Below are 72,089 nucleotides of genomic sequence, written 5' to 3'. Positions count from 1 at the left end.
TGGGTCGTGGAGGAAATGAAGTCTTGGGTGCCTAGCTTTGTCGGGGTATCGGAAACTCAGAGCTCAGGTAATTCGGCGGGGGATGAGTCTAACACGAACAATATGGAGGTGGAGACTGAAGAGGGGGAATTTGTGCCGCTTTCGCCGGTTGGCGTCGACGGTGGTGAGATGCAAGAGATAGATCTTGTAGACGAGGTTCCTGCGGGAGATGACAGGTCAAAGGTTAGGTCGGCGGGCGTGCATGAGGTGCAGCCTTTAGTGTGCATGGGGAATATGGGTGCAATAAATGTGGAGGCTCAAAATGATTTTTTATCGGATGATGTCGGTCCAAAGGAGACTTGTGGTCTTTTTGGATTTGGGCAGGAATTAGGAGCTGGGCCTACCCCTACTTCTAGGGAAAGAGCTAGAAGATGTAGAAGCCCATCAGTTGAAAGCCCAACAGATGTGCAATCAGGAGAGGACGGGGGTGTTTCTGTTTTACCATTCCCAAACCTGGATTACGTACTTGATGAGATGGAGGTTGGTGATACATCGATGAACGGGTGGTTCAAGGCGTGATGGATTCAGGGTGCTGTCGTCTCCGGTCGTCGATCGTATAAACGGGGGTGAAGCTGTCACCAGTGTAGACCCAACTGATGCCCTAGATGTGGAAGTGTTTGCCACAGTTCGAACCTGGGCGAAAATTGGGGCGGGCTTGGAAGAGTTTGGTGATCTCGTTAGAACGGTTATCATTGGTGAGGGCGGTTTTTCTGTTTCCTCATGAATTTTTTATCCGTTAATATTAGAGGGGTGGGCGAAGTCGGAAAAGCTGACTGGATTCGTGGTTTAAAAACGTGCCACGGCGTTCATTTTGTAGCCATTCAGGAAACAAAGAGGAGTTGTATATCGTCTTTCTTGGTTAATAGGTTTTGGGGGAGATCAGTTTTTGAGTTTGACTCGGTGGATGCGATTGGTAGGTCGGGTGGGGTGCTTAGCATTTGGGATCCATCTTTTTTTTGCAGAACAGGATTATGGTGACGAGCGGGCTGATTCGGCCGTTGGGTTGTCTTATTAATATTTTTAATGTCTACGCGCCAAACGACTCGGGAGAGAGGAGGAGGCTTTGGCAAGATATGTTGATGGTGAGGGGGTCGGTTACCGGTTTGTGCGTCTTTCTTGGGGACTTTAATGAAGTGCGCTACCCCGAAGATAGGCTGAACTCTGAGTTTGTTGCTTCGAACGCGGCCGCGTTTAATGAGTTTATTGAAAACGCGGGCTTGGAAGAATATCTAATGGGAGGTGGTGTGTTCACGTACATATCCGACAAAGGTGATAAGTTTAGTAAACTTGACCGGACGTTGGTATGCAAGGATTTTATGAGTGTCTGGCCTCTCGCCTCGTTGACCCTTTTGTCCAAAGAGTATTCGGATCACAGGCCATTGCTTCTGTCTTCCATCGGTTCTAATTTTGGGCATATCCCTTTTCGTTTTTTCAACTCGTGGCTAGATTTGTCGGGATTCGAGGAGTTCGTGAATTTTCAGTTCTGTCAGTTCAAGATTTCTGGCGCGGCAGACCTAGCAGTAATGACAAAGTTAAGGTGGTTGAAGTCTAGAATCAAACTTTGGTTAGCAGCAGAGCGAAAACGAAAAGAAGGGGTTTATTTGGAGAAAAAGAAGGCGATTAAAGAAATCGAATCGGTCGGGGAGGGCAGACTTTTAACCGAGCAAGAGTTGATCCGTAGGTCAGAGTGTATGACCTTTGTGAAGGATTTCGATCTTTTAAAATATCAAAATCTAAAACATAAGTCACGGGTTCGGTGGGCGTTAGAAGGGGACGAAAACTCTAACTACTTCCATGGCGTTATTAACGCTAATCTGAAGAGTAATCGCTTACATGGGTTGTTGGTTGATGGGGAGTGGATTTCGAATCCAATCAGTTTGAAAGATATAATCTTTGATTTTTTCGCTCAAAAATTCCAGGAGTCGGTCTCGGTTAGACCATCTCTGGTCTTATTTAACCTGAATAGATTAGATTTTTGTGAGGCAAATTCGTTAGTGCAACCGTTTTCGCTTTTGGAAATCAAGGAAGCCGTGTGGGACTGTCATAGTGATCGTGCTCTGGGTCCGGATGGGTATAATTTTAATTTCTTAAAAAGGTTTTGGAACGGTTTGCAGGGGGATTTCGTTAAAGTGTTTAATGAATTTTTTGACACGCAGTCTTTTAGTTCTGGTTGTTTAGCGTCTTTCATTGCATTAATTCCCAAAGTAAAGAACCCGGTTTCGTTGGGTGAGTTTCGTCCAATAAGTCTGGTGGGATGTTTAAATAAAGTGATCTCTAAAGTGCTTGTTGGTCGATTAAAGAAGGTTATTGGGAGACTTATTTCAGAGGAGCAATTTGCCTTCCTCGCTAACCTTAGCATTTTGGATGGTCCGTTAATCCTTAATGAGCTTTTGGCTTGGTTGTATCGATCAAAGAAGAGGGGATTGATCTTCAAGGTGGATATAGAGAAGGCTTATGACTCATTGAATTGGAATTTCTTAGATTCTGTTTTATATCAAATGGGGTTTCCATCTAGGTGGCAAAAGTGGGTATCAGCTATCTTGTCGGCGAGTCGGGCTTCGGTCTTGGTTAACGGGTCTCCGACTCGGGAATTTCAATGTTTCCGGGGCCTCAGACAAGGAGATCCGTTGTCCCCGTTCTTTTTTGTTATCGCTATGGAGGCGCTTACGGGGATGATGAAACGAGCGGAAGAGAGGGGTCTTTATTATGGGCTGAAGTGCGGCCCGTCGGGACCGGTTCTTTCCCACTTTCTATACGCCGACGACGTGGTGTTTCTTGGAAAGTGGGACAACGAGAACGCATTAAACCTGAGTCGAATTTTAAGGTGTTTTTACTTGGTCTCCGGGTTACGGGTGAACTTAAATAAGTGTCATGTGTTTGGTACTTGTGTGGATGATACTGAAATGGAACAAATGGCGGGTGTTCTCCGGTGTAGGATTGGTGTTATTCCATTTGTTCATCTTGGCCTTCAAGTTGGGCGGAACATTAACGCGATCAGTGCGTGGGACGCTGTTGTGGAGTTATTTAAGAAAAGGTTGTCGAGATGGAAAGCCAAATCTCTCTCAGTTGGAGGTCGCATTACGCTGATAAAATCGGTTCTCAATTCATTACCCACTTATTACTTCTCGTTGTTTAAAGCTCCGGAAGGTGTGTTAGAAAAACTTGAGCGGTTAAGGAGGATTTTCTGTTGGTGCATGATGTCAGTAGTTCAGTGTCTAGTGTCTGTAATCGAGTTTGTAATGTTTTGTATTTGATGTAAGCGAAGTTAGCTAACAAGTTCGCTTATATAGGCGAACTTGTTAGACAAGCGAAGTTAGGGACAACTTCGCCTAAACATGCTAGGCGAAGTTGTCGTGTTATATATTGATTAGGTTACGGCTTAATCAAACAACAAACATTAAGAAGTTTTATTATTCGAGTTTACGAGTTAGAGAGTCCTGTAATTAGTGATTGATATCACGTGTTTAAGGTTGCAATATAACGAGTATTTGTTTATTGTAACGTGTGTTCGATTGTGTTAACTCGTATCGTCTTCTACGCTCGTAATGTCTTACGTAGGGATTCCGCACCTACGTAGAACGAGATATCTCGTGTAGAACCGGCTGGGAACCTACAATTGGTATCAGAGCCTTAGGCTCTTATGCTATGGTTCGAGATCTACGTTTTGGTGTTTCTGGAACGTTTCTGATGCGTTTTTGGCCGAACAGCCGCCGCAGGCGAAGTTATGGGGTTCAGGCGAAGTTGTCGCTTAAATTTTAGGGTTTAGGCGAAGTTATCAGTCAGGCGAAGTGTTGGTGCATAATGTCAGTAGTTCATAGTCTAGTGTCTGTAATCGAGTCTGTAATGTTTAATTATGTTTTGTATGTTTAAGCGAAGTTACTGACAAGTTCGCTTAACAGGCGAACTTGTTAGTCAAGCGAAGTTATGGACAACTTCGCCTGAACATGCCAGGCGAAGTTGTCGTGTATTTATATACCTAGGTTACGGCTTGGTTTGGTGTTAAGTTACAATCAGTTAAGTTCGTGTTAGTTTGTTCGAGTTGTTACGAGAGCTGTAACGTGTGTCTGTAATAGTGATATCGTATCACGTGTTTGAGTTATTATATAACGTGTGTTCGTTTCGTGTGTTCGTGTGATTCGTGTTCTATACTCGTAACGATCTACGCAGGGATTCCGCACCTGAGTAGATCGAGATATCTCGTGCGATCCATCCAAGGAACCTACAATTGGTATCAGAGCTTTTGCTCGATTGTGTGGTTCGGGATATTCACGCGGGTGTAGAAATCGTCCCGTTTCGACTATTCGCGGGACGTGTTTTCTGTGTTTTTGAGTCAATCTTACCTCCTACCATCGTATTCAAGCCTTTGCACCGTCAAAAACCTCGTAAAATCCAGATTTCAGATCTGCAAAAACGTCCGTGTTCATCAGGCGAAGTTGCCGTCAGGATACGTAGGGTTTCGGCGAAGATATAAGGTTAAGCGAAGTTATCCACAACTTCGCCTACCTTCTCAAGTTCGCCTAACTTAGCGAAGTTCTCTACAACTCCGCCTACCTCCTAAGTTCGCTTACCTTAAGCGAAGTTAATCATCTGCGAAGTTCTTCAGCGAAGTTAATCTGCGGCGAAGTTAAGGCTTAAGCGAAGTTATCCGTAACTTCGCCTACAGTACTTTTCAGAAAATTTTTTGATTTTTTTTCCGGGTTTCTTACTTTTCAGGAAAGATGTCGTCGATTAACATCTCTGAGTTAGTGAAGATGGAAGTTGAAGCAGGGTCAGCTACTAAGGCCCCAAGATTGATGAAGGGAACCGATTTCGTTGCATGGAAGGATCGGTTCATACAATACGTCAAATACCAGGATGCGAAGATGTGGGTATGCATCCAGGATGGTTATATTCCACCAGTTATGGAGTATGAAGGTCGTGATCAAATCAAAAAGTATAGCAAAATGGAAGAAGAAGAGAAAAAGATGTATGAGGCCGAGAGCAAGGCTCATGCTGCTATTACTATGGCTCTTCCACAAGAGATCCTTCATACGTTTAGAAAGTACACGTCAGCAAGAGAGCTTTGGGAAGCTCTTGAGAACAGATTTGAAGGGAATGTAGGAATCCGTGCTTCAAAGATAAAATTGCTCAAAACCCAGTTCTCAGTCTTCAAGTATTTGAAGAATGAATCTTTAGATGATATTATCACTCGATATTACCATCTGATGACTGAATTGAGCAACTATTCAATTTCCTACCGAGAAGAAGAAATAGTTGAGAAGCTTCTAGATGCTCTCCCACCAAAATGGGAGATGTACACTGTGCTGATGAGGGAAGACAAAGACTTTCCCACATATGATCTAGAAACGGCAGTTAACAAGCTTCGAACCTTTGAGCTTAATATGGTCAGAAAGGAGACACCTATGGATCAGGTTCAAGATCCAGGTATGTATGGAGCTAAAGTCAACACTAGCTCAGGATCGAAGACTGAATCTGCTGCCTACTACTCGAAGGGAGAGTCGGGGGCAAACTCATCACATGAGGGTCATGTGTCAGTCAACACAAATGGTGATGTTTGCTATGTAGCAGGTGGATCGAGTGGTTCTCAACCCCAGGTAAGCAAGAGTAGTTGCTCTCCAAGTATTCCCAGCAACAACTACTCCAAGATGCCTATGAGTGCCAAGTCTGCTGAAGAGCAGTTTGGTCTCTATGCTTCTTTTATTGCTTCCTATGAGAACTACATTCAAGGGAAGATTGTTGATCCAGCTGTGTTGGATGAAGACTATGACCAGATTGATGCTGATGATCTGGAGGAAATGGATTTGCAATGGCAGATGGCTATGATCGTAAGAAGAGTGAAGCGGTTTATGAGAAAGACCAGAAGAAAGTTTGTCGGTGGAAAGCCAGGGTTTGACAAGACAAAGGTAAGATGCTACAATTGTCAGAAAAACGGTCACTTTGCAAAGGAATGCAGGAATGAGCATGTGGAACGAAGTCAGGGCAGGTCTACACAGCAAAGTGGGGGTTCTAAAGATTATAGTGCAATGATTTCTAGAGGAGATGGTGAATACAACTGGAACTTGCATTCTGAAGAAACTTTCGAACGGGCCAATTTGGCGAAGGTTGAAAATGAAGGAAATGAGAAGGTTACCGGAGAAGAAAAAGCTTTCATGGCAGATGTTAAAGACCAGCTCTCCGAGGTATGTTCTAAACCTACATGTTCTAAATGTGAAAACTTGTCTGAGCAATTAGCAACTATAACCGATCAGTATGTTAGGTTGGATGCTGAATTTAAAACCCTAAAAGAAGATCATCATTTTACAAAAGCAAGAGAAAATAGCTATAAAGTCAAAATAAAAGCCTGTGAAAAAGATGTTAAAAGTCTGAAAACAAAACTTGCTGAAAAAATTGAAGTGATTGATTTAAGCTATGAAGTTTTGGAAGAAAAAACCAAACTAATTGCTGATAGAGAAAAACAGATTGCTGATCACCAGGTAAAAGTGGTGGAACTGAATAGAAAACTAGAGCAGTTCAGAAATTCCTCTGCTATTCTTGACACCTTGTTAGTGATCAAGGTTCCTCTGCTAAGAGAGGAGGAATCGGTTATCATGAGGTTCCACCACCTTATAATCACAATTACACTTTTAACCCTAGTGTTCAGAAATCTGTTGACTTTGAGGTTGCTCAGACAGTACCAGTTAAAGTAACTTGTAAAGAACCAAATGTTAGTGGAGGCGAAACAAGTTCGCCTGTTTCAAGTGTTAAAATTTCTGATCCAAGTCCAGTCTCATCGGATTCGGATAAGTCATCCGAGTCTGGTAAGGCAAAAGAGGAGGTGGTATTACCCAATGGTGGAGAGAAAGATAAGACGAATAAAAAGAGTACTCCACTAAACCCGTACGTCCCACCATATGTGAGACGAACGGGCGGTAATAAAGCCTCGACATCTAAAACACCGGTTGATAAAAAAGTTGAGCATAGGTGTTGTTTTAGGTGTAATCAATTAGGACATCTTGTTGCAGATTGCCCTCTGAAGCAGCGATTCAGAGGTGTGAGGCCTACTAAAACTGAGAATAAGCCTAATAGGAATTATCATACTGCTAAAAATGAAAACCATTCAAAATTCAAAAATGGGACTAATTCAGGTTTTCATAGAAACAAATCTTAGTTTTACACTGCTAATAACCAAACCACAAGCTATAATTCTTTCAATTCACAAAGGTTTGGAAGGCCTCACAATCAATCTACAAGGAGGTATCCTAATAGGAATTACAGGAATTATCCAGATACTAACTTTGGAAAGCCAAAGTTTGGGATGTATAGATCCAAGACCAATTGGTCTTGGGTCCCTAAATTCTAATCTTTTGCTTTATTGTGCAGGAACAGTTGAACAGGGCTGCCGACAATCTTTGGGTTGTGGATAGCGGCTGTTCCCGGCACATGACGGGTAACAAATACTTGTTACACGATTTGAAACCTGTTCAAGGAGGGAGAGTGAGCTTTGCCGGTGAAAGTGGAGGCAAGATTACAGGAATGGGAACGGTGTCGAACGGGAAGATGACATTAGAAAAAGTAAACTTTGTCGAAGAATTGAAGCACAATCTGCTGAGTGCTTGGATATTGCTGAAGAAGAAGAGAGAGTTGCTACGAAGATGATCCTTGATGAGGAAGAAAATCTATTGCAAAGACAGCTGATCGATAAATATCAACCTTCCTCATCAAATGCTATCGATACCCCTGCTGCCTCGACTGAAGAAGAATTTTTCAATCCATTTCACTCTCAGCATGAAACAACCATTGACGAGCTCTCTTCTAACTTGGAAGACAATTTGCATGTCGGTTCTGTTCCGACCACGAGAATTCATAAAGATCACCCTTTGAAGAATGTGATTGGTGATGTGTCCTCCGGTGTACAAACAAGACGTAGCTTGAATGAGCACACCTGTGTTTACACAAGCATCAAGGAGACAGGCATAATCAATGAATGCTTGTACACCTGCTTTATCAGCCAGATTGAACCAAAGAATTATCAAATGGCTCTCAAGGACAGCTCGTGGGTCGAAGCCATGCAAGAAGAGTTGGCTCAGTTCAAGAAAATGGAAGTTTGGACTTTGGTTGAAAAACCAAAGAATGTGCATGCGATAGGCACAAAATGGGTGTTTAAGTGCAAGAGAGATGAGAAAGGGATTGTTATAAGGAACAAGGCGAGGTTAGTCGTTAAAGGTTTTAATCAACAAGAGGGGATTGATTATAATGAAGTGTTCGCTCCTGTGGCAAGATTGGAAGCCATTAGATTGTTTTTGGCGTTTGCTGCTTATAAGAAGATGAAGGTATTTCAGTTGGATGTGAAAAGTGCGTTTCTGAATGGGAAAGTTGATGAGGTTGTGTATGTTGAGCAACCTCCGGGTTTTCCTGACCCAGACTTTCCAGACCACGTGTATAAGTTAAGCAAGGCGTTGTATGGACTTCATCAGGCACCTCGTGCCTGGTACTCAACTTTATCAGATTACTTGCTTGAAAATGGGTTTGAAAGAGGGAAGATTGATAGCACGTTGTTCTTCAAGAGAGAAGGAAGCGACTTCCTGCTGGTGCAAGTCTACGTGGATGACATTATTTTTGCTGCATCAAAAGTCTCCATGTGTCAGGAGTTTGAGTCTGTCATGAAGAAAAGGTTTGAAATGAGTGCTATGGGTGAACTAACTTTCTTTTTAGGATTGCAGGTTGATCAGAAGAAGGATGGGATGTTCATTCATCAGACCAAGTATGTCCATGATGTGCTCAAACGCTTCAAGATGGAGGACAGCACTCCATTCGACACTCCAATCTGCGTCAATCACAAATTGGGTGCTGAGTCAGACGGTGATGCAGATGTGGACCCAACTCAATATCGGGCTATTATAGGCAAACCCAAAAGAATCTCATCTGAAGGGTGTGAAGAGGATACTGAGGTATCTCAAGGGCAAGCCGAATCTGGGGTTGTGGTACCCGAGAGGAGGAGACTTGGAGCTAGTCGCTTACACAGATTCTGATTATGGAGGGTGCAATCAGAGTCGGAAGTCAACAACTGGAGGATGTCAGTTTCTTGGTGGCAGATTGGTGTCGTGGCAATGCAAGAAGCAGACTTCAGTCGCAATTTCAACCTGTGAAGCAGAATACAAGGCAGCATCCAACTGCTGCTCCCAGGTTCTTTGGATTCAACAACAGTTGCGCGACTATGGTCTGAATTTCTTACTTACTCCTATTTGCATTGATAACACAGCTGCTATCTCAGTAACTAACAATCCCGTGAAGCACAGTAAAACTAAACATATTGACATACGTCATCATTTTATACGGGATTGTGCTGAGAAGAAACTGATTGTGCTTAAAAAGGTGGATACGCTTGATAATTTCGCTGATCTTTATACTAAAGCGTTTGACAAAACAAGATTTCAAAACCTTATTGAGCTGAATGGGATGATCAATCCCGAGTAACCATGCTTTTTGTGTTCGTTTAAAAAAAAAAAAAAAAAAAGGTCACTATCGCTTAGAATTATGTCGGTTGCCTCAGTTTGAAGGACATGTCTTAGGATATGTTTGGTCCTCATTTCTACTTGTAGAATATGCGGATAGCCATTAACCAGATGACTGAAAGTGACCGGGGCGGTTTATGATGTGTTTTCATTCTTTCGCTTAAAATTAGTCGATCATACTTAGTTAGAAGGACACATACTAGTATGTGGTCGGTCCAGCTGATCCATTGGATCTTCGGGATAGCCGTTTACCTGAAGACTTTGTTTTGGTCGGGGCGATTAATGTTAAAATTTTTTAAGGGAAATGAAATTATTTTTCAAGTCTACTACTTCGTAAGAAGTTCGTTTGCTATGTTTAACAGAAAATTGATCCAACCTTGGAAAATGATAGATATACTGATTCTGTGTGCTTAACTAGTGAAGTTATTAGGCTTAAAAGACTTTAGGACAGTCATTGTATGTCATGGTAGCTTTTTATGGTGCGTAAAAGGAGATGTGATACAAACTAAATCTACTCGATTTTACGTGGAAACTCCTTACGAGTTTTGCATGTCTTCATATATATCTTTCCGAATGATAGGCAGAAAAGCGATTACCCAGTCATACACGAGCCCGTAAGTGTTCTGATTCCCGCAAAGATAGTGTGTGAAGAAACTGCAGTGATCCAGATTCGGGACTTGCAGTTGTTTACTACTCTGAAGTCTATGTAAATGTTTATCATAAAAAAAAAAATAAAAAAAATTAGGAGTTATTGAAACATTCTATAGCTGAAAATGTCAAGACTTCTCAATCATGGAGTAAGAAAGAGAACGGGAATCAGATGAAGAGTACTTACAAACTTAATTAGACACTATGGGTCGAGGTCAATTCGGGGTGACTTGGGGAAAGCCAAATACGCTTTGAGAATAGATAGGAGGCATCATAAGCTCTGAGTTGTTGCTCACTTAAATTTTGAGGCATAATTGAACCTAACTCGTATCACAGAAACGATGAAAACCATCTTAAGTTATTTACCTGCTTACAACCTGTTTCTTTATGTCATAATACAGCTAAACACGGATCTATGTGACAGTCACGTAATTAGTATGATTCCTGTTCGGATCTTTTCTAAAACATAGTAGTCCCTATCGAGACTGAAATTTGATCCCTTGTACTTTAATTTTTAAAAGTTTTTAGTACTTAGGTAGTTTTATGATTTTATATCTGGTTACTTGGACTTGATCGTGTCATTTAATTCTTAAAGGGAAGTTTTTAAAAGTTAATTGAAAAATGTTCAAATTATAAGGTTTGATTTTGTAAATATAGGCGAAGTTGTTAAACAGGCGAACTTGTGAATAACTTCGCCTAGGCGAAGTTAACCGTAACTTCGCCTGTGTAACTCCGCCCCTATATAAAGGAATTTTTTAGGTCAACAGTTTCATTATTTTCAAACTCAGCGAACTTATCCTCCGTATTTATCGGCGAACTTATCCAGTTTTCCGGCGAACTTGTCGTTTATTCCGATTCCTTGTTCTTTTTCTCAGTTTCCGTTACGATTCAAGGTTCGTGGTGTCATTATATCGTATAATCATTGCTCTCCGATGTTAATCAGTGGTCGTTTTGACCCGGTTATGGACCTCCGACCGTCGGATGTTTGAACCCTATTTCAAAACTTGTCTCTACGTGGTCATGAACGAACTTATCATCCATATTGTCTTAACATCATGTGTTTAGGAACCCTCAATCGTCAAACTAACCTAAAACATCAGATTTTTCGAAGTTTGAATCTGCTTACTGTCGCCGATTCAGATTCAGGCGAACTTAAGGTTTGGGCGAAGTTATCCGTAACTTCGCCTGAGGCTTAAATTTGCCTGAGGCGATATTGTGGTGAGGCGAAGTTAACATTAACTTCGCCTGGACCTTTTAACTTATTAGTTATCAGGCGAACTTAAAGATGAAGCGAAGTTGTTCCCAACTTCGCCCCAACTTTAATTTCGCCTATACAGATTTTATCACAACTTCGCTCATGGTAACAAGCGAACTTGTGTTATGCCTTAACGTTTATCTAACTTGGTTCGTGTGTTGCAGATATGGCTGCAGTAGCAGGTGCTGGAGGTGCTGGAGGAGATGACGGAGATAATCAGAGGCAATTCTTCCCAGGTCACAATATGTTTATCACCTTAGACCCGGAAACGAACGGAGTTGAAGATTACCGCGAGATAATCACTTTCCTCCTTCGCTCGAGGATATTCCATGCAATCACTACGACTCTGCCGATTTCCTTACCCAATATTGAGGATTTTTGGCAGACAGTGGAATACGATTGCCGCGTTGAGCCCCCGGTTATGCGAGCAACCGTCAACAATCAAGAAGTTTAGTTCTCTTCTGAACAAATACGGGTGGCTTTACGTTTTGGAGAGGAGACTAGGGATGACCCTACAGAGTTTGTTGCTCCGTTCCGCGATGGAGCATTTCTACGAATGGGCTATTCTGGTCCATTGGGCGATACACAACGGAGGAAGGGTTTCCTACTTGATCAGTGGCGCTTCCTCATGCACGTAATGATTGTCTGCATGTCTGGGAGGAAGGCGAGCACTGATGGTATGGGTGCGACCATGCAGTCAGCAATGACTGCTCTGACTTATAACAAACGTTATAGCTTTAGTCAGATGGTCTTTTACGAGATCGATAGACAGAGAAGAGCGATGGCCCGTGAGAGGTTCATCATGTATCCAAGATTCATTCAGATGATCTTGAATCATGTTGCTCCCACGTTGCCTCAACGACGTCCAATACGATACGTGGAGAGTGTGAGCAAACGTATCTTCGCTCAATGCCGAACATCCAGTGCGAGGAGCAAGCCTGAACTGCGTCCAAGGCATACTCCACTCTTTGGGTACTTAATAAACCCGGGGTATGTGCCAGCTCGTGGGGATGAGTTCAGAGACCCGGCACCACAACAGGAAGGAGCATCTCAAGCTATACCTGCTGCTCCTGTTGTGTCACCGGAGGAGGAAGTGGACCTTGATGCATAATTCGGAGGTCAAGGATTCTTCGATATGGATCGGGTGGTCCAGAGGAGAACGTTCAGATCCCAGTTGAACGTGTCTCGACTGTGCGTATTACTAGAGCAGCTACGACGGTGGCTGACTCAGATCTTGATGATGTTATGGATGAGGCGAGAAGGATGTTGGTGACTCAAGAGAGGACGTTTGGAAAGAGAAAGAGGACAGCTGATGATAGTGAGTCAGAAGAAGAAGAGGATATTCACAAGTTGATTAGACGTTCAAGACGGGAAAGGACAGGTGCGTGTATGGGAGCTGGAGAGACTTCAAGAGTTGTACGTTTCGCTCCGCCCGCACTGTCAGGTATGTCGATTGTTCCTACATCACTACAGGTCACAAGTTTAAGCGCCGCGGATGTTCCCGTGGTGGCTACATCATCAGCTTTCGGCATTCCATCTACTACTTTCCAGAGGACGACTCCGGAGATTGTGTCTTTACCACCTCCAACGCTTACTCCTTCAGAGGTGGTTGCACAATTTGTAGAGTCCACAGTCGTTGCAACTGCAGGGTTGTCGGTCACGATACCACCTGCGGTTACGTCCACAGCTGCTTCTGATGTCCCGGTTTCATTCGAAATCCCTGCTGAGTATACTCAAGACACATCTCACATGAGGTTTGATTTCGATACAACCCTCTCAGACTCGGAGAGAATAGCTGCACTTGAGCGGGTCGTGGCAGAACAATCAAGGGTGAATCTTGTCCAGACCCAGGCTATTCAACGCCTAGTAGCAGAAAATCAACTACAGTCGTCCCTCCTGGTTGAACATGGGAGAATTATAGATGCTATGAAGGAGTTCTTGGCATCTCAGGGGGAGACAGGCTGTAAAGGCGACGAGTTAAGGACAAAGAAGAGAAATGATAGAGACGATGATCCCAATGCATCGAAAGGTGCAGGTGGTGAGTTGCCAAGAACTACTCAAGCTCTTGGGACTTCCACAGCTCAGGGGGAGTCTGCAGGTGCGGCTGGCAGTTCTGGTGGTGATGAAGTGGTGATGGTTGATGATGAAGAAATGGGAGATGATGTGATTGATGCTTTGAAAGAATTAGATGATGATATGTTTAGTGATGATGTGTTGTTTGATGATGATGTATTGCCAGTCGAAGAGATTGAAAAGATTGGTGCTCAGATTGTGATTGAAGAAGATGTTGAAGAAGGTGAAATAGTAGAAGAGAATGTGGAGCATGACATTCCAGGAGTGGAGAAAGCAGATATGGGTAATGAGACAGTAATCGATGAGACTGAATGGGAAGAGCAGCCTTGGTGGAAGGAAGGCTATGCTCAGTGGTTCGTCAAAACGAAGAAACCGGCGGTCCCTACAATGTTTAAGAAGAGTTACAATATTAAAGGCTATGCTGAAGCGAAGAAAGGGATTATTTGCTGGATCTATGATGAGCAGTTGAAGCTCTTTGTGATTAAACGGTATGACGGCGTTCAGTATTTTAAAAGAATGTTAAGGTCGTTGAATACACTGCCGGAATGTGAAGTGAAAGACTTAGCCAGATTGGGGTTAATCAATCGGAGTGACGATAATATGGCTAGAGTTATTGGGAAAATTGTATGGAGAGAGAGTATAAAAGAGAAGAAGTTTGAGCTGTTGAAACCGCAGAAGGGAAAACTTGTTGAAGACAAGGATAGAGGTTTGAGAGCTGATGGAAAACCTTGGATGGTCATGAAGTATAAACTGATCCGGTGTTTGAAAGAAGTACCGATGAAGCTTATGCCCAAGGATGTGCTTAAAGACCTAAAGTGGTGGTTTGTGGATTGTGAGACAGCAGAGGCAGTGATGGAAGACGAGGATGAACAAGAGCTCCTAAGAGTTTACGATCCGATGCATTTGGTAAACTTATCGCAAGCTGATCTGCAGGTGCTCAATGAGAAGAAAATCTTTTATATTCCTGCTTGGAAGGACGAAGCGAGGAAGTATCAAAGAGTTGTGTCAGTTTGTGTTAGAGAAGGAGTGCATGTGTGAAGATACAAGGTTGAAGATTACAAGACAAGTGCTTAAAGATCAAGATATGAAGCTACTGCCAAGGGGGAGTCTGTTGGTGCATAATGTCAGTAGTTCATAGTCTAGTGTCTGTAATCGAGTCTGTAATGTTTAATTATGTTTTGTATGTTTAAGCGAAGTTACTGACAAGTTCGCTTAACAGGCGAACTTGTTAGTCAAGCGAAGTTATGGACAACTTCGCCTGAACATGCCAGGCGAAGTTGTCGTGTATTTATATACCTAGGTTACGGCTTGGTTTGGTGTTAAGTTACAATCAGTTAAGTTCGTGTTAGTTTGTTCGAGTTGTTACGAGAGCTGTAACGTGTGTCTGTAATAGTGATATCGTATCACGTGTTTGAGTTATTATATAACGTGTGTTCGTTTCGTGTGTTCGTGTGATTCGTGTTCTATACTCGTAACGATCTACGCAGGGATTCCTCACCTGAGTAGATCGAGATATCTCGTGCGATCCATCCAAGGAACCTACACGAAGTTGTGGACAGGCGAAGTTATGGACAGGCGAAGTTAAGAAGGGGCGAAGTTGACTTTAGGCGAAGTTAAAAAAAAAAAAAAAAAAAAAAAAAACGCATCAGAAACGTGCCAGAAACACCAAAACGTAGATCTCGAACCATAGCATAAGAGCCTAAGGCTCTGATACCAATTGTAGGTTCGTATGAAAATTACATTCAGGGTAAGATTGTTGATCCAGCAATATTGGAGGAAGACTATGATCAGATCGATGCTGATGATCTGAAAGAGATGGATATGCAGTGGCAGATGGCGATGATTGTGAGAAGGGTTAAGAGGTTTATGAAGAAGACAGGAAGGAAGTTTGTTGGTGAGAGACCGGGTTTTGACAAGTCAAAGGTGCGCTGTTACAACTGTCAACAGAATGGCCACTTTGCGAAGGAGTGCACGAATGAGAGAGTTGAACGTAGTCAGAACAGGTCGACACACCAGAATGGGGGTGGTAATGATAATAGAGCCATGATTTCCAGACAGAATGGGGAATATAACTGGAATCTGCATGTTGAAGAAGTGTTCGAACAGGCCAATATGGCGAACATCGAAACTGCAGATACTGAGGAAGTGACTGGCGAAAGTGAAGCTTACATGGCTGAGGATCAAAATGAAGCTTGTATGGCAGATGTGAAAGATCAGCTCACCGAGGTAAGTACTAAACTCCCTTGCACTAAGTGTGAAAATCTGTCTGAACAATTGACAACTATAACTGATCAGTATGTTAGTTTGGATGCTCAATTTAAAACCTTAAAAGAAGAACATCATTTCACTAAAGCTAGAGAAAATAGTTATAAAGTAAAAATAAAAGCTAGTGAAAAAGATATTAGAAGTCTTAAAGCAAATCTAGCTGAAAAAATTAAAGTAATTGATCTGAGCTATGAAGTGTTAGAAGAAAAAACCAAACTAATAGCTGAAAGGGATAAACAGATAGCTGATCACCAGGTGAAAGTGGTGGAACTTAACAGGAAACTTGTGAAATTTAGAAATTCCACCGCTATACTTGATCACCTCGTTAGTGATCAAGGTTCCCCAGTTAAAAGGGGAGGAATTGGATATCATGAAGTTCCGCCACCGTACAATCATAATTACACTTATGATCCTAGTAATCAGAAATCTGTTGATGTTGATTATAGTCAGACAGTTCCGGTTAAGGTAACTAGTAAAGAACCAGAAGTTAGTAAAGGCGAAACAAGTAAGCCTGTTTCAAATGTTAAGATTTCTACTCCAAGTCCTGTGTCATCAAACTCGGACAAGTCATCTGAGTCGTGTGAGACAAAAGAAAAGGCAGTGTTACCAAAAAGTGGAGAGAAACATAAAACAACTGAAAAGAAATCTCCACTAAACCCGTATGTCCCACCATATGTGAGACAAACGGGCAGTAATGCAGCCTCATCATCTAAAACAACTGTTGAAAAGAAAGTTGAACACAGGAGTTGTTTCAGATGTAATCAATTAGGACACCTAATTGCTGATTGCCCTCTGAAGCAGAGATTCAGAGGTGTGAGGCTTTCAAAAACTGAAAACAGATCTAACAGTAACTATAATAGTGGTAAAACTGAAAACTCATCAAAGTTCAGAAATTGGACTAATTCAGATTTTCAAAGAAAAAGATCTCAGTTTTTCACTGCTAACAACCAAACCATAAGTAATAATTCACTTAATTCTAGAAGGTTTGGATGGCCTCATAGTCAATCTCCAAGAAGGTATCCTTTCAGGACTTACAGAAACTATTCTGATACTATCTTTGGACAGCCAAGGTACGGGATGTATCGACCCAAGACCAATAGGTCTTGGGTCCCCAGATTTTAATCATTTGCTTTAATCGTGCAGGAACAGTTGAACAGGGCTGCAAACAATCAATGGGTTGTGGATAGCGGCTGTTCCCGGCACATGACGGGTAACAAGAAATTGTTACACGATTGGAAACCTGTTCAGGGAGGAAGAGTGAGTTTCGCTGGAGAGAGCGGTGGAAGGATTACAGGAATTGAGACGGTGACTAACGGAAAGATGACGTTAGAGAAAGTAAATTTTGTTGAAGAACTGAAGCACAATCTGCTGAGTGTTTCGCAGATTTGTGACAAAGACTACACCGTGCATTTCACCAAGAATGAAGCGATCGTGCTATATCCTGGTTTCAAGATACCAGAGGATTGGATTGTTATGAAGGCTCCAAGAGAAAAGAATACGTATATAATGGACATGAGGTCGACTGAGATGACCACAGAAGAATCGTGTCTTCTGTCGAAAGCAACTTAATCGGAGTCCGAATTATGGCATAGGAGAATGGGGCATATTCATCTTCGAAAAATGAACTACCTTGTCAAGAATGGGCTTATGCTGGGTGTTCCCTTGAAGAATTTCAACTTTGAAGATCAATGCTTATCGTGCAAAAAGGGAAAGCAACACATGAAATCCCATCGCACCAAGAAGGTTAACTCAATTGTCAGTACCCTAGACTTACTTCACATGGATCTCTTTGGTCCCGTGAATGCAAAAAGCCTAGGAGGAACATCTTACTGCTTGGTGATCACTGATGATTTCTCTCGATACTCTTGGGTATATTTCCTAAAGTCAAAGGATGAAACGGTTCAGATGGTGATAAATTTGATTACCAAAGTTGAGAACATTATGGGAAAAAGAGTTAAATACATCAGGAGTGACAATGGGACTGAGTTCAAGAACTATCAGATGGAGCTCTTCTGCTTACAGAAAGGAATCGAACATCAGTTCAGCGCTCCGTATACTCCGCAACAAAATGGAGTGGCTGAGAGGAAGAACAGAACGTTAATTGAATGAGCCAGAACCATGCTGGCTGATTCGAAACTTCCTGTGGTGTTCTGGGCTGAAGCTGTTGCAACAGCCTGTTATATCCTTAATCGAGTGTTAACCGTTAAAAGATTAAATAAAACATGTTATGAACTTATGCATGGGAGAAAGCCCAACTTGAGTGGTCTTGAACCATTCGGGTCCCCGTGTTCGATATTAAAGACAAATTCTAAATTTGGTGAAGTTGCCGACGAAGGAATCTTAGTCGGATACGTTGTTGGGACTCCCAACAGACGAGTCTTTAATACATCGACCAGCAAGGTTGAGGTGGTCTGTAACACTGATATCACAAGTTACAAATCACCAAAACCAAGCACGGGACCCGCTGGGGTTTTCGACTATGATAGACTTTTCAAATCTTTTAATATACCTTATTTGGATTGTGCAGAAGTAGATGAAAGAATTGCTTCGAAGATGATTTTTGATGAGGAAGACAATTATGTGCAAAGACCGAAGTATGATGAATGTCAGCCTTCCTCATCAAATGCTGTCAATACCCCTGCTGCCTCTACTGAAGAGGAATTTATCAATCCGTTTCACTCTCAACAACAATCACCCACTGATGAGCTACCTTCGAACCTGGAAGACAATCTAGATGTCAGTGCAGTTCCGACTACGAGAGTTCACAAAAATCACCCATTGGAGAATGTGATAGGTGATTTGTCCGACGGTGTACAAACAAGACAAAGTTTGAATGAGCAAACCTGTGTTTATACAAGCATTAAAGATTCAGGCATAATCAACGAATGCTTGTACACCTGCTTCATCAGTCAGATTGAACCAAAGAACTATCAAATGGCTCTCAAGGACAACTCGTGGGTCGAAGCCATGCAAGAAGAATTAGCCCAGTTTAAAAAGATGGAGGTATGGAACTTGGTTGCAAAACCAAAGAATGTGCATGCGATTGGCACAAAATGGGTCTTCAAATGCAAGAGAGATGAGAAAGGGATTATTATCAGAAATAAGGCGAGGCTGGTTGTAAAAGGTTTTAATCAGCAAGAGGGGATTGATTACAATGAGGTGTTTGCTCCTGTGGCAAGATTGGAGGCCATTCATTTGTTTTTGGCATTTGCTGCACATAAGGAGATGAAGGTTTTTCAGTTGGATGTGAAGAGTGCTTTCCTTAACGGTAAAGTCGATGAGGTTGTGTACGTTGAGCAACCTCCGGGTTTTCCTGACCCAGACTTTCCTGATCACGTATACAAGCTAAGTAAAGCACTGTATGGACAACATCAGGCACCTCATGCCTGGTACTCAACGTTATCCGACTACTTGCTTGAGAATGGTTTTGAACGGGGAAAGATTGATAGCACTTTGTTCTTCAAAAGAAAAGGGAGCGACTTTCTACTGGTGCAAGTCTACGTGGACGACATCATCTTTGCTGCATCAAAAGTCTCCATGTGTCAGGAGTTTGAGGCCGTCATGAAGAAGAGATTTGAAATGAGTGCTTTTTAGGACTGCAGGTTGATCAGAAGAAAGATGGGATGTTCATTCATCAGACTAAGTATGTCCATGATGTTCTCAAACGCTTCAAGATGGAGGACAGCACTCCATACGATACTCCAGTCTGCGTCAACCACGAATTGGGTGCTGATTCAGACAACGATGCAGACGTGGACCCAACTCAATATCGGACAATAATAGGTTCTTTAATGTACTTAACTGCTTCTAGGCCTGATATAATGTTTGCTGTTTGTCTTTGTGCTCGCTTTCAAGCAAACCCAAAGGAATCTCACTTGAAGGGTGCGAAGAGGATTCTACGGTATCTCAAAGGCAAGCCTAAGCTGGGGTTGTGGTACACGAGAGAAGGAAACTTGGAGTTGGTCGCCTACACAGATTCAGATTATGGAGGGTGCAATCAGAGTCGGAAGTTAACTACAGGTGGATGTCAGTTTCTTGGTGGCAGATTAGTGTCATGGCAATGCAAGAAGCAGACCTCAGTCGCGATTTCAACCTGTGAAGCAGAATACATGGCAGCATCTAACTGCTGCTCCCAGGTTCTTTGGATTCAACAACAGTTGCGCGATTATGGTCTGAATTTCACCCATACTCCTATTTGCATTGATAATACTGCTGCTATCTCAGTAACAAACAATCCCGTAAAACACAGTAAAACTAAACATATTGACATCCGTCATCATTTTATACGGGATTGTGCTGAGAAGAAACTGATTGTGCTCGAAAAGGTTGATACGCTAGATAATTTCGCTGACATGTTTACGAAAGCGTTTGACAAAACTAGATTTCAAAACCTTGTTGAACTGAATGGGATGATCAATCCCGAGTAACCCTGCTTTTTGTTTAAAAAAAAAAAAAAAAGGGGTCACTATTGCTTAAAATTATGTCGGTTGCCTCAGTTTGAAGGACATATCTTCGGATATGTTTGGTCCTCATTTCTACTTGTTGAATATAAGGATAGCCATTAACCAGATGACTGAAAGTGATCGGGGCGGTTTATGATGTGTTTTTATTCTTTCGCTGAAAATTAGTCGATCCTACTTAGTTAGAGGGACACATACTCGTATGTGGTCGGTCCAGCTGATCCATTGGATCTTCAGGATAGCCGTTTACCTGAAGACTTTGACTTGATCGGGGCGATAGAAGTTAAAAATTTTTTGGGAGATGAAATTATTTTTCAAGTCTACTACTTCGTAAGAAGTTCCTTTACTATGTTTAACAGAAAATTGATCCAACCTTGGAAAGTGATAGATAAACTGATTCTGTGTGCTTAACTAGTGAAGTTATTAGGCCTAAAAGACTTTAGAACAGCCATTGTATGTCATGGTAGCTTTTTATGGTGCGTAAAAGTAGAAGTGATACTAACTAAATCTACTCGATTTTACATGGAAACTTCTTAACAGTGTAAGTCCCCCCGGGGCGTCGTCGATCGATACGAGATCCGCACGAGGTCTAGGAGTGCGGAATCCTCCTAGACTCGTTTATTGGTGTAAAGATGAAGAACACAAACACGTACACGAACAAATACACGAACAAATACAAGAACGGGATAATCAAATCTGCAGATTCTTATATAATAATCAAAACACGTTACATACCGTAACCAAACAGAAAACACGACTGACCCGAGGTGAGCTCTACCTCGGGTCGTCTCACACGACTCTCCTTGTCTCTTACTCTCTCTAAACAAACAAACTGCTCAAAACACACACTAATTTCTGGATTCACTAAACCTAAACAAGACACACGTATATATACATAAAACATTCTCGGGCCTGGGCTTCAGTAGGCGAAGTTGTGCTAACTTCGCCTATGGCGAAGTTGTTCTAACTTCGCCTAAGGCAGAAGTTGTTACAACTTCGCCTACGGCGAAGTTGTTATAACTTCGCCTATGGCGAAGTTGTTCTAACTTCGTACTTCGTTTCCGCTGATCAGAATTGCATAGCGACGGTCACAAAATGCACCAACAGTCTCCCCTTTGACCGTTGCTCTCAATTCTAACAAACACAAAAGATCATCTGTTATACGACATGCACCAACAGTCCCCCTCTTAGCTGATGATCTTCTGTTTGCAGTCAACCAGCCGTGTCTGAATCTGTCATGTAGCTTCACAAATCTACCAATCACCCAGCGTCTTCCATATCAGATCTTCCCTTCAGTGTAAGCTTCTCCGAATATAACGATTGAGGTCTTTGAAATGCATGCATCCTCGTGCCAATAGATCATCTCAACCAATCACGTGAGTCCATCTGACTTCACCAACACGTGAAGTTGGGCAGAAAAGCGATTACCCAGTCATACACGAGCCCGTGAGTGTTCTGATTCCCGTGAAGATAGCGTGTCAAAATACTGCAGTGATCCAGATTCGGGACTTGCAGTAGTTTATCTGAAGTTGTGTAAATATTCAGTTTATTGAAAAAAAAATGTGAGTTATTGAGACATTATAGAGTTCGTAATGATAAGACTTCTCAATCAAGATGCAAGATAGAGAACGGGAAGAAGAGTCCAAAGATCGAAGAATACCTACTATTTAATCAGACACTACGGGTCGAGGTCAACTCGGGGTGACTTGGGGAAAGCCAAATACGCTTTGAGAATAGATAGGAGGTATCATAATCTCTGAGTTGTTGCCCACTTAAGTTTTGAGCTTAATTGAACCTAACCCGTATCACAGAAACGATGAAAACCATTTTAAGTTAATTACCTGCTTACAACCTGTCTCTTTATGTCATAATAAAGCTGAACACGGATCTGTGTGACAGTCATATAGTTAGTATGATTCCTGTTCGGATCTTTTCTAAAAAACATGGTAGTCCCTATCAAGACTGAAATTTGATCCCGTGTACTTTAAATTTTAAAATTTTTCTACTTATTTAGTTGTATGATTTTATATCTGGTTACTTGGTCTTGATCGTATCAGTTAACACATTAAAGGTTGTTTTTAAAACTTAATTGCAAATTGTTCAAATTATAGGGGTTTGTTTTGAAAATTTTAATACCGGCGAAGTTGTCCATAACTTCGCCTGCATTAGGCGAAGTTATCCACAACTTCGCCTGTATAATTTTGACCCTATATAAAGGAAATTAAAGGTCAAACTGGTTCATTATTTTCAAAACTCAGCGAACTTAACCTCTAAACCCACAGCGAACTTATCGATCTTTCTGTGTTCTCTCTTCCTTCGATTCTAATCCGTGTTTAAAGGTGTGTAGGGTAATCGAATCGATTAATCGTGTTCATTAACGTTTATCATCGGTCGATTCGAACCGATTCACGTCCTCGTTTTTTCGAACCCTTAACAACCGATTTTCAAACGTATCTTTACGTGTTCATAATCAATCTAATCGTCTAAATCGTCATTAAATCAAGTTTTACGAGATCCGCAAGCTCAAAATTGACCAAATCACGTCGTTCGATAAACCTAACTGATGCCGTTTCATATTCGGCGAAGTTACAGTTTAGGCGAAGTTGTCCGTAACTTCGCCTGAGGTTTAACTTCGCCTGATAATTATTTTTGAAACAGTTTATGAGGCGATGTTGTGGTTAGGCGAAGTTACCATTAACTTCGCCTGGACTTTTTTACTTAACAGTTAACAGACGAAGTTAAAGTTGAAGCGAAGTTGTTTCCCAACTTCGCCCCACCTTTAACTTCGCCTATACTGAAAAGATCACAACTTCGCTCATGGTAACAGGCGAACTTGTGATTTGCTTTGTCGCTTATCTAACTTGGTCTGTTTGGTGCAGATATGGCTGCTATAGGTGGTGCAGGCGGTGATGACGGTGGTGATTGTAACACCCCGACCAAAGGCGGATTATACATCGGGGCGCCACATATTGTTTCATTACTCGTGACACTATTTGGGTGTCAATATTTAATAAATACATTCATTCGCGCACACGCAAAGTAGACAGAAGATAACATAAATCATCATAAATCAATATATCATAATATTCGAACAACAATAACTTGTCTTGAACATTTTAATCTAGGTCCAAAATAAAGAAAACTTCCTACGTGTCCACAAGCTCCAAAACAGCTACAGCAAACCTGAACATGTGTTAAATTAAAACGTCAAACACTTGCGTGTTGGTGAGAAATCAAGTTTATTACAATACATAGATAACAATAAATCTGCGCGCAACATGTGTATGTCTGGTTTTCAACAAGGGTGTAATCTGATCGGGACCAACTCTAAGATTCATAGACTGCCAGTGCTCACAATTGAGCTCACAAACAAGAAAGACTGTGCAAGTGTAAACAAAAGAGAAAATCATAAACGATTGTTCTCCCGTGTTCATCTAATGGTACCATGAGAACTGCGGAATAGACCGACAAGACGGTTAATGATCCACACATACAAATAAACAGCCAAGTCTACATCCTCAACACATGGGATACTGCGCGACTAAAGTTCATAAACAGTTTAAGACTCTAAGTTTGTATGAACACATGAACATCCCAAAACATTAAAAAAATAAAAAGGGATTAGGTACGAGATTACTCACTTGATAAACGATGCGGTGAAAGATAAAGCAAGAACCAACTTTAAACAAGCACAAGTTAACCTATAATTAAAGATTATTGTTTTAACGATTTGCTTTAAGTCTTGATTATAAGTTAGCATAATTAATAAGTAAATTATTATATACAATATATATTACCGGAAAAGCAGGGCAGAACAGGGAGGAAGACGGAGGCAGAGAGGGAGGCGGCAGAGAGATCAAGGAGGAGGTTAAAATAAGTGTTTGTGTGTGTAGTGTTAGGAAAAATAAGATTATTATTTATAGGGAAACCCTAGGGAACACAATCCCTAGAAAAGGGGAAAAGATCTCAAAAAGCAAAAGATTCCAAAAGCAAAAGATATCAAAAGATATGGCAGCTGCAGGGGACAAGGAAAAGCTGACAGGTAACAGTAAACAGGCATGGGCGGGTCAGATAAAAGTACTGGTCAAGCATGGAAAAGCAGATCTCCAAAGATAATGTCAGTCACTTTTTCTGTCAACCAATGGGGTTGGTGCGCATGCTGCGCCAAAAGTGGCTTTTCAGACATAAGACAGGTCAGGTCAACAGCACAGAAGATAAGACAACACAAAAGCAAACGGCTAGATTAAACAGAAGAAAACTCAAAGGGTTTAGCGCGAGAAGGCTCGAGCGCACGCGCGAGGGCGAAGGCTGACAGAACAAACCTTAGCGCGCCGCGGGAAGAACTATTATCCTTAGCGCGCCGCGGGAAGAATTACCATTCTTAGCGCGCCGCGGGAAGAACTTCCGTTCTTAGCGCGCTGCGAGAACTACAATTCTTAGCGCGCTGCGAGAACAGTTCGCCTCGCGTAACGCAGGAACAACTGGTCTTCGCGCAGGCTTCCTTGTAAGGAGTCTGGCGCGTGGAGCTGCGCGGACAACCTTAGGCGGGAAGAAACAAAGGACACAAAAAATAAGAGAAGGGGTTCAAGGCTTAAGGGCGGGACGGCGACAAGAGAGAAAGAAGGCGGAGAGAAGAAGAGGGACGGGACGGAGGAAAGGAAAAGAGAGGAAGAGGCGGGAAGGAAAATATTATTATTAAAAATAAAGTATAAGTACAAATAAATATTAAATCATAAAAGAAAGAGATCGGATCGGAGAAACGGGTACCTGGGTCGGGTTGGATCGGGGCAGATGTCACAGTCTCCCCTACTTTAAGAAATTTCGTCCCGAAATTTATCTCGAAGTAGGTTGCGCAAAGAACAGGTGCGGGTACTTGATCTTCATTTGATCTTCCCTTTCCCATGTAAACTCGGCTCCGCGCTTGGACTCCCAGCGAACTTTCACGATAGGGATACGACTGCGCTTGGTTTGCTTAACCTCGCGATCCATAATCTCAACAGGCTTCTCAACGAAATGCATAGATTCATCAACTTGAACTTCATCAAGTGGAATGTGAAGGTTCTCGTCAGCTAAACACTTCTTGAGATTGGATACATGGAACGTTGGATGCACATTACTGAGCGCGGGCAGCAGGTCAAGTCTGTAGGCAACTTTTCCTACACGCGCGAGAATCTTAAATGGTCCAACATATCGAGGAGCAAGCTTACCTTTCTTCCCAAAGCGGACAACACCTTTCCAAGGCGACACTTTGAGGAGAACAAGATCACCAACTTGAAATTCGAGAGGCTTTCGCCTGCAATCTGCGTAACTCTTCTGTCGGCTTCTGGCAGTCAGCAGATGATCACGGATCTTGGCGATTTTATCGGTTGTCTCTTGAACAAGTTCGGGTCCTGTGATTTGAGTTTCACCCACTTCGCTCCAACAAATCGGGGAGCGGCACTTACGACCGTAAAGTGCTTCAAATGGGGCCATACCGATACTGGAATGATAGCTGTTATTATAAGAGAACTCGATCAAAGGCAGGTGTGAATCCCAATTACCTCCAAAATCAAGAACACAAGATCGGAGCATATCCTCAAGAGTTTGAATAGTTCGCTCAGACTGACCGTCAGTCTGAGGATGATATGCCGTACTCATGTCCAAGCGAGTTCCTAGCGCAGATTGGAGAGATTTCCAAAAGCGAGATATAAAACGGCCATCGCGATCGGATATGATGCTCAAAGGAGTACCATGACGGCAGACAATTTCCTTGACATAAAGCTGCGCGAGTTGCTCAACACGGTAGTTTTCACGAATGGGCAGAAAGTGGGCAGATTTAGTCAAACGATCCACTATTACCCAAATGCTATCATGTTTGCTTGCTGTCAAAGGTAACTTGGTAATAAAGTCCATCGCTATACCTTCCCATTTCCACGTAGGAATTTTTGGTTGTTCGAGCAAACCAGATGGGCGTTGGTGTTCAGCTTTTACTTTAGAACAAGTCAGGCATTTAGCTACGAACACAGCAATATCCTTTTTCATACCGGGCCACCAATAGGTAATGCGCAAATCCTTGTACATCTTATCAGCGCCGGGATGAACGGAATACCAAGATTTATGCGCTTCACTCAGGATATCAGCGCGAAGATTCTCATCAAAGGGAATCCAGATGCGATTAAGATAGCAGAGAATTCCACTCAGATTAGGGACAAAGTGCGCTTCCGCGCCACACGCTAACTCGGCGCGAAGGTTACCATTACTGATGGATGCGCGCTGCGCGTCGCGAATGCGTGATTCAAGATTGCTCTGAATCGGCGCAAAGTGAAGCTGCGTGCGCGGCAAGATACAGTTAAGCTGGCAGGGTTTTTGGCTGAGCGCATCGGCTACCACATTAGCCTTACCAGGATGATACCGGATCTCACAATCGTAATCGCTGATGAGTTCGTTCCATCGGCGTTGCCTCATGTTGAGTTCCTTTTGATCAAAGATATGCTGAAGGCTTTTATGGTCAGTGTAGAGGATACACTTAGTACCATAAAGGTAGTGTCTCCAGATCTTCAAGGCAAATACCACTGCACCAAGTTCGAGGTCGTGAGTTGTATAATTCTTTTCATGAACCTTGAGTTGCCTTGATGCGTAAGCGATAACCTTGCCTCGTTGCATAAGAACACAACCGAGACCTTGGTTGGATGCATCGCAATACACGACAAAATCTTCATTACCCTCAGGTAACGCAAGGATAGGAGCTTCACACAACAAACGCTTGAGCGTCAGAAAGGCTTCTTCTTGCTTCGAGCCCCAAATATACGGTTTACCTTTGTGCGTTAGAGCTGTTAAAGGCAAAGCGATCTTCGAGAAGTTCGAAATGAAGCGCCGGTAATAACCAGCTAAGCCCAGAAAGGAACGGATCTCGGTAGGAGTGGATGGCGTAATCCAGTTCTTGATTGCTTCAATTTTGGATGGGTCGACATGGATACCCATCTTATTAACAACATGGCCAAGAAACTGTACTTCATCCGACCAGAATTCACACTTGGAGAGCTTGGCATAGAGCTGCTCGGTTCGAAGCTTTTGCAACACCAACCGGAGATGTTGCTCATGCTCGGCCTTGGTCTTAGAATAAATCAGAACGTCATCGATAAACACAATCACGAATTAATCCAAGAAAGGCCTACATACCCGATTCATTAGATCCATGAAAACGGCGGGTGCGTTGGTTAAACCGAAGGACATGACCAAGAATTCAAAATGGCCATAACGAGTACGAAAAGCAGTCTTCGGAACATCTTCATCGCGGATGCGCAACTGGTGATAGCCAGAGCGGAGATCGATCTTGGAAAAACAAGAGGCACCTTGGAGTTGATCGAAGAGGTCGTCAATATGCGGTAAGGGATACCGGTTCTTAATGGTGAGTTTGTTCAACTCGCGGTAATCGATACACATGCGAAACGAACCATCTTTCTTTTTAATGAACAACACCGGAGCACCCCAGGGCGAAGAGCTAGGGCGAATGAATCCTTTAGCAGTCAACTCTTGAAGTTGGCTTGCCAATTCTTGCATCTCAGCGGGTGCAAGACGGTAAGGAGATTTAGCTACGGGGGAAGCACCAGGGACAAGATCAATACGAAACTCGACTTCACGAGCGGGAGGGATACCAGGAAGATCATCAGGAAAAACTTCGGGGAAATCACGCACAACAGGGATATCGCGAAGTTTCTTCTTTCCTTCATCGGGTTTAACCACATGGGCTAAAAATGCAATACACCTTTTCCGCATGAGCCTTCGGGCTTCGGCGCAAGACATAAGTTTAAGACCACTGGAGGGTTTCTCGCCATAGATGTGAAGATCACCATTTTCTCGAGGAATGCGAATCAACTTCTTGGCGCAAATAACTTCGGCGCGATTCTTTGAGAGCCAGTCCATGCCAATAATAACATCAAAGCTTCCAAGAGGCATGGGGATGAGGTCGATCAGAAAATCGTTTTCGTTAAGGTTAAGCGTGCAATCTTTAATCACGGAGTTAATTAAAACAGTTTCGCCATTAGCCAATTCAACTGAAAAATTTTCTTTTAAATCGCTGCGCGGTCGCGCAAGCTTCTGCTCAAACGCGCGAGAAATAAAACTTTGATCGGCGCCAGTATCAAAAAGTACAGAAGCATAAAATCCGTTAAGCAAAAATGTACCATTAACTACGTCATTATTCGCTTGCGCTTGGTGCGCGGTTATGTTAAAAGCTCGGCCACGCGTCACTTGGTTCGAAATCTGGTTCACCGGATTCGCTTGCGTAATCTGAACTTGTAGTCTCGGGCACGCGTTCCGGAAATGACTGGGATCACCGCAGTTAAAGCACGATCTGGGTCGTGGGTTTTGGTAGGTTGGTTGTGGGTTCTGCGGGTAGACTGGTGGTGTTGGCGCAATTGGATTGGCGGGAAGAACTCTACAGTTTTCCGCCATGTGACCAGCGCGGCCACATCGGTGACAAAGTCGACACGGGGTTTGGGTTGGGTAGTGAAATCTACAGGTTGGGCAAAAGGGGTGGTTTCCTGTGTAAGGTTTCTTAGTTGGCGGGGCAGGGAGTGCAGGATTGGTTAAGGCATAGTTATGGACTACAGGAGTTGGGTAAGTCGTCAGTGGGTTAGGCGCGTAAACTGGAGGTTGATAGGTGGGTTGCTGGACAATGGGCGGGTTGATAAGCGCATAGGCTTTGCGCCTGCGCTTGAGGTTGTTACGGTTTGAGGGTTCTGGTTTGGTTTCTGTTGGTTCAGGGGCAGTCTTGGTGGGTTTGGTCTTCTCAGCTCCCCGCAGGAACAGGGTTCCTGCTCTGACATGGTTGTCGCTGAGCACAGCGGCCAACTCAATGGCGTCAGAGAGGGTTACTGGGTTTCTGGCCCATACAGAATCTTGAATTTCCATGGGGAGACCCCCAAGAAATTTCTCGATGGCTCGGCGGGAAGGGGTAACAAGGTGAGGGACAAGCAGGCTTAGTTCATGGAAACGCGTCGCGTACTCGCGCGCTTCGCCACTGTACTGCTTAAGATTCCAAAATTCTTCCTCCAGGCGCTTAACTTCGTTGGGAGGGCAGAATTCTCGCGTAAGAATTTCCTTGAATTCCTCCCATGTCATGCTAGAAGCAGCTTCTACGCCACGCGCATGAGCTACTCCATTCCACCATGTAAGCGCTCTAGATTCCAGGACACTAGAAGCATATAGGGTTCGTCTGTCTGAGGGGCATTGGGTGTGGAGGAAAGTGTTTTCTATCTTCTCGAGCCATTGGAGCATCACGGTGGCTCCTTCAAGACCTGTGAACTTTGGAGGGTTACCCGCGTTAAAGGACTTAATGTTATAACTGGAGGTATTGTTTTGGCTCAAAGCTTGGGCTATTGCGGCGGCCATTTCCTGGGAACGTTGCTGCGAACGTCTGCGCGAGGCTTCTCTCCTCTGATGGCGGCGAGATAGCGGAGGCATTCTATAAAAGTTTTAATTTTTGTTAATATCTTGGTTTTAGCGCAAAGTATAACCTCGAAAAGCTTGGTTTCGCGGAGTCAGTTACTGTCAAAAGTTAAAGTAAAATAAATGACCCTAAATGCAGACTTAATAAAGGTAACAAATTCGAATCAAGAATCGACAATTCATGTATCACCATGACTTTCCGAGTTCTCAATTTAAAATATACAAGAAAATGAGTATTGGAGGTTGACAATTCATGTATCACCATGACTTTTCAAGTCTCCCATCTCAGAACATAATCGTAAATGGAAATTGAAAATCAACTATTCATGTATCACCATGACTTTTCGGATTTCCAAATCCAACAAACGAATATGTAAGTAAAATCAATAAAAATCGAAATTCAGCAAAAATCGAAATATCGCGAAATAAATCATAAAATCAAATACTGCGTCTGCGCAAGCATATTTATAAATAACGAGTAATTAACAATAAGCGCGCAAACATGAGATTTCTCTCATGCGCGAGAAGGGACTCTTAGGTATTCTAGGCCGTTACGTCTAACCACCTATCCTAAAGTCAACGAGCTCTGATACCAATCTGTAACACCCCGACCAAAGGCGGATTATACATCGGGGCGCCACATATTGTTTCATTACTCGTGACACTATTTGGGTGTCAATATTTAATAAATACATTCATTCGCGCACACGCAAAGTAGACAGAAGATAACATAAATCATCATAAATCAATATATCATAATATTCGAACAACAATAACTTGTCTTGATACATTTTAATCTAGGTCCAAAATAAAGAAAACTTCCTACGTGTCCACAAGCTCCAAAACAGCTACAGCAAACCTGAACATGTGTTAAATTAAAACGTCAAACACTTGCGTGTTGGTGAGAAATCAAGTTTATTACAATACATAGATAACAATAAATCTGCGCGCAACATGTGTATGTCTGGTTTTCAACAAGGGTGTAATCTGATCGGGACCAACTCTAAGATTCATAGACTGCCAGTGCTCACAATTGAGCTCACAAACAAGAAAGACTGTGCAAGTGTAAACAAAAGAGAAAATCATAAACGATTGTTCTCCCGTGTTCATCTAATGGTACCATGAGAACTGCGGAATAGACCGACAAGACGGTTAATGATCCACACATACAAATAAACAGCCAAGTCTACATCCTCAACACATGGGATACTGCGCGACTAAAGTTCATAAACAGTTTAAGACTCTAAGTTTGTATGAACACATGAACATCCCAAAACATTAAAAAAATAAAAAGGGATTAGGTACGAGATTACTCACTTGATAAACGATGCGGTGAAAGATAAAGCAAGAACCAACTTTAAACAAGCACAAGTTAACCTATAATTAAAGATTATTGTTTTAACGATTTGCTTTAAGTCTTGATTATAAGTTAGCATAATTAATAAGTAAATTATTATATACAATATATATTACCGGAAAAGCAGGGCAGAACAGGGAGGAAGACGGAGGCAGAGAGGGAGGCGGCAGAGAGATCAAGGAGGAGGTTAAAATAAGTGTTTGTGTGTGTAGTGTTAGGAAAAATAAGATTATTATTTATAGGGAAACCCTAGGGAACACAATCCCTAGAAAAGGGGAAAAGATCTCAAAAAGCAAAAGATTCCAAAAGCAAAAGATATCAAAAGATATGGCAGCTGCAGGGGACAAGGAAAAGCTGACAGGTAACAGTAAACAGGCATGGGCGGGTCAGATAAAAGTACTGGTCAAGCATGGAAAAGCAGATCTCCAAAGATAATGTCAGTCACTTTTTCTGTCAACCAATGGGGTTGGTGCGCATGCTGCGCCAAAAGTGGCTTTTCAGACATAAGACAGGTCAGGTCAACAGCACAGAAGATAAGACAACACAAAAGCAAACGGCTAGATTAAACAGAAGAAAACTCAAAGGGTTTAGCGCGAGAAGGCTCGAGCGCACGCGCGAGGGCGAAGGCTGACAGAACAAACCTTAGCGCGCCGCGGGAAGAACTATTATCCTTAGCGCGCCGCGGGAAGAATTACCATTCTTAGCGCGCCGCGGGAAGAACTTCCGTTCTTAGCGCGCTGCGAGAACTACAATTCTTAGCGCGCTGCGAGAACAGTTCGCCTCGCGTAACGCAGGAACAACTGGTCTTCGCGCAGGCTTCCTTGTAAGGAGTCTGGCGCGTGGAGCTGCGCGGACAACCTTAGGCGGGAAGAAACAAAGGACACAAAAAATAAGAGAAAGGGTTCAAGGCTTAAGGGCGGGACGGCGACAAGAGAGAAAGAAAGCGGAGAGAAGAAGAGGGACGGGACGGAGGAAAGGAAAAGAGAGGAAGAGGCGGGAAGGAAAATATTATTATTAAAAATAAAGTATAAGTACAAATAAATATTAAATCATAAAAGAAAGAGATCGGATCAGAGAAACGGGTACCTGGGTCGGGTCGGATCGGGGCAGATGTCACAGTGATAACCAGAGACAGTTCTTCCCGGGTCACAACATGTATATAACATTAGACCCGGAGGCGAGCGGAGTTGATGATTTCCGTGAAATCATCACGTTCCTATTACGCTCGCGTATATTCCACGCGATTACGACAACTCTGCCGATATCCTTACCCAACATTGAGGATTTTTGGCATACCGTGGAATATGATTGTAGGGTCGAGCCCCCGGTGATGCGAGCAACAGTCAACAACCACATTGTTCAGTTCTCATCTGAACAGATCCGGGCGGCTTTACGTTTTGGAGATGAGACTAGGGATGACCCGACAGACTTTGTAGCTCCTTTCCGTGATGGAGCGTTTTTGAGGATGGGATACTCAGGTCCCTTGGGAGATACCCAGAGAAGGAAGGGATTTTTGCTTGACCAGTGGCGCTTTCTCATGCATGTCATGATTGTTTGCATGTCAGGGAGAAAGGCGGGCACTGATGGCATGGGCGCGACCATGCAGTCGGCAATGACTGCTCTGACTTATAATAAGCGTTACAGCTTTAGTCAGATGGTCTTCTACGAGATCGATCGACAAAGAAGAGCGGTGGCGCGTGAGAGATTTATCATGTATCCAAGATTTCTCCAAATGATCTTGAATCATGTTGCTCCAACGCTACCTCAGCGCCGACCAATCCGATACGTAGAAAGTGTGAGCAAAAGGATCTTTGCCCAATGCAGATCCTCCAGTGCGAGGAGCAAACCTGAGCTCCGTCCTCGACATACTCCACTATTCGGGTACTTAATCAACCCGGGGTATGTGCCTGCTCGTGGGGACGAGTTTCGGGACCCGGCACCACAACAGGCAGGAGCACCTCAAGCTTTACCTGCTGCTCCTGTTGTGTCACCGAAGGAGAACGTTGACCTTGACGCAGAGTTTGGCGGTCAAGGATTTTTTGACATGGAGAGGGTTGATCCAGAGGAGATTGTGCAAGTCTCTGTTGCACATGTTTCGGGTGTAAATGTTACTAGGGCAGCTACAATGGTGGCTGGCTCAGATTCTGATGATGAAGTGGCCGAAGCAAGACGGATTTTGGTAACACATGAACGGACTCATGGGAAAAGGAAGAGAACTGATGATGATAGCGAGTCAGACTATGAAGAAGAAGTTCAACAGTTGATTCGCAGATCAAGAAGGGAACGGGCAGGTGCAGGATCGGGAGCTGGTGAGAGCTCGAGGGTGGTACGTTTCACCCCACCCGCACTGTCCGGTATGACAATGGTTCCCTCTTCATTACAGGTTACAAGGCCAAGCGCCACGGACATTCTCGTGGTGGCTACCTCATCCTCATTTGGCCTCCCACTCACTTCATTTCAACTATCGGCTCCGGAGATTGTCTCGTTGCCACCTCCAACTCTTACTCCAACGGAGGTTGTGGCACATTTTATTGAGTCGACGGTTGTGGCCACTGCAGGGTTATCGTTGACGATACCACCTGCGGTTACGTCTACTTCTGAGGTCCCGGTTACATCGGAAATCCCTCCTCAGTACACTCAAGATATATCACATCTGAGGTTTGATTTCGATGCAACCTTATCAGACTCAGAACGAATAGCAGCACTTGAACGGGTCGTGGCAGAACAGTCAAGGATTAATCTTATCCAGACCCAGGCTATTCAACGCCTAGTTGCAGAGAATCAGATGCAGTCGTCCCTGCTGGTAGAACATGGAAAAATCATAGATGCTCTGAAGGAGTTCTTGGCATCTCAGGGGGAGACAAGCTGTAAAGGCGATGAGTTGAGGACCAAGAGGAGAAATGATCGAGACGATGATCCCAATGCATCGAAAGGTGCAGGTGGTGAGTTGCCAAGAACTGTACAAGCTCTTGGGACTTCCACAACTCAGGGGGATTCGACAACTGCAGCTGGTGGTGATGATTTGGTGGTAGTGGAGGTTGAGGAGATGGATGATGACTTTATGTGTGATGATGATTTATTACCGAGTGATGAGATAGAGAAGATTGGTGAACAGATTGTGATTGATGAAGAGATAGTATGGAAGGAGAGTATAAAGGAAAAGAAGTTCGAGCTGCTGAAACCACAGAAGGGTAAACTTATCAAAGATAAAGATAGAGGATTGAGAGCAGATGGCAAGCCTTGGATGATTATGAAGTATAAACCGATCCGGTGTTTGAAAGAAGTGCCGATGAAACAAATGCCCAAGGATGTGCTCAAAGAGTTGAAGTGGTGGTATGTAGATTGTGAGACAGCTGAAGCAGTGATGGAAGATGAAGATGAACAAGAGCTGCTGAGAGTCTATGATCCGATGCATCTAGTGAACCTGTCTCGAGCTGATCTGCAGGTGCTGAATGAGAAGAAAATCTTTTATATTCCTGCTTGGAAAGACGAAGCGAGGAAATATCAAAGAGTTGTGTCGGTATGTGTACGAGAAGGAGTGAATGCTTAAAGATGAAGATTCAAGATTGTTGAAGATTACAAGACACGTGCTTGAAGATAAAGAGATGAAGCTACTGCCAAGGGGGAGTCTGTTGGTGCATGATGTCAGTAGTTCAGTGTCTAGTGTCTGTAATCGAGTTTGTAATGTTTTGTATTTGATGTAAGCAAAGTTAGCTAACAAGTTCGCTTATATAGGCGAACTTGTTAGACAAGCGAAGTTAGGGACAACTTCGCCTGAACATGCCAGGCGAAGTTGTCGTGTTATATATTGATTAGGTTACGGCTTAATTAAACAACAAACATTAAGAAGTTTTATTATTCGAGTTTACGAGTCAGAGAGTCCTGTAATCAGTGATTGATATCACGTGTTTAAGGTTGCAATATAACGAGTATTTGTTTATTGTAACGTGTGTTCGATTGTGTTAACTCGTATCGTCTTCTACGCTCGTAACGTCTTACGTAGGGATTCCGCACCTACGTAGAACGAGATATCTCGTGTAGATCCGGCTGGGAACCTACATTTTCTTTTGGGGAGGCTCGATGGAGAAATCAAAAATCAATTGGGTCGCATGGGATAAGATTACAGCTCCGGCTAAGTTCGGGGGCCTCGGTTTAGGGCGGTTGCGTGACACAAACTTATCGTTGATAGCTAAGTGGTGGTGGAGGTTTAAAACGGAGAAGGGTTCGTTATGGTGGAAAGTTATTTGGGCATTCCATCACTCCTCGAGAGCGTGGTAGGCTATTCCAGCCAAGTTATCCTTACCGTGCTCCTGGACTCAGATTGTTAAAATTGATTCTTGTCTCCGAAAATCAGACATAATTATTAAAAAATGTTTTCGGCAGCAGGTGACAAGTGGACACTCTACTTGGTTCTGGTTGGATGTGTGGGTTGACTCTATTCCTTTTTGTGAGAGGTTTCCTAGATTGTTCTCGCTTGAAAGGTACAAAGGGTGTGTGGTCGCGGACAGGTTATACATGTTGGATGAATGGATTTGTGGTAGGTGGGATGGGTTAGAAGTCCAACTAATATGGCCGAAGTGGAAGAGTTTAGAGCATTATTGAGGGTCTGCCAAGGATTATGCTTGGTGCATGGGAAGGATGAGGTGGTTTGGTCCTTGGACTCTTCTAGTGTTTTTTCTGTTCAAAGTTTGAAAGCTCGTATCGTCAAAAACTCTTTTGCGATCCCTGAACTCGTGTTCGTTTGGAATAACTTAGTTCCAAAGAAAGTTGGTTTGTAGCGTGGAGGGCGGTCCTTGGGCGCCTACCGACATTTATGCTTTAGCCAAAAGAAATATTCCGGTAAGCTCGGTTTTGTGTCCGATTTGTGGGGAAGTTGACGAATCGGTTGAACACGTTTTCGTTTCGTGTGGACTAGCCCAAACGGTGTGGAGCTTAATTCCCCAATGGTGTAATATGCCTGACCTTTTTATCTTTTCTATTCGTGATTTGGTGGACTTACACAGGTTCACCCCGGTGCCCAAAGATAAAGCAAAAGTTTTTCAAGCAATATGTTTGGTCACGATATGGTGTCTGTGGAAGAAGAGGAACTCACTAGTGCATAGCGGGTCTCCCATTCAAGTTGCGACTCTTTTCGAGGAGATCAAGGTGATGGGCTTCCTTTGGATTAAGAACAGGTCGCGCAGATTCAGTTTGTCTTGGGAAGATTGTTGTGGCTTCCGGGTGTAGTGTGTTGGTTCGTATTTGGCGTGTGTGGTTTTTGTTATGTATTTTTCTGTTTTACCCGTTTTCACGGCCTTTAGTGTTTTTGGTGCTTGTATGTTTGTATTGTGGTGTTACGTCTAGCTTCTTGCTAGTGTTTTTTATATAAATTGTTTTGTTGATCTTTCAAGAAAAAAACATTATCTTTACTTGACATACATACCAAAACAAAGTTATTGATGGTGAGACATATGTGTAGCATTGCAATTACACATATGTAATTATACTATGTACTCTCTTGTTTGTATAAGTTTACATATATGTAGTGTTTTTACTTTTGCATTTTAGAATTGGTCATATACTAAGATACATATATGTAACTTAATGATATACATATATATAAAAAGTTAATTATCAAGTTACATATGTAAACTACACTACAAAGTCAAATACTATAACGAAAACTAATTTAATCTTCTTTTTTTTTTATATATATATTAGACTAGGTTAGGTACCCGTGTGATACACGGGTTGGATAAATTATATTATAAAAAAGTCAATGAAACTAAAGGTTCACTCAAAACATCTAATACATTGCAATGAAGACAAATAGAATTACATAACATAGCTCTCATAAATCTCTAAAAATCTCTTTATATACAACGTTTGTAGTCTTATTTGAAACTTGACCATCTTCATCAAAAATGAGTACTTTGAGCCCTTCTCTTGTTGTAACTCTAGACAGCGCAACATATAATTGGCCATGGGTGAAAACTGGTTGTTTAAGAAATAAACCAACCCTAGAAAGTGATTGACCTTGGCTTTTATTGACTGTCATTGCAAAACAAACAACATCTGGAAACTGCCTCCTTTGAAATCTGAATGGAATTTTTTTATCTGTTGGTATAAGATTTGATCTTGAAATATAAGTGCGGTCACCAATATTGGTTCCAGATATGACAACAACTTCAATAACACAATTATAAAGTCTCTTTACCTGTAATCTTGTTCCATTACATAGACCATTTTTTTGGTCAACATTTCTAAGTAGCATGATCGGTACTCCAACTTTTAGTACTAACTTGTGATTTGGCATTCCAGAAATTTTTAATCCATTTAAAACATCAGGAGAGTACAAATTTTCTTGAAGCATGTCACGAACATTTTCATCTGGACATATACTATCAGAGCTAAGGTATTCTTTCTCTTCTCCTGGAAACATGGACAACAAACGATCATTAACTTCCTCAACGACCTCATTTGTTGGTGCAAGTAAGGCTCCTTCACTAAAGAAATTTGGATTTTCATAGTCTTTGAGGATAGAAGGATATACAAAGTCAATTAATTGTGAAATAGGATCAATGGTATCCTTAATAAGAAGATCGTCAGGAATATCAAAAGTCGCGTCACTATCATTTTGACCACCAAGTTTTCCCTTTCCTAGATCCAAAAGCCAATTAGCGAACTCTTTTGTTTCTTGTATTTTAGATTTGTCACTTCCAACGGTTAACCTCATGTTTTTTGTTAGTTTAAGTACTTTTCAAGTACCCCAAAGGTAGGATGAACACAAAGATGCATTAACAATTTCTTGCCTCGTGCCGCCTTGAATAACAGGAAGAGTTTGTCTAAAATCACCACCAAAAACGACAACTTTCCCACCAAATGGCCTTTCATTATTTATGTTACCACTTTGACCCAACATGTCTTTCAAGGTTTTGTCCAAAGCTTCAAACGCATGTTTATGAGTCATAGGTGCCTCGTCCCATATAATTAACTTTGTTTTCTTTAATAAATGGACAGCCTCAGTGTTCTTTTTAATGCCACAAGACAAAACCTCAGTAAGATTTATAGGAATTCCAAACCTTGAATGTGTTGTTCGTCCTCCCGGCAATAATAAAGATGCAATGACGCTTGAAGCAACATTCAAAACTATTTCTCCTTTGGATCTTATTGAAGCAGAAAGTGTCTTCCACAAAAAGGTTTTACCAGTTCCACCATAACTGTAAACAAAGAATACACCACCATTATCACCTTCGATTGCTCTGTTAATATCATCATAAATTAGTTGTTATTCAGCTATTAACTGACTCAAAAGACACCGAACCTCATTTTGTAAAGTTGGTATGTCATACGATAGCTCCTGACTAATCAAATGGTTGTTAGAAGACGATAGCGACTCATTATCAGGATAAGGCATAGTCGAAAATCTTCTTAAGCTATAATTGTTGCGTAGTAAAAATTTCTCAATCTCATATAAAGTCAGGTTTTTAAGTTGCTCTTCAGTTAGTGATAAATCTGTATATAATTAAAAACAAAATCATAAATACATGATTCGAATAATATTAAAACACATAAAAAAAGTTGAAGCTTAAATTATAAAGTAGAGTATAAGGTAAAAAAGAACCTGGAATATTTAATATTCTTCGTTGTTGGTAAAGGATGTCGTCTGACAAATACTCCCATGTCTTCTCCCAAACAAATTCTGGCCTCGAAATACTATTTGACATTAGCATAGAAGCAAATAAATTACGAAGAAAAAAACCAGATCCCGATTGACTCGCTTCTTGAATTGCCTCGATATATTCGCTGTCATCATCTAAAAGACCAAGTGCATAACACGCATCTCTAAAAGTAGCATAAGTTACACCATTAACCGTTTTAATTTCGGCGAATGATCTTGGTCCTTTTACTTTGTTAAGAAGAACTCTTAAAAAATATGCTTCACCAAGAGAAGGAGAAACATGATGGATTCTACCAACTGAGAACCCTTTTTTTCTTCGTTCCCATTTTCGATCTTTAAGTACCCAAACAAACTTACTTGGAAATTCGACATAAGTAAGTTGTCGTGCAAGATCGTCATGTTGATTACAAGCCATCCAAGATGTGAACATGGAAGAATTTACAGATGCTTTCTCCAGCACATTCTCAATGTCCTCGTCAGCCTCATAAACAACTTGTTGTTGTCCAGGAAGATGAAATGGGAGGTGCATCACAGAAAGATACCTATAATGAATATCAAAAGAAAAAAATCCTCCATGATGCTTCACACGCAGATATATATCTGCAATCATAATATTCTTTTATTTCATCTTTTTCTGGAAGATCATCGGCTCCTTCATTGTTTTGTACCACTGAAACAGTAGCCCTGTCTGGACCTTTGTTAATATACTTAAACAAATACTTGATGGACCCTGCTTGGTTGCATCACTCAACATTTATATGTGCCTGATATCTTTTTAAAAGTTCTTTGTTATATGGAACCACACTACGATTATGTAACTGTATATTTGACCTTTCAACATACGATCCGGAGTCCCTTCTTCTATATATAGGGAATCCATCTGAATCAAGTGAAGTTGCATTAGAAAACTTCTTTGGGAAGTTCTTTGAACATCTTTTATCAATCATACATGAACACTTTAAATTAGCAGCCCCACATGGCCCATGCATCATGAACTCCTTCACGAGTGAATATAATGTTGGATCTTCTTTTTCATCTGGAATCTCGGCACATATAAACTGGTCAACATTCTCAACACCAGGGAGTTTGTGATCGGGATGCAAAAATAAACATAAGTGGGCATGAGGCAATCCACGTTTTTGAAACTCCACAGTATAGACAACTACAAAAACATTAAAACAAATAAAACATTAGTTTTGTTGATATTGTAAGTGGTTATATGATTACTATACACAAAAATTAACAATATATAAAATGCTAATATTTATTGTATAAATATTACATAATAATTAAATAAATTGAAACATACCTGTTGAAACTCTACCAAGTAGTTTTTTATCTTTTAAGTCCTTAATAATTGAATCAAGCTTCATTTTAAAGATTCTAGATAAGATATCAGGCCTGTCTTCGGGATTGATGTTGGTAACTTTAAGAAAACGTTTAATTTCTGGCCATTTTGGATTACATGTGATGGTTATGAAAAAGTCTGGATACCCAAACCACTTACATAGAGCCATTGCATCTAGATAATTTTGCATCATATATCTAGCACCACCGGTGAAAGATGAAGGTAATATTACACGGGTTCCAATGCTAGAAACATCAGCATTTCCTTGGATATGTAAATTGCGTAGGTTCTCATAAGTTTCACATCGAAGATGTTTTTGTTGATGACGCACCCAAAAAAGTCTTTCACTTTCAATCATTGTGTACCCATCAACTAAAAATTGTTGATACAACCTACGGGAAATAAGAATCAACGAAAATTCGTTATCCCTATCTTGAATTCTATAAGCAAAGAATTCTCTCATTGTACATTTTTTCAAATTTTTAGTAGATGAACTTGATGTTGCTCTGTGTGGAATGTCAATTCTGTAGCAATCCTCTCCATACGGAAATATTATAGGATAATGAAGGCCAATGTACGAAGGATGCAGTTCACTAATGTGTTTAAGCTCTCCGGACCGCATTTCTACAATAATATCTCGACTTTCATATGAATCAGTAATGTCTCCAACAATAAGAGCTGCAATTTCAGATGTGGTTGGTAAGTTATATGTTCTTCCATCTTGTTGCCTTTTTCCAATAAGACGGAGTTTTAGGTTGCAATTTGGATTTCGTTTGTAACAATCTCAAACCATTCTATATGTTTTAACCCAAACATTTTGAGAGTCTAACATACTCTTCAATTATGTTATAATTTCCAGATCAATCAAGTCTAAAGTTGAGGTAGATCCCCTGGTTGTGTCACTACAAAATATTATTATTATTAGACCAACGTCTATATAAACAATGATAAAACCAAATAATAATAATAATAATAATAATAATAATAATGTATATGAAAATTTATTATACATACCCACATACTGTCTTTCTATTTGATACTTCATTATCCGTGTCATATATGTATAGTTGGGAGAATTTAGGTTTTCCTTCTTGGAGAGGTAGAAGACTTCCAATACGATGAAAATTTTGTCCACTAAGTCTAAAAATGTAGGGGGCTTTAACGTTATTAATGGAGTTATCAACTTTTCCACCCATTGAAGTAAAACTAAATATCGAATTGTAACGACGAATATTGTTTAAAAAGTATTTGCTTTTAGAGCCAACATCAGTAAACAAATTTTTATAGTTTAGATCAGGAGCTTTTAAGCTTGGAAGTTGAACCTTGCCGTAACCACAACATAACAAATAATTTGTTATCCCATTATTTGTTCTACCATGTACTCCTTCATTTTTCCATAACTTTGCGTAACAACTTCCACACGTCAAACTTTGATCACCATGGTCCAAGTAATCTGTTACACGATTTGAAATAAATAATTATAACTTTGTTATAAAAAACTACTAAATTTTTGATTTTCTGAAATATATTTACCTCTAGATATTCCTACAAACGGGTCCCTAACAATATCGTCAACATGTATATCTTCGTTATGCATAATGTTACTCGTATTAGATGCACCTGCTAAAATTAAAAAGTTTTAAAATTATAATAACGAAAACTATTGCTAAAATTTGAATGTTGTATGTGGATGTGTTCATCTATAACTTCAGTTTTCGTAACCGGATCGGACATTAAACCGGACGCATCACTGGTTCACTACTTGGACCGGTTGAACCGGCCCGCTCGGATTTAAGAACCGGAAAACACTTATAAACTGAAATTGCACAATATATAAAATATAACAAAAATTCCCGATTTTTAGGAATATAATTTGAAAAAAAAGAGACTACTATCAGATTATGAACATATTAATAGTCGAAAATTTCTAGATTAAAATTTTATTATTAAAATAAGTAACGTGCAATATTTTTTTAAAGTAAACTTAGTTTACATTTGAATAATTATTTGTATTAATATTGCTGCTTATCAAATTAAGTAAACAAATTGCTAGCCCAGATGGCTTTGTACATTCCTTATAATTAACAGGTGTTGAGTTCGATTATTTATGATAGCATTGTTTATTTTTGTTTAACAATTTATAATTTTAAATAACTTATGTTTGAACCGTTTCATCTAAACCACTCGGACCGGCTGGACTATCGAATTCCGGTTGAACCGGTCAGACCGGCCGGTCCGGTCTCCAAAACAATGTCTATAACTTTCAATTTTATATTCATAACAAAATAATAATAATAATTAATATCGAACTGCATACCAGCATTTACATCCGATGAATTTATACTTTCGTTGACGCTAGAGATGGATGTACGTTGATGTCTAACAGACGTATTTGAAGAGGAAGCAATTTTTTTGCCATAGGATATCCGGTTATTATTTGTATGTAAGAGTGTAGTATTTTGAAGCCTTAATGTAGACGCGTGCAGTTTAGATCTTCTATTATCCAAAATTAGTTTTCGTGCTTTTCGTTTCTCAGCAGCAATTCTGTTAACAACTGTAAACAAATATGAAACAAAGGGAAAAAAATATGAATATTAATAGAATTATACTTAATTACAAAACAGAATCGTAAATGCGACATACCGTTCGAAATATCCAATAAGGGAGTTCTAGATAGCTCAACTGCAATAACAAAAATTAAATCAAATAAATAAATTGTAATTAACGTATCTAATTTATGCAGGTAAGTATAATGTGTGAATTTAATATAAATAATGAAATCTTACTATTTGGTGTATGATTACGATTTAAACCTCCACTGGTAGACGGACAATACGAATTTGGTATATCATGTATAGTTGATGTTGACGCATGCACTTTTGGCTTCTCAACAGCTTCTTTATTGAAAAGTGTCATATAATTGCAAGACATATATAAAACATAATTTATGACAATAATAGTAATAAAGAAAATAATAATAATAATAATAATAATAATAATAATAATAATAATAATAATAATAATAATATGTTACGATGAAATTGGGTGTAGAAATAAGTACATATTGTTGTAACTACATGTACCTGGTTTTTGTATAACGTTTGACACTCCACTGGTCGAGGAACCATCGACATTTGATGTATTATGACTGGTTAATGTAGACGGATGCACCTTAGCTTTTCTATTATCCAAAATAAGCTTTCGTGCTTTTCGTTTCTCAGCAGCTTCTCTGTTATAAACTGTTACAAAATTGCAAGCTATATATCCTTAATATAAATAAATATACCAATTCTATTTTAGACCTAGAATGGGTCTAAAAATCAATGAATATTTGCATATCGAAAAGGGTGCATGTGGTGTACCATGTGAAACGTCTGAAAAGGGAGTTCTTGTTAAAAAACCTAATAAAAAAAGTTAGAAAAGTGAGTTAATACATTCCTCCTTATATTTCAAATTTTGGTGTAACTATAATGGGTCAAATTAATAAGAATGTAAGTTTGTATATCTTACTACTTGGATAAATACGGGCTGATCTTCCAATGGTAGGCGAATTATGGTCCTTTGACAAACTATCAGACGCATTATATTTTGATTTTCTTGAATCCAAAATGAGTTTTCGTTGTTTTCTTTTTTCAGCAGCATCAAAATAGGCATTGTTTTTATTAAACACTGCGACATAGATACGTATTTTGAGTCTTTGTTGTTTTCTTAATTTAATTTAGAAAATTTAAATTCATGTTAAAAAATCTCACTATCAAATGGAATACCATTTGAAATGTTCGACAATGGACTTCCAGATGCATCAACTGAAAAAAAAACAGGCACAATCTTTTATGTTAGATGTAATATAAAATAAACTAATATCACATAAAGTTGATTATAAACATGTATACGAATGACTTACAATTTGACCTTGTTGTATATATCTTGTTAGAAACATCGTTCTCCGAATTCATAAGGTGAGCATTTGATCTTTTAGACATCGCCTTGTGATTTAACAAAATAAATACATTAAGTGTGAATTTAAAGCGTCAACAACATGACATAAATTAACAAAAAAAAACATTATGCAGTCCAATTGGGTTTATAGGCAAATAAATTTTAAAATTGTTAAAGCAGATAGTTTGTCACGAGTTCACACAATTTTTTTAGTGATGTTCAACATTAATGTATATTGTATGTTTGATGAATGGTGGTGTTTTAATAGAACAACTTAATTATAATATTCTAGTTTAACATGTATATAATGTATATAATTGAAATATAATCTATATAATTGAAATACACTAAACATAATTACAAAAATACTAACACATGTATTATAACTTAGCCAATGGTCCACCACCGTTTCCGAGCGGGCCTCTCGGGCTTGACCTCTGGTACGAATATATTATGTAAACTCTATATATTTTACAACTATTACTTCACACTTTGATTACTATACACAAATATGCATTTTATACAGAAAATACGTTTGGATATAAATCCATCCTTCACTTGCAACTAAACACTATCCTACACCTCAACTATAACAATAAAAATGGCTTAATATAACATCTTTGCCTTCAACTTTGGTCACTATTATCGTTACACTATTCGTACGAAGTATGCATACTTTTTTTTAACAAAAGTGAAAAAAAAAAGAGAGAGGAACTATAAAAACGTATAATGATGTGCAAGATCATAAAGGGCCAACAAAAAAAATACAATATTAATATATGATGTGAAATAAAAAATATACTTGGATGTAGGACTTATTGTAGCTAAAACGATTGAAGAGGATCAGAGCACATGAAAGGTTCTTGAGGTTGTATGATTGACGGATATTTGTTTGTGACTGCAAACACAATCAAATAAATAAAGGTGTTTCCTAAGGAAAGAATAAGACCAAATATATTTAATTTTAGAAGTTGTTGATGATATTGAAATTCAAATTTTTATTTTTAGAATGAGCAAATTGAATGGCAACTAGTTGGTAGAGTTTCTTTTTACCCAATCATTTCCTTATTTTTGTTTACAAAAAAATCATTGTTTTCGTATTTTAAATGTTTAGATTGATTGTTATTTTTATACACGAAATAAACAAATGTGTTTGTGTACAGTAAATCTATGGAGTCCTCACTCCCGGACATAAATTTTTTTAAACAATATATATCAAACTCTAGAAAAACATAAAGATAAAATACAATATTATTATACATGTTTTATTGCCTAATTATTTGTTAAATTGCATAAAAAAGACGTAATAAAATTTAAAGATAGGTCACATGACACTTACATCACATACAATGTTCAACAATGGACTTCCATATGTTATTTAACTTAATTAGTAGTACATAACTTAAGCGAAGTCATTAATTATTAATTGATATTGAAATTTTGTTTCCATAACAGAAATAAGTCAAAACGATATATATATGAGTCTTAATTGTTGGTAAGTAAGTTTAGGGAATTCACTAATTAGAGTTGACTACTAATTTTTAATTTTATATATTTTATAACTAAATATATACAAACCAGTTATTACTTTTAGCTGTGTATAACTAAATATATATGATTCATAATTTTTACTTACCTGACATATAGTTATTAAAATATGTAGAGTTTATTACATAATATATTTTAGAGAGCGTGTTTTGACTTACAAAAATACATGTATTATAACTTAGGCAATGGTCCACCACTGTTTCCGAGTGGGACGCTAGGGTTTGACATATGCCACGACTATATTAGTCAAACTCTATATATTTTACACAATTAGTTAACACTGTGATTACTATACACATATATGGATTTTAGAGCACACGTTTGTTTTTGCCCTGTTTCCAAGCAGGCTGCTCGGGTTTGACATGTGACTCGAGCATATAACTTGCAATAAACATTCTAAACAACAAATATACCATATAATAGAACATTAACCTTTAATATTAATATAAAAAGTTTCAATTCAAATTCAGACACACAAACCGAAACAAAACATCAAACAAAATACCAAACAAAACAAAAAAACATACGACTTATTAGGAAAAACAAAACAAAAACTTGAAACAACCATACTTGTCGTCTTGCACCAATCTCCCAAATTCAGAATATTCAATCTTGTTTTTCAAGCTTGGGGATCAACAACTTTGGAATCATATTTTCGTCAGGTTCAGTAATCTTGATTCCCGGACGTCCCTTGTTGGAGGAAGCAACCTCAAGTTCATCGACATCATAAACGGTGTAAAGGTTACGTTTAGTGGGTACGCTATCTTCACAAATCTTCTAACCCTTGACTTTATCGATAACAGAAATTGGGGTCTCATTATCAGCAGTAAATGAGGCAGAATCCTAACAGTTATCCATCCAAAAACAAATCAGTAAGTTATATTCGTTAAATGTATAACATAATAAGTTTGTTACATACCTTTTGAGAAACAGAATTTGTGAATGAAACCCCGACATACTCCCAAGTTGTATCGACTCAGACTCTAGAGGCTGATTTGAAATATAAAAATAAAATATTAAAGGCCAACTCAATATAAATGACAAATTATTATATAAACAAAGTATGTATAGGTAATTGTTCATACACGATCAGCATTAGCCTTCTTGTCGAGGTCTTGTAAAATGGTAGTGTCATTTGTTAACTTGGATATCGTGTAATACGGCTTATTTTTATCCAAGTTATTGTCAGACACTTCAATTTTGAATGCAAACTTTCGTTCAAGCAGATCGTTCAACTCCTCAGGATAAAGTTGAAATGGAGCCTCTTGTTAAAAGTAATAAAGTTTTATTATTAACTACAATTTGATAATAAATTTAATTGAGCATATACATTTTCTTTTTTATCAAGCAAATACTTAGCAGTTTGCTTTAACAGCTTGAAAGCATCTCTGTCAAACAGAGTTAAAGAAGCAATCCCGGTGTGATCCTGAACCTTATAGGAATCTTGAACCTGAAAAGACAATTAAAACAATTAAAAAAAATGTTAATTAAAAAATTTTGTTCCAAAAAATGTAAAAAGTTGGTTACAATTTTTACCTAGGAACAACTACAACCGGATCTGAGTTGCAGTTGGGATTTGCACACTCATACTCCGGTTTGCAATCTTTTTCAAAGGAAGCACCGGTTTCTTGTTTTTCAGCATCAACCGTCTTAGGAATGACCTTGAATTTACATTGTTCACATGCATAGTAGTACCATAGAGTGTCCAAACTGATTGCCTTGATAGTACCAACCACAATAACATTTTTTGCCTGCAATATCGATCAAGGTTAAACATTTTAGACTATAAAAGAAATAGATAGTATTGGTTATAAAAAGCAAAGCAATTAGTTAACCTGTTTAATGTCGGCAATATCAGCAACAAAATTGAAATCATTGTCAATAAGGAATTCATCATGAAGAGTTGACAAAATTGAAGATCCTACACCATGTTGAGCTGATGAGGTATTTTGTGACTCAACATCTCCGAGGTACCTATTCAAATATAATTAACTTTACACTCATGAAGCTAAAAATTTTATGCGGTGTATCTAAATATTTTTTCACCTTTTCTTAAAAGCCTTAATCTCTTCAATATCACTATTGATGAATAGACGAGACACGGTATAAGTATTGTTAAGGTATGCTTTATCTAACAAAAAAAGGGTAATCATTTATTATAGTAACATATAATGTGTATTAATTTTAACAACAATAAAACATAAAAACATAACCTTTGTAGAATTTTACGACACCAAACTGAAGTATAATAACAACATGTGTTTCATTTTTATTGTTAGTCAAATAAGAGTTCAACTGCGACGCATATTGATCCCATAAAGTTACATTAAGTTGTCGACCCCTACAAATTAATAAATTTATAAAACGGAACATAAAATCTAAATAATAAATTTGAATAAACTAAACTACTTACTCCAAATCCACAATTCTTAAGTTCATGCGTTTACCAACTGTAGGGGTATGGTACTAAAACCCGGTTCTACGACCCTAAATCTATTATGTTTGGCTTATTTCATTACATGGACTAATACGATGTTATTGGGCCGAGGGGGTTTTGTGGAGGTAACCCTAACTGGGCTAGGCCCATTAGGGTACCATGATGGTGGCCATGAGACTCTATATAAGGAGGTCTCCACCTCCTTATCACAGGTCATGCTCAATAAGAGCCACCACCACTTTTTGTGTCTGTAAACAAGAAATCCTCAGGATATCTTAGCAGTCGCCTCCACACCCCCGAAACCATTGCAGGTCACGGCATTGCAGGTCGCCGGCGCAGCCGCTGAAGAAGAAGAAGATCAAGACGTGGTTCGTTCATCTCGAAAATCCGTGGAGACATCGTCATGGATCAGGTAAGATTCATTTCGTGCTTCGACATTGGCGCCATCCGTGGGACGGCAACGAACTGCCCTTCGATCTTCATCTCGGCTGTCAGATCTCTCCCAAGAAAAACGCAGATCTGGAAGTTTACAGAAAAAGGCTTCAAAGCTTGTTCTATTTAAAGCTCAAAAAGATCCGTAGATCTAAAAAGAGGCTTCCAGATCTGGGCAAGAAGGAAAATCCGTGATTCGAATGATCAGATCTCCGAATCTGTAAATCTGTGATTCAGGATCTCCGAATCTGTGATGGTTTTAAATCTGCTCCGAATCTTCAGATCTGTCCAGATCTGATTTACAGATCTAGGTCTAGATTACAGACCTGGATTTTAGGTCTAAGTTGCAGATCTGACTCTTAAATTGCAGATCCAGAAGTTACTAGACTTCCGCCGCCATGTACGCACGCCCGGGGGTTCTCACTCCGCAGCCGTGCATGTGCCGCCGCGGAAACCACCATCTGGGTTTTGCGCAAGAGACCTTCGCCATGCACACGCACTTGCGAGTCACCACTCTATCGCCGTGCATGCGCGCATCAGGCTACGCGCCAAACTTCAAGGTTGGGAATCCTCCTAATATCCCATACGGCTACGCGCCAAGGTTGGGAATCCTCCTAATATCCCATATGGCTACGCGCCAAGGTTGGGAATCTTCCTAATATCCCATATGGCTACGCGCCAAACTTCAAGGTTGGGAATCCTCCTAATATCCCATATGGCTACGCGCCAAACTTCAAGGTTGGGAATCCTCCTAATATCCCATATGGCTACGCGCCAAGGTTGGGAATCCTCCTAATATCCCATATGGCTACGCGCCAAACTTCAAGGTTGGGAATCCTCCTAATATCCCATATGGCTACGCGCCAAGGTTGGGAATCCTCCTAATATCCCATATGGCTACGCGCCAAACTTCAAGGTTGGGAATCCTCCTAATATCCCATATGGCTACCCGCCAAACTTCAAGGTTGGGAATCCTCCTAATATCCCATATGGCTACGCGCCAAACTTCAAGGTTGGGAATCCCCCTAATATCCCATATGGCTACGCGCCAAACTGCAAGGTTGGGAATCCTCCTAAGATCCCATATGGCTACACGCCAAACTTAGGGGTTGGGAATCCTCATACCATATGTTCACGCATCACATATGCTCACGCATATTATACATGCTTACGCATCACATGCTCGCACATGTCACAGTCTACACGCACGCGCACGCAACATCTGCGCGTGGCGCATAACACAAAACCAAAGTCTACGCGCACGTGCATGCAACATCTGCACGTGGCGCGTGACATAAAGTAGCCCGTAAGTCGCCTCGCGCGCCAGCTTCTTTATTATTCACAGCTCATAAGACGCCTCGCGCGCAAGCTGTTATTATTCTTACAGCTCGTAAGTCGCCTCGCGCGCCAGCTTCTTTATTATTATAGCTCGTAAGTCGCCTTGCGCGCCAGCTTCATTATTATTATAGCTCGTAAGTCGCCTCGCGCGCCAGCTTCTTTATTATTATAGCTCGTAAGTCGCATTGCGCGCCAGCTTCATTATTCTACAAGCTCGTAAGTCGCCTTGCGCGCCAGCTTCATTATTCTACAAGCTCGTAAGTCGCCTCGCGCGCCAGCTTCTTTATTATTACAGCTTGTAAGTCGCCTCGCGCGCCAGCTTCTTTATTATTATATCTCGTAAGTCGCCTTGCGCGCCAGCTTCATTATTCTACAAGCTCGTAAGTCGCCTTGCGCGCCAGCTTCATTATTCTACAAGCTCGTAAGTCGCCTCACGCGCCAGCTTCTTTATTATTTTACAGCTTGTAAGCCGCCTCACGCGCCAGCTTCATTATTCTACAAGCTCGTAAGTCGCCTTGCGCGCCAGCTTCATTATTCTACAAGCTCGTAAGTCGCCTCGCGCGCCAGCTTCTTTATTATTACAGCTCGTAAGTCGCCTCGCGCGCCAGCTTCTTTATTATTATAGCTCGTAAGTCGCCTTGCGCGCCAGCTTCATTATTATTACAGCTCGTAAGTCACCTCGCGCGCCAGCTTCTTTATTATTATAGCTCGTAAGTCGCCTTGCGCGCCAGCTTCATTATTCTACAAGCTCGTAAGTCGCCTTGCGCGCCAGCTTCATTATTCTACAAGCTCGTAAGTCGCCTCGCGCGCCAGCTTCTTTATTATTTTACAGCTTGTAAGCCGCCTCACGCGTCAGCTTCATTATTCTACAAGCTCGTAAGTCGCCTCGCGCGCCAGCTTCTTTATTATTACAGCTCGTAAGTCGCCTCGCGCGCCAGCTTCTTTATTATTACAACTCGTAAGTCGCCATGCGCGCAGGCTCTCATTATTCTACAAGCTCGTAAGTCGCCTCGCGCGCCAGCTTCTTTATTATTACAGCTCGTAAGTCGCCTCGCGCGCCAGCTTCTTTATTATTACAACTCATAAGTCGCCATGCGCGCAGGCTCTCATTATTCTACAGGCTCGTAAGTCGCCGCACGCGCCAATTTTATTACTTTCACAGCTCGTAAGTCGCCTCACGCGCCAGCTCAATTATTATTCTCAAAGCTCATAAGACGCCTCTCGCGCGCAGGCTTTTATTATTCTAAGCTCGTAAGACGCCTCTCGCGCGGGCATTATTATTATTTTAGCTCGTAAGTCGCTTCTCGCGCCAGCTCCACTATTATTATAGCTCGTAAGTCGCCTCACGCGCGAGCTTCATTATTATTATAGCTTGTAAGTCGCCTCGCGCGCAGGCTTTTATTACAACATGTCACCATCATGAAGAAAGCCTCTCAAAACTCAGACAATAAAGACAAGGCCAAAGAAAAGGGAAAAAACCGCCTCACACCTTATAAAGTCCAGCGCTCCACCTAGACGCTTGAGCGCCCAGGAGCAACATTGGACTTGGGGGGGCTTGTAGGGGTATGGTACTAAAACCCGGTTCTACGACCCTAAATCTATTATGTTTGGCTTATTTCATTACATGGACTAATACGATGTTATTGGGCCGAGGGGGTTTTGTGGAGGTAACCCTAACTGGGCTAGGCCCATTAGGGTACCATGATGGTGGCCATGAGACTCTATATAAGGAGGTCTCCACCTCCTTATCATAGGTCATGCTCAATAAGAGCCACCACCACTTTTTGTGTCTGTAAACAAGAAATCCTCAGGATATCTTAGCAGTCGCCTCCACACCCCCGAAACCATTGCAGGTCACGGCATTGCAGGTCGCCGGCGCAGCCGCTGAAGAAGAAGAAGATCAAGACGTGGTTCGTTCATCTCGAAAATCCGTGGAGACATCGTCATGGATCAGGTAAGATTCATTTCGTGCTTCGACACCAACATTGCGAGTTCTTATGTTGGTATCTTCAATCTCGTAACATTTTTTAATATACCCAATAGCATCTAAAAAAGAAAATGTTATTGAAACTATATGAAGAGGTTAATAATATGTTATAGAGTTTGATACATACCAATGGTTACATTTTCAGGTAGCCTCTTTTCTTCCACAGATTGAAACGATGCAAAATTGAAACCATAGTAGGATCCAGCAAAGTCTTTGCAAAGTAGAGCAGCAGTGTAAGGCTGGAAGCATATCTTATTGGAGTTATCCACATATTTCAACTTGCCACGGTTGTCACCAAGTGTTGGCTTTCTTATTATTAAAGACTCCTCTCTTAAGAATGACCTAAACTTTGGCAACCATTTCTTGGGACATATTGCTTGCATTAAAGTACCCTGCAACAATGAAATTAAAACAAATATAAAAATACTTATATATTATTAATATATATTTATATTTCTTAGGATATACGTCATTTTTTTATTCATACCTCCTCGTCAACAACTATCATTTCAATTGCATAAACTTCATCAGGTTTATATAAGTCCGGCTTATTCCATAGGCGTACAATCCGCATTCTGATCATGTAATCGTCTTCCAGCACACTTAAGTCCTTCAACATTGTTGCCTTAGTTGCGTCCATCACAAATCTGTAAAAAAGTTAAGTCCTTCAACATTATCTTTACTTGACATACATACCACAACAAAGTTATTGATGGTGAGACATACGTGTAGCATTGCAATTACACATATTTAATTATACTATGTACTCTCTTGTTTGTATAAGTTTACATATATGTAGTGTTTTTACTTTTGCATTTTAGAATTGGTCATATACTAAGATACATATATGTAACTTAATGATATACATATATGTAACTTTTGCATTCATAGTTTACATATGTAACTTGCTATATTGATGTAATATCTATGTTTCTATACGTTGTTAAATTAATCAAAAAAAAAATTTCCATCTTGAAAAAAAAAATGTAAACTACACTACAAAGTCAAATACTATAACGAAAACTAATTTAATCTTCTTCTTTTTTATATATATATTAGATACGTCATCCAACATATCACAAGTAACATATTTAGTCTGATATTAGAGAACCCTATTGAGAAACACAAACAAAATCGAATTTATATTATTAAAAAATATTAGAATTCTAAGTTATGTAAGTCGTTATAATTGTGTGCATACTAAATATACTGAATTGGTTCTGAATGCAAAGCCCAGTAAAATGGCAATCGATTTCCTTCATTTTAGTGTTTGCCCACCATCTAAAACACAGCCTTTTTTTAAAAGGAAAAATAGTGAAAACAATTAATAAATCAATCCTCACAAAAAAGCATGCCCACCCAAAAATAAAATTCAGAAATTCCGCATCTTCATTAATCCAACACCAAAACGCCAGACCAAACGTGGTACTAGTTTCTTCAATTGTTCGCTGGCTTCATAGTTTTATTCGTAATGGAAATTAAGCAACTAAGTTTTAATTTATTGAGAGAGATTCAAACATCCCATAAATATAGGATGATAAATTACATATAAGCCCTTTATGTATAAACAACAAAAGAAAATTATATAAGTGATTAATGTTAGTTTTTATAGTTTTTAAGTTGGGGAGTGATGTTCATTTGAACTCTCCCCTGTGTTCTCGAGTTTTTAATTAAAAGAAAGGAAAGTATAAGATTGGATAGGATGGGAGAAGAAAAGAAAGTACATGTATATAATGCATTCTCAAGTTTAATGAAAAATGAAAGAAAGGGAAAGAAAAGAAATGGTTAATTACATTCTTTAGTTTAAATGAAAGGAAAGGAAAAGAAAAAAATTTGTAGTTTTACAAATATAGCCATTTTAAAACAATTATTAGATGTAGATTGAAGGGTAAAGTGGTAGCATTAAATATTTATCCTTTTCTTTCTTTCCAAATCATGCCAAATTGGCAAGAAAACTTTGGAACTTAAAACATCCAAGTTTTCCTATCATTTCCTATCATTTCTTTTATAAAAAAAACTCAAGAATGAAGATTTAAACTAAAATCTTATCATTTACTTTCTTATCCCATGGAAAAAAAACTCAAGAATACAGTGATATATATACAAGAAATTATGGATGTTTAAAGTTATACACATTATAAATCTAGACAATAAATTATGATATAATTTTCGTTAAACCGATATCTTTTTAATTTTTTTATGAAACCGGGATGAAAAATAAAACTTTTTTATTCTTTTACTTTTTATATTTTCGAGTTTTTTTTTGTTTTATAATTTTAATTTTTTTTAAAAAGTTTTTTTTTTGTCCAAAATGATTCCCACATGTATCTAATCCTATATATCTATAATATATATAAGTGTCGCGATTTAAATGGACTCATGAATTTGACTCGAATTCATGGGTATGGGTCTTATCAAACCCATATATTTCTTAAGCGGGTTATAACATCTCATTAAGTTATAAAACTAATCTCACCAAATATTTGATATAATAATCCTATAAAGTAGGAATATACTAAAAATTAATATATTACTTATTTAAAAAAGATATATATTATTTATAATTAAAAAACCAATTTGTAGTAAAAAATATAAACGAGTCTTTGGTCTCATCAAACACATATAGCTTTTAAACTTGGTTATAACATCTCATTTATATAAGAAACAATTTATCATTAAACCATAAGTATATTATTAACTTTCATACAATAAAAAGGATAAAAATTCAAAAAATAAATAAATATTATAAAGAAATAATATAAAACAACCCCCGTAATACGGGGAATAAAAACTAGTATATATATATATAACAATATGGGTCAATGTAAATTCATGTGTTAATGGTTATAATTTGTTTTATTGTATGTGAAACTCTTTTGATGTATCCATGGCCGGCTCTGAAAACTCACGTGCCTCGGCCGAGCCGAAAAAATATGCCCCTTAAACCTAAACATACTAAATAATGTAAACACATTTTTATACGTTGATTAAAATTATAGTGATTAACATAAAAATTAGAAAAATCATGAAATTATAATGAGTTTATGACACACTTAATTAATAGATTAATAGCTAATTGAGGATTTGTGAAGCTCTCAAAACATTTTTTATAGCAAATTGGTGAATTAACTCTTCGTAGTTTATGCTCTCTAATGTTCCGTCCTTGATAACTTTCATCGCCAACCCGCTAAGTCTTTCTTGAGGCATTTTGGGTCGAAAATAGGATTTCAATAACTATAATTTTGAAAAACTCATATTTTCATATGCTACCATGATTGCTGGTGTTCGAAGTTGGTGTGGCTGCTGGTCTTCGAAGTCGATTTTGCTATTATCGCGCCTATTCGTTTCTTCTATTTATTTAACTTATATTGATTAAGTAAAAGTACTTTGCATTTTTCAAATTTTAGTGGGCCTATAAGTCTTTGGTTAATCCAAAAAAATGGGGTCTAAAAGGCATTTGAGTAATATAAAAATAATGATTATAAACATCAGGGTATTCGACAAATATAACATCTGGAAATTTTAAAAGTTTTGTGCTCCCAAAGAAAACGTGCCCCGGCCGGTCGCCCACTTTGCACACCCCGAGAGCGGGCCATGGATGTATCTATCGACTTTCATGGTCAATTTCCTCGACTTTATAGGTATGGCCCTCGCTAGAGGTGCACAAAATCGGGTACTGGTAAAAACCCGAAGCGGTTCGGAACCGATTTTTTTAACACCGGGTAGAAAATAGGACCGGTTCCAGTCAGGAACCGGGTCGGTTCCGGACCCGAACCGATGCCCCGAATTGCCAAATTTTAGGAACAGGTTAGGGTAGGAACCGGGACCGGTTTTTACGTAAAAACCGGTTCCGCCAGTTTTTTTTTAAATTCAAATAAACTAGCTGTTACAAACCGGTTACAACGGCTATATAGCCGTTTGTGAGCGTTGGAACCGGTTATTTTACTATATTAAGCCTAGAAACATACTATAAATAGCAATGTGTTGTGTGTTGTTAGTTAAACCACTTTCAAAACTATATAACACACTCTAAATCACAATTAAGGTTAAACCGACAAGAAATGGCAACTAATGACGACGTTGTTATGGTGATCGAAACAACACAATGCCCCGATGTTTGGGTTCATTACGATTTGTGTGTCATGACCGACGCACAAGAGATGGCTCGTTGCAAATATTGCTCGAAGTTTCTTAAAGCAGGGTTCAACTCGACATTACGAAAACATACGAATAAGTATTGTCATGAGAAAAGAAGTTTGGATGCTAAAAAAGCGGAAGTGGGAGAGTCGTCCGGCTCTACAACCCAAGCATCTACCGCCGGTAACAACACTTAATCGTTGTAGAACGCCGGATTAAAACGACCGACGTTGTTTTTTAGTTGTAGTTGTTATGTTTAGTATCGTTATGTTTTAATAATGTTTGTAATAGTTCTTGTTTAAATAAATAAAGTGTTCGTCGTTATTAAAAAAGTAACAAAAAATTAATCATGACTAATAAGAAAATAAACCGGTACTGGTAATAAACAAAACAAAAGTAGTTATTAAACAAATCAAAACTAAATATTTGTTGAACTTTGATCGTGTTACAAATGATTTTACTAAAACAAATAAAAATTACAACTCTTCTTCGTCTTCACCCTCGTCTTCACACTCGTCTTCTTCACCACCCGAATTATCGGAAGAATGCCCGTCCTCCGCCTCCTCATCATGAATAGGACGCTCTATTGGTATTTCGTCCTTAAAGTTTGCCTTGTGTTGTACTCGATCCACTGCATCCGAATGGTCCTTTAGGCAAATGCAAACTTCTAGAGACTCGGGAGTTAATTTTGTTCTTCGCATTGATAATACCCTCCCACTAAGAGAAATAACCGATTCGGAAGCAACCGTTGAGGCTTGTACCGCAAGAAAATTACGAGCCATGGCGGATAGAATAGGAAATTCGTTTTGTTTTTCTTTCCACCAAGCCAACAAATCAATATTGCGAGTGTCGTCGACCGTTGCGCCCTCAACATAGTTTGCTCTACTATATCGACCAAGTTCGCTAGTTGGTGTGTTTCCTCTTTGCCTTTTCGATGCCGATTCACGAACCACATTCATCAAGTTTATAAGTCGGTCCTTGCACGGCCTACTAGTAGTTGTATTTTTCACAATAGACGATCTCGTGCTTGGACCATACATTTATAAATAATGGTCATAAAGGTCTTGAAGGTTTTTGTTAAATTTTCCTTCGCTTCTGTCGATAAATTCGGGTCGATCTCGTGCATACCCATATTTTCGAATATTTCTTCGATCGTTGTCTCAACCCCATTAACATTCCAATAGGGGTTTAAAGCGGCGGCACAAGTAAAGACCGGCGATATGTTTTCAAAATATTTTAAGAACTTTTCATTCATTACCGCAACAATATTCTTGAAGAGTTTGTTCTTCTCCTCAAACTCTTTAAAAGTACAAGACATGTAGTACAATTCTTGCAAAACCCAACAACTAGTAGGATAATAGACTCCCGATAACTTTGTTGTTGAGGTTTTGAACACGTCAAGATATTTCAACAAAAAACCGACATTCACCCAAACACTTTTGGGAAGCATATCGGCCTCGCGTACGTCAACAAGATTGTTATGAAAACTTTGCAGAGTTTGGCGTTGGGCAAAAGATTGTTATGAACTTGATTCGTGTTGTAACGAAATAGCGTACCATCTTTACCCAAGTCAACTTAATCGGTTGCGCCAATGCCTTTCAAGGCCTTGCAATATGGCTTCTCGATGTGCTTTTTCAAAGTCGAGTTGGAATCGTGCTTTAATAGTGCTCCACATAGTTTGCAACAAGCCTTTTGATCACCATCGACATTGATAACCAAATCCCAATTCTTCCATATGTCTTGGTTGCGGTTATGGGTGACTACCGCAAGAACTTGTGGGTCATCTATAGCACGAACGGGTTCAACAAAAACATTCTTCTTAGCCTTGTTGTTAGTTTTTTTGGTGGGTGCCATAATATTATTGAGTCAGATGGTCGGGTTTGCTAAACGAGAAGTATTTTAGTTTGATTTTGAGTTTGGTGGTGAAACAAGTGGTGGAAAACAAGTTATATATAGGTTTCGGGCATCAAAAACCGGTTCCAACGGCTATATTACCGTTGGAACCGGTTACAACGGCTCTATTCTCTCTCAAAAACCGGTTCCAACGGCGGTTCCAACGGCTATATTACCGTTGGAACCGGTTACAACGGCTACTTTGACCATCAGCTGCGTTTTAAAAAAAACCGCCGGAACCGGTTTTTTCAGGTAGGAACCGAACCGGGTACAAAATGGAACCGGGTAGGAACCGTTTGGAAATATAATCAGTGAAACCGGGTAGGGATTTCAGGTTTAAAAATACCCAGACCGGGTACAAGGCCAATCGGGTAGGAACTGGAACTGGTTCCGGGTCGGTTCCACCGGTTCGGTTCTGAAACCGGTTTTTTTGTGCACGTCTAGCCCTCGCATTGATAAATATACCGTGGAATATTAATCTAATATAGTAACATTTTATCATTCAAGAATACATATAGCTTTCAATAAGATCCATATTGTGCACGTCTAGCCCTCGCATTGATAAATATACCGTGGAATATTAATCTAACATAGTAACATTTTATCATTCAAGGAAATATATAGCTTTCAGTAAGATCCATATTGTGTTACAACTGAAATTAAGTAATGTTGATGTTGAGGTTCACTTGACATGACCCATGGAAGTTATATAATGTTATCTGAAATAAACTAGAATAAAGGGGATGTAGCTCAGATTGTAGAGCGCTTGCTTAGCATGCGAGAGGTACGGGGATCGATACCCCGCGTCTCCATTTCATTTTTTCACTGTGATATCAGTTTCCTTTGCAATTGTCTAGTGACAATCAAGGAAAATAAAGTTTTACCTTTGCTGAAACTCGTAATCGACAACTTTCTAAAACAGTCACATGGCTCGTTAGTAGCCACCAAGAGAAAGATCACAACCTTTTGACCATCACATTTCGACAACTACAACCAAACTTGGAAATAAAAAATAACAAACGCTTACATGGCAAGAAGTTTCCCGTCATTTGACACATTAAAGGCAGAAATTGCACAATGTGCTTTGAGCTTATTCGCGGAGTCCATGTTGTGGTGTTCCAAGATGATTTAAATACAAAGTACTGAAGCAGGGGTAACCAACCACAAAGAATGATCTGCTTTTAATTGATGATGAAAATTCAAAACACAAATGGATTCTTACATTTTCTTTTGGTAAAGATGCTTTGGCGATTGATGATGAGATATCCCACACTTAGAGACCAGGGCCACTTCCTACTGAGACAAGAAATTTCCCATCAGCTAGACAAATAAATTGCTTTAACTTTAACATGATATATAAAACATGATCACCTGAAATCTAAGAAGCTCTTGATAGATGTATGAGCCATGGGTGACTAATCCCATGCTAGGCCACTTGAGCACCTTCAATGTACTTACTGCAGCACCATATCAGATTAGTTAAATTAATATAAAAACAAACCAGATGGAACTAGACTGCACATTCAATACATTTGGGCATTTTGGATGGAAAAAAAAAAAAAAAAGAGAAGCTGGTTGAGACATTACAATTTCCGTTAATTGCTTACCAGAAGTTACTTAAAAACAGTTTGTTTCAGATTCAATTTGATGTTAATTATCTTCTTTCTTAAGTGTATCCCATGCCATTCAAACCATCTAAAACAATTGCATTGTAGCACCAAAACAAATTAGTCAAGCATAAGACAACTACCCACCAGTAGTGGTAGTAGCTAATGTGTTGCTTATAAAGCAAATGAAGTTAGAAAAGAGTCATTATTAAAATGATCGATCGAGTGTTGGATAAGTAACTTCTGTTTGTTAGTTGGACTAGTACAGTAGGCTATTATTAGAACCATTTCCTGCTAGCTTCCTCACAATGCATGCATGATTATGTTATGTTGTTCTTTTATCTTGATATATATAGATACAAGACATGATTCTACTACTAACATTCCCTTAAATTAATCACATAATTACAATGTCAATAGTATACTTTTCATCTCCCACAACTAGTACATGAGACCCTTGTTCCATAACCATCAACCCAGCTTCATTAGCCTTACTCCAATGCTCACAAGGCTTCACTACAAACTCAACCTCACCTCTCTCCATTGCTCCTAGACTCACTCTCTCATACCCCACCAACTGCTTCACCATATCTCCATTCCAACGCTTCGCAAATAACAACACCGTGTGGTTACTCGCCGGCCCATGCACCTTGTTAGTTGTATTTAGTTATAATTATGGTTTTAGCCCATGCAGTTGGTTAAAGCCCATGGGCCTTTTATGGGTTGAAAGCTAGGATTTGTTTGTGTATAAATAAATGTAGTTGTCTTTGTATTATTTACACCTTCAAGTAATAAACATTACTTTCATTACAACCATCTTATTCTTTACATGGTATCAGAGCTACGGCTCTCGATCCAAACCCTAGCGGTCTGACCCGAACCTGAATCTGATCAACAGCCATCAGATCTGAAACGAGCTCCGGTCTCGTTAAACCTGCTGCCCTATCACGGAATCTTTTTTCCAGACACCCCCTACCATCACCGCCGCCACCATCGTAACCAGAAACCCCCGAAATATTATCTGTCAAAAATCCGTCGCCAGCCGCCGCCGCACGCGCCGCCCCGCGCCGCCCGATCACCGTCACTGCCGCCCACGCGCCACCGCGTGACGGCGCGTGACCCTGTTTCCGGACACCGTCCTTTTTTTCAGATTTATTATTTTTCTTGTCCGAAACTCCCCGTGCTGTTAGTTTTTCGAACCGACGACTTTCTGTTTGCTGTTGTCTACCGTTGTCAGTCTGCCGCTGCCAAAATCTGTTTCCAGCCACTACCTACACTCGTTTTCTGGTTAAACACATTCTTATCTCAGAGTTACTGTTCACAATCTGAAGATTACCATTTTCAGTTTGGTGTATTACTATGGGCGACAATAAATACACGTATACATTTACCAAGGAGGAGCATGATCTTATTCAACGGTTTCTTGCCTCGCAACTGCCTCATCCTCAAACCAACTCGGCACATCCAGGTAAATCTTCTAGTCTTGACTCATCATGGGTGATTGATTCTGGAGCCACACATCACATGTCTGGGAATCGGGGTATTTTCTCTAGTCTTCAAAATGTTTCCCATGCACCAGTACGTCTTGCCGATGGATCTTCATGTCCCGTTCTTGGCATAGGATCCATCAGTAACTCGGAAAACCTAAAACTGTCTTCTATCCTATTTGTTCCTAAATTTCCTACCAGTCTTTGTTCAGTGAGTCAGATTACCAAACAAAACAACTGTTCTGTGACCTTTTACCCAACTCACTGCGTTTTTCATGAACTAGGAACAAACCGGGTAATTGGTACTGGTTTTGAATCAGGAGGTCTCTATCGTATATCCCCGTTTTCGTATCCTGTAGCAAACTTATGTGATTCCGCTATCAGGGAGGCTCACTGTCAGTTAGGTCATCCCTCTAAAGCGGTTTTGAGGCAAATGCGACCTGATTTACCACTTTCGTCTTTTAATTTTCATTGTGAGTCGTGTCAACTTGGTAAACATACCAGGCGTCCCTATCCCCCTAGGGTGCCCAATCGAGTCAGTTCTTGTTTTGAACTGTTGCATTCTGATGTATGGGGTCCTTGCCTTATCAAATCTACGTTGGGTTTTGAATATTTCTTTACCTTTATTGATGACTATTCTCGCACTACTTGGGTTTATTTGTTGAAATCTCGTAGTGAGGTATTTTCCATATTTCGAGAATTTAATGCTTATGTTCAAAACCAATTTAACACCACCATTAAAACTTTACGATCTGATAATGCTAAAGAATATTTTTCCACCGACTTTTCTTCATACTTAAAAACCAACGGCATTATTCATGAATCATCGTGTGCTTATACATCTCAACAAAATGGTGTGTCCGAACGCAAAAATCGTCACATATTGGATGTTGCTCGCACAATCATGATCCAATCACGTGTTCCTCATCGTTTTTGGGGAGATGTCGTTCTCACTGCCACATATCTGATTAACCGCATGCCCTCAACCGTTCTTCATCGTAAAACACCATTTTCTGTACTATTTCCCAACGATGATCCATTTCCTCTCGCACCTAAAGTATTTGGTTGTGTCGCCTATGTTCATGACCATCGTCCGAAAACCATCAAACTTGATCCCCGAGCCATTCGTTGTGTCTTTCTTGGTTACTCACGGGTTCAAAAAGGGTATCGATGCTATAGCCCATCACTTCACCGATACTTTACTAGTGCCGATGTCACTTTTCACGAGTCTCCTTACTTTCTTTAGTGTTCCACTCCTGTTTCTGGCCCATTTCCCGACCTCGATATACCCACATCTCCCTTCCTCCCCACCATTCCTGTGTCGATTCCCTCTACCGATCCAATCTCTGCTGATTCTGACCCACCGACAGAACCTCCGCCACTGCTTTTCACATATGCTAGGCGAGGTAAGGGTCAAATATCAGAGACACTTGATTCACATTCAGGCTACAACCCCGAAATACCCTCAGATCCTCCGTCTGCATCCGAACAATCTACACCTCTCACTGATACATCCTTACCCGATCCGACACCTTTACCAGAAGCTACCCCTGATACACCCGTTTATAATCCTCCTGGTGCACCACTACCCGATATACCTATTTCTTTTCGCAAAGAACCCCAGAAATGCACTCGTTACCCAATTCAGGACTATGTTGCCTACACCCACCTATCTCCTGAATCTCATGCGTACACCACTACTCTTGATTCCTACCCGATTCCCAAAAATGTGATGAGTGCTCTCGCTCACCCAGGATGGCGAACGGCTATGGAAGACGAAATTAGGGCTCTAAAGTCCAATCATACATGGGATCTTGAAACACTTCCTAAAGGGAAGCGTATTGTTGGTTGTCGTTGGGTGTTTACGGTTAAACTACACCCGGACGGCTCCTTACACCGCTTGAAGGCTCGGTTGGTCGCAAAAGGGTATTCTCAGGCATATGGCATTGATTATGATGAAACCTTCTCCCCAGTTGCTAAAATGCCATTTGTTCGTATTTGTATTGCTCTTGCTGCCATTAATCATTGGCCGCTCCACCAGCTTGATGTCAAGAATGCCTTTCTTAATGGTGTTCTTGAGGAGGAGGTATATATGGAGCAGCCACCCGGGTTCGTTGTTGAGGAGGAGGCCTCGAAAGTTTGCAGACTACGTCTTTCTCTATATGGTCTTAAACAGTCTCCCAGGGCATGGTTTGGTCGATTCTCTAGTGTTATGGGACAGTTTGGGATGACTCGGAGTGCCTACGATCACTCTGTCTTCTTTAGACACCAGAAAGGAAAGAGGATTTATCGTAGTTGTTTATGTGGATGACATTATAATCACAGGTGATGACGAGGTCGGGATCACCGAACTTAAGCAGTTTCTTCAGTCTCAGTTTCAGGTCAGCGACTTAGGTCGATTGAGGTATTTCCTTGGCATAGAAGTTTCTCGCTCTCCACAAGGAATACTTCTCTCCCAACAAAAGTATGTCCTTGATATGTTGACTGAATGTAGCTTACTGGGTTGTAAACCTGTTGATACCCCAATGCTTCCTACAAAGAAACTCCTCCCAAAGGAAGGAGATCCAATGAAAGATCCTGAGCGATGCAGACGGTTGGTTGGTAAACTTAATTATTTAACCGTCACACGACCGGATATCTCCTTTACTGTTAGTGTTCTGAGCCAATTTATGGCTGCGCCATACACCGGTCACTGGGATGCTGCCATTCGTGTCTTAAGATATCTTAAGACCTCACCTGGTTTGGGTATATTATACTCTGATCAGGGTCATTGTCGTGTGGGTGCCTTCACGGAAGAAGGAGATGGTCGGATATCAGGGTTCTCAGATGCAGATTGGGCAGGTTGTCCGATTTCTCGACGATCTACCACCGGATATTGTGTGTTTGTTGGAGGAAATCTTGTATCATGGAAGAGTAAGAAGCAACACACGGTTTCCCGGTCGAGTGCCGAATCGAAGTATAGAGCCATGGCAGATGTAACGTCAGAGATGACATGGGTACGTCGTCTTCTCATAGAACTCGGGGTTGTTTCTAATGACTTGATGCGGTTATACTGTGATAGTCAATCAGCCATTCACATAGCCAAGAATCAAGTATTTCATGAGAGGACAAAACATATTGAGGTCGACTGCCACCTTATCAGAGATCGATTAGTAGGCACACAAATTGATCCTCCATCCATTCAACCAGTTCATGTGAAGAAAAATTTTCAGCTAGCAGACATTCTAACTAAACCGCTCCGGAAAGCTCAGATAGATTTTATTTGTAACAAGTTGGGCATGATTAACATCTATGCTCCAACTTGAGGAGGAGTGTTAGTTGTATTTAGTTATAATTAGGGTTTTAGCCCATGTAGTTGGTTAAAGCCCATGGGCCTTTTATGGGTTTAAAGCTAGGGTTTGTTTGTGTATAAATAGATGTAGTTGTCTTTGTATTATTTACACCTTCAAGTAATAAACATTACTTTCATTACAACCATCTTATTCTTTACACACCTTCTCCACACCAACCACCACTTTGAACGCCATTTTCTCACACGCCTCCTCCCCAACCCCTGACACCAAAACTTCACCGCCTTGGTTACGCTTGATATAAATCTTGTTCTGGGTACCCGAAACAAACTTGTACAAATGGGTTGAGTAGCTAAGACCGTACCCGAATTCATAAACCGCTTTCCCGTTGTAGAATCGGTACGTACGGCCCGGGTAGCCTGTTGACGGGTCGGGCCTCATTCGCATATCCGTCATTGCTACATTTGAAAACTCCTTTGGATACCATGTCATCGGTAATCTTCCACCTGCAGAGAAAAAAAAACAACGTAAATGGGCCGAACAAGTAAAAAAGTCAAAGCCGAAGCTGACCTGGATTATGGTCACCAAAGATGATTTCAGCAAGTGCAGTCCCACCAGCTTCGCCAGGGTAACCAGCCCACAAAATACTCCCAACTTTTGCCTCATTTTTAGCAAACGAAACATCCACCGGGCCACCGCAAATTAACACCAACAAAACCGGTTTCTTAGCAGCTTGAGCCACAGCCAAAACAAGCTCCTCTTGCTTTCCGGGCAGACCCAACTCGACCCGATCATGTTTCTCCCTTTCTTGACTTTGATCCAAACCCATCACCAAAACCACAAAATCAACCACTTGTGCTATCCCAACAGCTTCATCGATATTAACAGATGTCCAATTCACAGAATCAACACACCCTTGGTGGTACTGTATGTTTTCCACATAGTTTCCGAGTGCTTGAAGAACTGTGATGTTTTTGCATGCTACACCCTCATAGTTACCGAGCAATGTTGCGGTAGTGTTACCGTTGGGTCCAATAACAGCAATGGAGGTGGTTTCGGTTTTTGAAAGCGGGAGAATATTAGGTGAGTTTTTCAGCAAAACGATCCCGTTCCGGGCAGCTTCAAGGGCTAGAGTTTGGTGTTCTATGGAACACACTTCTTCGGGCCCAATGTTGCCATAGATGCCGGTTTTCGGGTTCCCATTGAACAAGCCTAATCTCATTCTGATTGTAAATAAATTCTCTAGAGCTCTATCTATTTCTGCTTCTGTTAACTTGTTCATTTGGACTGCTGATTTGGTGTATTTCTTTAGATATGAACCACAGTTCACATCCATCCCTGCAAGAAAACTCATTTAAGTTGCATGATATTTAGAATTAAGTTTGAAAAGTGTAATAGCCAATCATGTCATTAGACTGTGACTTGTTTTTATACACTAAAGATTGTACACTGAGATGTCATTGAGCTTTTACGATCCGATCGCGAGCTCAACATTTCAGCCCATTTAAATTAAACGAGTTGAGCCAAGCTGGCTCGTTCAACTTCAAGCATGAGCCCAACCTGGCTCAGCCACTCGAATCGTTTACTTGTAGTTGAAAACTTTAATAATTCGCATTTCTAATTAAAGGATCCAGTTACAAATTTACAATAGAGAGGCAGGTAAGCGGGCAACAAGTTGCACCGCCACCCCCTTAATGGATTAATAACAATGTTCATGAGTGGTGTAACCCATTCGCACCATTTGTAAGTTAAGATTTATAACAGTGGCCCGTTGACTACAAATTAATTCGGTTCACTAATTTAAGGTGACCCAAAATATACAATTTATTTTTGCATAAATAAACTTGTAGAATGGGTCAATCTATAACAGTACCTGCTTTAAGAACGCTGGCAACCGCATCTTCGGGTAATTTTGAGTATCCTTGAACATCATGCATAATGGCAACTGCATCACAATCCGATGCAATGTACCTGTGAATCACAACAATAAGGCAGGTAAACATATGCTTCATTTGTGAGTACCAAAATCTTTTAATAAAAAAATGATGGTACCCACCCTTTAAAGCTCCAAGCTTGACGAGCTGTTTTGGTCAAAAGGTTATAATCAGCACAGTTGGGTAGACCATTGACTCGATTATAAGCACACATTATGCCACTGGCCTGCCCTTGTTGCACATATTTCTGAAATGGCGGTAAGTAAGTATCGGCTAAATCTTGGTGAGTCACATTGGCATCAAAGTTGTAACGAGTAACGTTTTTCTAGTTATCTAAATCATTAGCAACAAAATGTTTGTAGCAGGCAGATGCTTGAAGTTGATCAGAAGTGGGGTTCATCTTTCCACCCTCAAAAGCGTCACCTTGAATCCCTCGGACGTATGAAACCGAGTAGTCCCCGACGAGGGATGGATCTGTTGGACTTTATGGACGTTTCGGGTCAAGTCAACGTGACCGACCCGAACGTGACCCGGATAGACTTACACCGGGGGTAACGAGATAAAGGCCTACTTAAAGGTTAATTAGGCCCGACACATAAAATAATTATATGGATAGGGTTATGGACTAGGCTTTGTTTGATTGGGCTCAAGCCCAAGATGGTTAATTGTTAAACCCTAAGTTAATTACCTATAAATACATACTCTTTATCTATTTATGGTAACCAATCTAAAATATCACAAACCCTAGCTGCCCACTTAGTTCTGGCACCGAAATCTGGCCACCCGTTTTCCCGGCGAGCCATTCCGGCCGCCGTGGACATCACCCAGCCACCGCCGCACATCCTATCAATAACTACAAACACCACCGCAGCCTCTCGCGAGCTCCAGTGCTGTTTAAACCCCAGATTCGTTTTTCCGGCGAACTGGGTTATCTTCTCCGGCGAGCTCTACTTTCCGGCGAACAAGGGTTTTGGTTGCTGCTGGGGTTGCGCTGCTAAGGGAGTCGTCTGCTGTTGGTTGCCGTCCATTGCTGTTGTCTTTATACCCATTGGAAGCCGCCGCCGCCGCTCACAGCCGCCGCCGGACCTCCATTTGGGTGCTTGATTGTGTCTCATCTCTAGTGTGTCTCGATTACTCCTCGGTGTGTCTTCCCGGTTCTTGTTAACCGAGGTATATCGAAAACACCCTATGGTTGATTATTATTTATGTTATTCGTGCTCGTAGGCGTTTGTAATCGGATTCAGGTTCAGGTTTTGTTTTGGTTCGTTTTAACTCGTTATATCCGCTGCGTTTTATGACCCGTTCATATACTCGTTTATTAATAATGATTAATAACTGTTGAAACGATTCTTTTAACTAAAACGGGTTCAAATATAATAACCGTTTTCGTTCTGAACCACCGTTGAAACCCAACAGTGGTATCAGAGCCGCGGTTACAACGTACGAGTCGATACCGGTTCGTTTAAAACCGGATCTACATCTTAAACTTTAAATCGTTTAAAGTTTATAAATCTAGAATTATTTTCGGGTGATTTTGAGTTTGTCAAAGTTTTGTTTATTTTATTTGACCAAGTCAAAACGACCCGAAATTTTATTTATTGTGAATATGTAAATCCGGCCCCGACCTATGTGTTTGTTTGGTTGTGTTTGGTGTTTGAGCTTGTTTTGGCCATATGGTTGGTTCAAAAGTTGTAAAAAGGTTATTATTTAATTTTCGGTTTTCTTTTGGCCATTAAGATGGTTCAAATTTGTAATATGACATATTAATGTTAGTTTATAAATTTGTAATTAAGAAGACGCGAAGATAACCGAGGAAGAGCTCGAGGACCATTTTGGAGTTAGTGGGAGTTCGGGCAAGACGACGGAATGCACGGCGTAGTCCATCCTTATGGTTGTTTGTGTTGTGACCCCTTGACCCGATCGGTCTCACTAATTGGCTCTAGCGAGACCGATCAACTTTTGGCCATAAAGGATTTACATATTTTTGTTATTTGTTATTTGTGGTTGCTTGGTTTGATTATAATAGGATTATAATATCACCAACCTAATACCAAATAAATTGGAAAATAAACATTTTATTAACCGATTTTGTTTTGCAAATTAAAAGCATTTTGATTTCCAAAACTAATAAGTTATTATAACTTAAAATTGGTTAGTCGTATCGCTACAAACTTAGTTTTAATAGGTTATTTAAAACTAAGTGTCCTGAGAGATGAAATGGTTCATCTATGCGTCGCGGTAATAAATACAGTAAAATTTGTCTTTTACTCTATTTGGTAATTTTAAAATTAATCCCAATTTAAAAACCAATAGTTTATGCCAATCCTACTACAAGTCACACTTGAGACATACTGCGAAATTTCAAGTGTTTGGAGCTACAGCACCGCACTTGTTTTCTAGCCTATCCCTTCAAGGTGAAAGCGTTTCATTGACACATCCGGCGCTTTCACAAGTCACGGTACTAGGACAATTATTACTTTACTCTCCTGTTACGTGCTAAAGCTGGAGACTTAAAGTGGGCAAAGATGAGGCTAAACGTATCTATACAGACAATCGTTGTGTGACATCCGGCATTTTTAGGTTAACTCTGTTAACTAAACCCAGTTAAATCATGTTGACTATGTCTATAAACTCAGTTAGTTCTGTTAACTATGAGTATGAACTCTTGTACATGTGATGTCATGTATGCGTATATTTAAGTCAACGTGTCATTGGTGACTTAAACAAGGATAAGTGACTAATTATAACTAGGATAATAAACTCGTCTTGCATGTTATAATAAACATGTCATATAACATGTATGATAAGTATAATGTGCTATGTGATTAATATGTTATATTATGGTTATTACATGATGATGTGAGTGTAAGTAAGCTAAATGATTAAATAGGTTATATTGTATGTCATGTAACATGTTTATTATTTAAATGGAACCTTAGGTTATGTTACATAGGAAATGTTTATTAAAATATGTAGCATGTCACACATGAGTTAATAAAAGTTAACCTAAGTAATTTTATTCATTAAATCAATCAAAAGGGTTGTTAATAACAAGGAGGTTACAACTATTGGATGCCAACACCTTTTCCTTTCCCTTTTCCTCTCTCTTTGGCCATGATACTCACACACACACACATACTCTCATTTTCTTTCATACAAACAATCATCTTCTAGTATTTTCTCCATAACACAAGAGTTGGTGATTTTGGTAAACAAGGGTTTAAGCATTTGATTAAGCAAAGTGAGTAGATTATTATGTTTATATGTTTCTTTTTCTTTTAATTCATATGAACCTTGTATCCAAATGGTTGGATCATGAAAGGGGATGATCAAAGTTTGACAAGTAAAAAGGATTTTTGTATGTGTCTTGATTAGTATTTTTGAGTCTTTTATAAATACATGTGTTTTTACTTTTCTTATGAAATCAAATGGATAAAAATAAGACATGAAATTTGATTTGGTAAGAATGTTTCTTGATGATTTTGAATCATAAATGTTTCTTGATGATTTTGAATCAAAAGGATAGAAAAGTTGTGATTTGTAGTGGATTGTGCCTAAAACTGCTTGTTGGCAGACTTGATGTTCCGGATTGCATTGTGGATAACTTGATGATATGTTTGAGTTTTTGATCGATTTTTGATTCTATGAACATGTACTTTGAATCTAGTTTTCAGAAAGTTCAGAATCTTAATTTTTGGACTCTGTTTGAGTACTTTTTATGAATTTATAAAATCAGGATGCAAAGCTGATTTAGGGATAATAATTTCTGGGTTGAGTTGTAAATTTCATAACTTGATGATAAAAATAGATATGGATATAATTCTACTTCTAGGATGTTGTAAATTGAATTAGGAATCTAGTCCAATTGTTCTTGCATCAATTGGACAAATATAGAATTTTTGACAAATTTTTGATTACTGCTGTGTTGTTGTAGAAATATAAATCATGTTGTTGTAGTATATGAATATTCTGGACGAATTGGTAAATCCAAAAATTGTGAGAAAAATATATGTTGAACCTAATACTGATGTGTACATGTGTGATTTATTTGGTAATTTAATTGTGAGTTTTGATTGATGAGAAAAATCGGTTTAGGTGGTATAAATTGTTAAAGGTGATAAAGGTGTTGGTTGAATTGAGATAATTGCAAATTGTGATATGTTAGTTGTGGTAAATTAGAACGTTGACTTTTTAAGTCAACTTAGAACTAGTTGACTAAATAGTTAGTCTTGCTTGTGATGTTGTGAAAGTGTATTGATCATAGAATTGCAAGGAATATGGCTAAGTGTGTATACTTGATGATTGATTAAGTGTGACTAGAATTATAAGGTAAACATTCTAAGTCCAACCTTTTAGTCAAAGGTCAATATTTTAGTCAAAGGTCAATATTTTGGTCAAAGGTCAACATAGAAGTCAACTTTAGTCAAAGCCAACTTTAGTCAAAGTCAACAAAAGTCAAACTTTGGTCAAAAGTCTTTTTAAAAACAATGGGAGATTGTTGGATACTAGTGGTTCTAGGAACCATCCCACAAGTTACTTACGTACTTGCATTTTTAGGGTCTTAGCACGTGACGCATTTACTTCGGTCGGATTTGTGTAATACCCGAAGCACCAACAAGGTGAGTTTACGGCCCCACTTTTATACCTTTACTTTGGGGGAGGAAACATGCAAAACTGTTTTACTTTACTTGCTCTAAATCTTTACACAACCGTTTGGTTGCTTATAACGTATTGTTTCTTTGCCATGGAAAGTCCTCACGAACATCGGACCGTTAACTAAGGTTAACTGGCGTGGTAAATTTAAATAGTACTATTGGGTTTGACAAACCCCACCCTGCATTATTGTAACACCCCGTAACCGCAGCGGAAACGTAAACGGGATGCAACAGACACGTCTGATATCAACAGCATTGCTTATAAAGAAAACACCACTACATTAATTTACACCATATTACATTGTTCCGAGTTTAGTTACCGTCTAGGCGTTAGCACATAAGTTTTACCAACATTACATTAACATATTTAATACAAAAAAGATCATTAAGCTTCCACAAAAAAAGCACGCGTCGTCAGGCACGTAGCAATTAATCCAGTTTGGGGGTACCTAGAAAGCATGTAAAGAAAACGGGTCAACTACGAATAGTTGGTGAGTTTCACTAATTTAAATAAACAGTGACAAATCATTATAAATATCATATATTAGCGATGTAATTATGCTGAGCCCACAAGTGAAACCTCTGACTATCCACATACAACCTCGTGGCATACTCCGCCCACGAACCTGCCCCACACCGCTATGCCTAACATTACATAGCAAAAATAAATAACAACAAAATAGACATGTGCAACTGGCTGGGAAACATCAGCAAATCCATGCCGGACCAGTTGGGTTTGTCAGACCAATAGTACTATTCACACTCTACCGGCTTTTAGCTAATCACTCGTGTTACGGGGCCTTACAATGTTAGCAACTCAGACAATTACCATCTTAGTACATTTCCGTACGATTCCCGTACAATAAAATATATATAAATACACGCAAATCCATGCGTTCAGTATGTACTTAAACATTTTGATAATAACATGCTTCCCGCCCAGAGAAAATATTTAAAAACAATTCAGAAAAAGGGGCTCGTGAAACTCACCTTTCGCAAGCAAGTAGGTAACACAGTACGCAGCTACTAATCCGGATCTGTAATACGATCCCTAAGTTCGTTACTATACAATCACTATTAATATAACTTTAAACGTGTTAACCGGTACATCTGGGGACACTGTTAACCCAGTACTGTACCCGTTCCGGGGGCAATGTTAACCCAGAAACACTTCTCCGGACTCAGATTGTGATATCATTTAGAGTTCAATAGTTAAAATTACTATTAGTTCGTTTTCCCCGTTTTGCGTGCCTAGCACGGTTATCCGTTTTTACGTTTCAAAAATGAGTTTGGTCACACACGACCCGAAAATAGTTGTTGACTGATAATTTATTTAAAGTTGTGAAATTAGAGCTCGGTTTAGACGCCCCGATTGGCCGC

At 40.0% G+C, this 72,089-nt stretch overlaps 4 protein-coding genes across 4 annotated transcripts; all 4 read right to left on the bottom strand.

The window, feature by feature from the left end:
• Nucleotides 1–36,847: 36,847 nt before the first annotated feature.
• LOC143533937 (uncharacterized) lies at nt 36,848–37,732 on the bottom strand. The gene has a single exon (XM_077028558.1). The coding sequence runs from the start codon at nt 37,730–37,732 to the stop codon at nt 36,848–36,850; it is 885 nt and encodes a 294-aa protein (XP_076884673.1).
• Nucleotides 37,733–37,756: 24 nt separating this feature from the next.
• On the bottom strand, nt 37,757–44,008 carry LOC143533936 (uncharacterized). Its single transcript, XM_077028557.1, has 13 exons — nt 43,930–44,008; nt 43,778–43,831; nt 43,109–43,264; nt 42,669–42,707; nt 42,343–42,579; nt 41,788–41,841; nt 41,559–41,645; nt 41,040–41,478; nt 39,987–40,753; nt 39,521–39,839; nt 38,621–39,219; nt 38,349–38,511; nt 37,757–38,258 (listed from the first exon to the last, which is right to left on the bottom strand). Exons 1-13 carry the CDS (start codon nt 44,006–44,008, stop codon nt 37,757–37,759), a joined length of 3,495 nt encoding a protein of 1,164 aa, XP_076884672.1.
• Nucleotides 44,009–46,118: 2,110 nt separating this feature from the next.
• Nucleotides 46,119–52,362, bottom strand: LOC143533935 (uncharacterized). Its single transcript, XM_077028556.1, has 11 exons — nt 52,194–52,362; nt 51,834–52,098; nt 47,926–47,962; nt 47,715–47,853; nt 47,559–47,632; nt 47,348–47,486; nt 47,048–47,263; nt 46,843–46,962; nt 46,598–46,774; nt 46,432–46,502; nt 46,119–46,272 (listed from the first exon to the last, which is right to left on the bottom strand). The coding sequence occupies exons 1-11, from the start codon at nt 52,344–52,346 to the stop codon at nt 46,119–46,121; spliced, it is 1,545 nt and encodes a 514-aa protein (XP_076884671.1). The 5' UTR covers nt 52,347–52,362.
• Nucleotides 52,363–59,720: 7,358 nt separating this feature from the next.
• LOC143533917 (putative beta-D-xylosidase 7) lies at nt 59,721–66,524 on the bottom strand. Its single transcript, XM_077028544.1, has 5 exons — nt 66,177–66,524; nt 65,994–66,091; nt 64,691–65,458; nt 64,325–64,626; nt 59,721–59,992 (listed from the first exon to the last, which is right to left on the bottom strand). Exons 1-5 carry the CDS (start codon nt 66,266–66,268, stop codon nt 59,741–59,743), a joined length of 1,512 nt encoding a protein of 503 aa, XP_076884659.1. The 5' UTR covers nt 66,269–66,524; the 3' UTR covers nt 59,721–59,740.
• Nucleotides 66,525–72,089: the final 5,565 nt, after the last annotated feature.

This window comes from Bidens hawaiensis, unplaced genomic scaffold (genome assembly GCF_021521415.1).
Source record: "Bidens hawaiensis isolate Kalapana, Puna unplaced genomic scaffold, B.hawaiensis_p1.1 tig00009951_1, whole genome shotgun sequence".
Lineage (NCBI taxonomy): Eukaryota > Viridiplantae > Streptophyta > Magnoliopsida > Asterales > Asteraceae > Bidens > Bidens hawaiensis.
Note: the sequence above shows the minus strand (reverse complement) of the source record. Positions and strands in the feature narration are given on the sequence as shown.

Excerpts from the sequence above, each read along its gene's own strand:
- LOC143533936 (XM_077028557.1), bottom strand. The coding sequence starts at position 44,008 with ATGTCTAAAAGATCAAATGCTCACCTTATGAATTCGGAGAACGATGTT. Across the intron at positions 41,479-41,558 it reads GTTTGTAGGAATATCTAGAG|ATTACTTGGACCATGGTGAT; the intron begins GTAAATATATTT and ends ATCGTGTAACAG. Across the intron at positions 38,259-38,348 it reads TTGATTAGTCAGGAGCTATC|AGCAATCGAAGGTGATAATG; the intron begins GTATGACATACC and ends TGATATTAACAG.
- LOC143533917 (XM_077028544.1), bottom strand. The coding sequence starts at position 66,268 with ATGTGTGCTTATAATCGAGTCAATGGTCTACCCAACTGTGCTGATTAT. Across the intron at positions 66,092-66,176 it reads CAAGCTTGGAGCTTTAAAGG|GTACATTGCATCGGATTGTG; the intron begins GTGGGTACCATC and ends TGTGATTCACAG. Across the intron at positions 59,993-64,324 it reads TGGTGGTTGGTGTGGAGAAG|GTGCATGGGCCGGCGAGTAA; the intron begins GTGTGTAAAGAA and ends ACAACTAACAAG.
- LOC143533937 (XM_077028558.1), bottom strand. The coding sequence starts at position 37,732 with ATGAGGTTAACCGTTGGAAGTGACAAATCTAAAATACAAGAAACAAAA.
- LOC143533935 (XM_077028556.1), bottom strand. The coding sequence starts at position 52,346 with ATGGACGCAACTAAGGCAACAATGTTGAAGGACTTAAGTGTGCTGGAA. Across the intron at positions 47,854-47,925 it reads TTAAGAATTGTGGATTTGGA|GGGTCGACAACTTAATGTAA; the intron begins GTAAGTAGTTTA and ends ATTAATTTGTAG. Across the intron at positions 46,503-46,597 it reads AGAAGGCTAATGCTGATCGT|CCTCTAGAGTCTGAGTCGAT; the intron begins GTATGAACAATT and ends ATTTCAAATCAG.